Source organism: Petromyzon marinus, unplaced genomic scaffold (genome assembly GCF_048934315.1).
Source record: "Petromyzon marinus isolate PM22_M1 ecotype Great Lakes invasive population unplaced genomic scaffold, UKy_Petmar_22M1.pri1.0 PM_G_Scaffold_76, whole genome shotgun sequence".
Classification (NCBI taxonomy): domain Eukaryota; kingdom Metazoa; phylum Chordata; class Hyperoartia; order Petromyzontiformes; family Petromyzontidae; genus Petromyzon; species Petromyzon marinus.
This window is the reverse complement of record NW_027423031.1, coordinates 53,587-107,500: the sequence shown is the minus strand read 5'-3', so window position 1 is coordinate 107,500 and position 53,914 is coordinate 53,587. Positions and strand designations below refer to the sequence as shown.

Sequence of the window (53,914 nt, the reverse complement as noted above, 5' to 3'; positions counted from 1 at the left end):
TACACCACCCACTCACTCACCCACTCACCCACCCATCCACTCACTCATCCACTCACCGACCCACCCACCCACTCACCCACCCACCCACCCACTCACCCACCCACCCACTCACTCACCCACCCACCCACCCACTCACCCACTCACCCACTCACTCACTCACCCCCTCACCCCCCCACTCACCCCCCCAACCACTCACCCCCCCCCACCCACCCCCCACCCTCACCGTGATGGTTGTGCCCCCCCTCGTGAAGACCTCTGCCTGCTGGTGATGCACCACGTCACTCCGCGCCATTCTCCTCCTCCAGCCACTCGTCATGGAGACCGCCACGGAGAGCTCCCACCACTCTCCCTCCTCCTCCTCATCCTCGTGGTCATCCTCGTCGTGCTCATCAACGCCGTGGTGGGTGTTGACACGGTCCACACCATCATCGTCGTCATCGTCATCATCATCGCCGTGGTGATGGTCATCGTCGTCATCACCGTGGTGGGTATTGACACGGTCCGCATCATCAGCGACGTCATCGTGATCATCGTCATCGTCATCATCATCGTCATCATTGTAGTTGTCATCGTAGTCGTCATCGTAGTCATCATCGTCATCATCGTCTTCGGTGTCCTCATCCTCAACACGGCACTCCTCCTCCTCCTCGTCACCACCAGCCTCCTCCTGCACCGTCAGTCTCTTGTGGAGCGTCACGGTGACCGTAGGAGCGCTGAGCACAGCTGAGAGACACACAGAGACACACAGAGACACACAGAGAGACACTCAGAGACACACAGAGACACTCACACAGAGACACTCAGAGACACACAGAGACACACAGAGAGACACTCACACAGAGACACTCACACAGAGACAGACAGAGAGACACTCACACAGAGACACTCAGAGACACACACTCACAGAGACACTCACACAGAGACACACACACACAGAGACACACAGAGACACACACACACACAGAGACACACACACACAGACACACAGAGACACACACACACAGAAACACGCGCAAAGAGACACTCACACACAGAGACACTCACAGACACACAGAGACACACACACACACACAGAGACACTCACACAGAGACACTCACACAGAGACACACACACACACAGAGACACACAAAGAGACACTCACACATAGAGACACTCACACAGAGACACACACACACAGAGACACACAAAGAGACACTCACACATAGAGACACACACAGAGACACACACAGACACGCACACACAGAGACTCTCCCACAGAGACAATACACAGAGACATTCACACACAGAGACACTCACAGAGACACTCACACAGAGACACTCAGAGACACACACACACAGAGACACACACACAGAGACACACAGAGACACACACACACACAGAGACACACACACACACAGAGACACACACACACAGAGACACACAGAGACACACATACAGAAACACACGCAAAGAGACACTCACACACAGAGACACTCACAGACACACAGAGACACACACACACACAGAGACACTCACACAGAGACACTCACACAGAGACACACACACACAGAGACACACACAAAGAGACACTCACACATAGAGACACTCACACAGAGACACACACACACAGAGAGACACACAAAGAGACACTCACACATAGAGACACACACAGACACACAGAGACACACACAGACACGCACACACAGAGACTCTCCCACAGAGACAATACACAGAGACATTCACACACAGAGACACTCACAGAGACACTCACACAGAGACACTCAGAGACACACACACACAGAGACACACAGAGACACACACACACACAGAGACACACACACACAGACATACACACAGAGACACACACAGAGACACACACAGAGACACACACACAGACACACACGGAGGCACACACACAGAGACACACACACAGAGACACACACACAGAGACACACACACAGAGACACACACAGAGACACACACACACAGAGACACAGTGACACACACACACAGAGACACACACAAAGAGACACTCACACACAGAGACACTCACAGACACACAGAGACACACACACACACACAGAGACACTCACACAGAGACACTCACACAGAGACACACACACACAGAGACACACACAAAGAGACACTCACACATAGAGACACTCACACAGAGACACACACAGAGACACACAAAGAGACACTCACACATAGAGACACACACGGACACACAGAGACACACACAGACACGCACAGAGACTCTCCCACAGAGACAATACACAGAGACATTCACACACAGAGACACTCACAAAGAGACACACACAGAGACACTCACACAGAGACACTCACACACAGAGACACACTCACACAGAGACACTCACACACAGACACAGACACACACAAAGACACAGACACACACAAAGAGACAATCACACACAGAGACACTCACACAGAGACACTGACACACAGAGACACACACAAACACACATACACACAGGCAGACACACACAGAGACATAGACACACACACAGAGACACAGAGACACTCACATACAGACACTCTACACACAGACATACACACACACAGAGACAGAGACACACAGACACACACACAGACACACACACATAGAGACACACAGTGACACACACACACACAGAGACACACACAAAGAGACACTCACACACAGAGACACTCACAGACACACAGAGACACACACACACACACACAGAGACACTCACACAGAGACACTCACACAGAGACACACACACAGAGACACACACAAAGAGACACTCACACATAGAGACACTCACACAGAGACACACACACAGACACACAAAGAGACACTCACACATAGAGACACACACAGACACACAGAGACACACACAGACACGCACAGAGACTCTCCCACAGAGACAATACACAGAGACATTCACACACAGAGACACTCACACAGAGACACACAAAGAGACACTCACACAGAGACACTCACACACAGAGACACACTCACACAGAGACACTCACACACAGACACATACACACAGACACAGACACACACAAAGACACAGACACACACAAAGAGACACTCACACACAGAGACACTCACACAGAGACACTGACACACAGAGACACACACAGACACACATACACACAGGCAGCCACACACAGAGACATAGACACACACACAGAGACACAGAGACACTCACATACAGACACTCTACACACAGACATACACACACACAGAGACACACAGACACACACACAGACACACACACACACAGACACACACACACAGACACACACACACAGACACACACACACACAGACACACATACACACAGAGACACTCAAACAGAGAGACTCATACACACAGACACACACACACAGAGACACACACACAGACACACATACATACACACAGACAGAGACACACAGACACGCACACAGAGACACACACATAGACAAAGCCACTGACTTGTCTCCAAGGGTAAGACCTCAACCACGACCCAGGGCAAGGAGATTGGTGAGGCCCCCGGTGATGACGATGAAACGGTGGCTCTGACGCGCAGGTGATAGCGGTCACCGGGATGCCGCAGAGCTGAGGAGACATCGCACCGAGTCTCTGTTGTTGCAGCGCAGACGGTCCGCCAGTGGGCTCGTCCATAGCTGCACAGACAGAGACACGGGGAGGAGGTGGTGAGGAGTGGGTGGGTGGGTGAGTGGGTGGGTGGGTGAGTGAGTGGGTGAGTGAGTGAGCAAGCGGGTGAGTGGGCGAGTGAGAGAGTGGGTGAGTGAGTCAGTGAGTGAGTGGGTGGGTGAGTGAGTGAGTGAGAGAGTGGGTGGGTGAGTAAGTGGGTGAGTGAGTGGTTGAGTGAGTGGATGGGTGAGTGAGTGGGTGGGTGAGTAAGTGGGTGAGTGAGTGGTTGAGTGAGTGGATGGGTGAGTGAGTGGGTGGGTGAGTGAGTGAGTGGCTGAGTGAGTGGGTGAGTGAGACAGTGGGTGGGTGAGTAAGTGGGTGAGTGAGTGCGTTAGTCAGTGAGTGAGTGGGTGGGTGAGTTGATGGGTGAGTGAGTGAGTGAGGAAGCGGGTGAGTGGGCGAGTGAGAGAGTGGGTGGGTGAGTAAGTGGGTGAATGAGTGCGTTAGTGAGTGGGTGGGTGAGTTGATGGGTGAGTGAGTGGGTGGGTGAGTGGGTGAGTGAGTGAGTGGGTGAGTGAGTGGCTGGGTGAGTGAGTGAGCGACCATCTCACAGTTTGCTCTCCACTCTGTAGGTGACGCTGCTGGTGGCGGGGTTCACGTCAGCTGGTTCCCAGCGGAGTTGTGTCAGCAGGTCTCGAGACTCCACGCGCACATTCAGTGGGGAAGCCGGGGCTGGGGAGATGGGCAAACGGCACTCAGTGTGCGCTAACCACTGCACCACCGCTCCCCACACTCACACACAGTGCGCTAACCACTGCACCACCGCTCCCCACACTCACACACAGTGCGCTAACCACTGCACCACCACTCCCCACACACTCAGTGCGCTAACCACTGCACCACCGCTCCCCACACACTCACACACACAGTGCGCTAACCACTGCACCACCGCTCCCCACACACTCACAGTGCGCTAACCACTGCACCACCGCTCCCCACACTCACACACAGTGCGCTAACCACTGCACCACCGCTCCCCACACAAACACAGTGCGCTAACCACTGCACCACCGCTCCCCACACACACACACAGTGCGCTAACCACTGCACCACCGCTCCCCACACTCACACACAGTGCGCTAACCACTGCACCACCGCTCCCCACACTCACACACAGTGCGCTAACCACTGCACCACCGCTCCCCACACTCACACAGTGCGCTAACAACTGCACCACCGCTCCCCACACCCACAGTGCGCTAACCACTGCACCACCGCTCCCCACACTCACACAGTGCGCTAACCACTGCACCACCGCTCCCCACACACACAGTGCGCTAACCACTGCACCACCGCTCCCCACACACTCACACAAAGTGCGCTAACCACTGCACCACCACTCCCCAAACTCACACACACAGTGCGCTAACCACTGCACCACCGCTCCCCAAACTCACACACAGTGCGCTAACCACTGCACCACCGCTGCCCACACACACTCACACAGTGCGCTAACCACTGCACCACCACTCCCCACTCACACAAAGTGCGCTAACCACTGCACCACCGCTCCCCACACTCACTCACACAGTGCGCTTACCACTGCACCACCGCTCCCCACACTCACACACACAGTGCGCTAACCACTGCACCACCGCTCCCCACACAGACACTCACACAGTGCGCTAACCACTGCACCACCGCTCCCCACACTCACACACAGTGCGCTAACCACTGCACCACCGCTCCCCACACTCACACAGTGCGCTAACCACTGCACCACCGCTCCCCACACACACAGTGCGCTAACCACTGCACCACCGCTCCCCACACTCACAGTGCGCTAACCACTGCACCACCGCTCCCCACACACACAGTGCGCTAACCAATGCACCACCGCTCCCCACACACTCACACAAAGTGCGCTAACCACTGCACCACCACTCCCCAAACTCACGCACACAGTGCGCTAACCACTGCACCACCGCTCCCCAAACTCACACACAGTGCGCTAACCACTGCACCACCGCTCCCCACACTCACACAGTGCGCTAACCACTGCACCACCGCTCCCCACACACACAGTGCGCTAACCACTGCACCACCGCTCCCCACACTCACACAGTGCGCTAACCACTGCACCACCGCTCCCCACACACACAGTGCGCTAACCACTGCACCACCGCTCCCCACACACACAGTGCGCTAACCACTGCACCACCGCTCCCCACACACACAGTGCGCTAACCACTGCACCACCGCTCCCCACACTCACACAGTGCGCTAACCACTGCACCACCGCTCCCCACACACTCACACAGTGCGCTAACCACTGCACCACCACTCCCCACTCACACAAAGTGCGCTAACCACTGCACCACCGCTCCCCACACTCACTCACACAGTGCGCTTACCACTGCACCACCGCTCCCCACACTCACACACACAGTGCGCTAACCACTGCACCACCGCTCCCCACACACACACTCACACAGTGCGCTAACCACTGCACCACCGCTCCCCACACACACACTCACACAGTGCGCTAACCACTGCACCACCGCTCCCCACTCACTCACACAGTGCGTTAACCACTGCACCACCGCTCCCCACACTCGCTCACAGTGCGCTAACCACTGCACCACCGCTCCCCACGTCCACCACAACCTGGCACCCGATGTATCGACCGGCCCGGCTCACCGTGGCTGCTGCACCACGTGAAGAGGTGGAGGAGGAGGAGGAGCAGCAGGAGGAGGAAGAGTAGGCCAAGTCTAGAGACGAGTTGACGCATCGCCATGGAGCGATCTTTAGTCACGTGGAGAGAAATTCGATTCCCGGTTCGATTAACTATACTCGCATCGATTCTTAATGGGATAACATTAGGAATCGATTATTGTAGAGTAACGGATGTATAGAGTCGATTTCATTTGGGATAACATGGGAATCGATATACGGTTGATTAAGCTAATTAAATCGATTTCCGTTCGGATAACATGAGAATTAAGCGGTCGAAAATGAATCTTAATGAATCGATTCCTACTTTGATTACATGAGAATTGAACATGATCGACTATCGTGTGTGGGTGTGATGCCCACCTGTGTGTGTACCTGTGTGTATGTACCTGTGTGTGTGTGTACCTGTGTGTGTGTACCTGTGTGTGTGTGTACCTGTGTGTGTGTACCTGTGTGTGTGCCTGTGTGTGTGTACCTGTGTGTGTACCCGTGTGTGTGTACCTGTGTGTGTGTGTACCTGTTTGTGTGTGTACCTGTGTGTGTACCTGTGTGTGTGTACCTGTGTGTGTGTGTACCTGTGTGTGTGTACCTGTGTGTGTGCCTGTGTGTGTGTACCTGTGTGTGTACCTGTGTGTGTACCTGTGTATGTGTGTACCTGTGTGTGTACCTGTGTGTGTGTACCTGTGTGTGTGTACCTGTGTGTGTGTACCTATGTGTGTGTACCTGTGTGTGTGTACCTGTGTGTGTGTGTATCTGTGTGTGTCTACCTGTGTGTGTGTGTGTACCTGTGTGTGTGTGCCTGTGTGTGTGTACCTGTGTGTGTACCTGTGTGTGTCTACCTGTGTGTGTGCCTGTGTGTGTGTACCTGTGTGTGTGCCTGTGTGTGTGTACCTGTGTGTGTACCTGTGTGTGTACCTGTGTATGTGTGTACCTGTGTGTGTACCTGTGTGTGTGTGTGTACCTGTGTGTGTGTACCTGTGTGTGTGTACCTATGTGTGTGTACCTGTGTGTGTGTACCTGTGTGTGTGTGTATCTGTGTGTGTCTACCTGTGTGTGTGTGTGTACCTGTGTGTGTGTGCCTGTGTGTGTGTACCTGTGTGTGTACCTGTGTGTGTCTACCTGTGTGTGTGCCTGTGTGTGTGTACCTGTGTGTGTACCTGTGTGTGTGTACCTGTGTGTGTACCTGTGTGTGTGTACCTGTGTGTGTATCTGTGGTCCGGCAAAACAACCCCCTACCTCCTCGCGGTGCCGGACGGGCAACTCTGTCGTGGACAGCGCTGTGGGGGGAGATCCAATTTTGATTGGCTCCTCCCCTCATGGCATATGTGTCCACCACAGGGGCTAAACGGGGGCTCTGGACGGGTGCGAGGGGCTGGTAACCCCTCCACCTTCAATTAATTACCACGAAACCACGAATTAAACTGAAATATGTAACAACTAAGCTTGTGCCGGAGGCCCCGGGGGGCCAGGCGTCTATGACGTCTCCTGGCCAAACCCCAATTGGCGGAGCCAGGAGATTGAATACCTACCCTCGGGGCTACTCCAGAAACAACGAAAAGCCACTACGGGTGGCCACGTGGAATGTTCGAACGCTCACTGCAGAGGAGAGGCTGCCACTCCTCTGTCGGGAGCTGGACCGGTACCGCCTGGATCTATGCGGCATTCAGGAGGTCAGGTGGACCGGCTCTGGCTCCTGCCACCATGAGGGGTGGACAGTCCTCTACTCGGGGCAGCAGACTGCCAAACAACAGGGTGTGGGTCTTCTTTTGAACAAAAGAATGAAGGGGGCGTGGGAGCGTGGCGGTGAGGTGTGGGAAGCTGTAAGCCCCAGGCTACTTTGGGCTCGCCTTCCCATCAACCGGAGGCGAGGAATGGTGGTCGTGGTTACTTATGCCCCCACCGAAGATGAACATCCGTGGAGGGATGCAGGCAAAGCCGATGAGTCAGATGCCTTCTATGACCTCCTGTCACAGGTGCTGGCTAAAGTGGCCCCTCGGGAGAGAGTCATCATGTTGGGTGACTTCAATGCCCGAGTTGGTCATGATACTGGCACCTGGTCTGGAGTGATTGGAGGGCATGGGCCAGATCAGCTCAATAACAACGGTAGGAGGCTGCTAGATTTTTGTGCAGCCCATGGGCTTGTAATTACCAACACGCTGTTCCGGCATCGGCGCATCCACACAACATCATGGATGCATGCCGGGTCCAAGCAAGAACATCTGCTGGACTACATAGTGACGGACCAGCGAATGCGAGCCCATGTCCTTGACACCAGGACCTACCGTGGAGCTGATCTGCCCTCTGACCATCGACTAGTCATCTGTAAGATGCGCCTGCCATTCTTCCACTCCGGTGGTGGGTGTACACCCAGGACCCCATTCCAACCTAAAGTGGCCTGGTCTCAGTTATCTGATGAAAGTTGCAAGCGAGAATTTCATCATCGCTTGCGGCTGGGATTGGCATCGTCCCCGACTCCTCCTGATGTCGAGGGTAAATGGGCGAGGTTTAGGACTGTGACTCATGCAGCTGCAATGGCTGCTTTGGGTACGCGGTCCAGACCTCCCCAGACACCCTGGATGAGAGAGGAGTTGTTCAGGATGGTTGAAAAAAAGCGACAGGCCCACTGTCATCGGCTACAGAATCCCACGTCAGAGAATGAGGAGGCTTACCGCAGCCTTCGCTCGGAGGTTCGGAGAGCCGTGAGGCGCTGCAAGGATGGGTGGTGGTCGCGGGTTGCTGAGGAGATGGAGTCTGCCTCAGTGGCCCGTGATCACAAATCTCTATTTAACTCCATCAAAAAAGTAACCTGCATCGCCACACCGATTACCATCATTAGGGGAAAAAACGGTGATCCAATTTCCGACCCCCAGGAACAGGTTCGCAGATTTGCTGAGCATTTCTGTGAGGTCCTGGGGGAGGGAAAATCCCTCAGCCAGGAAAACATCGTGGCACAAAGTGAGGATGACCCTGCTGAGGCTGCGGTGCCTCAAATATTGGATGAAGTCACCCCCTGTGAGTGGCTGGCTGAGGTGCCATCTGCTGAGGAAGTATTGAAGGCGATCCGGAGTCTGAGACCAGGAAAGGCAGCGGGCAGAGATGATCTCCCAAGCGAAATGCTGAGGGAGGGTGGCGTTTGTGCACAGACTGCCCTATATGACATCATAACAACAGTCTGGACCACTGGATGGGTTCCGCAGGATTGGAAGGATGCCCTGGTGGTCCCCCTTTTTAAGAAGGGGGACCGCACAGACTGTAACAACTACAGGGGCATCTCACTCCTCAGTGTGCCGGGAAAGGTCCTGGCAAGGATTATTCAGCATCGCCTTGCCAGGCACGCTGAGGAGAGGCTTGTGGAGCCCCAATGCGGTTTCAGGAAAGGGCGGTCCTGCACAGATGCCATATTTTCTGTCCGTCTGCTACAGCAGAGGTGTAGGGAATTCCAACAAGACCTACATCTCTGCTTTATTGACCTGGTCAAGGCCTATGATACCATCAGTAGGCCTGGGCTCTGGGTCGTTCTTCGTGCTTTTGGAGTACCTGACCCTCTGCTCACGATCATTAAGGACCTTCATGATGGTGAGCGGGCCCGGGTAAAACTACGTGGCCGGGAGTCAGAGCCATTCCCTGTACACCTTGGGGTGCGACAGGGATGTCCTCTGGCTCCCACATTATTTAACATCTATTTTGACCACGTAGTTCGTGAAGCCTTCAATAGCTGTACCGGGGGAATCTCCATATGGTACAGATATAATGGGAGGCTAATCGATGCCCGGGTGCGGTCAAGGGATGGCTCCCTATTGCTCAACCACGTTATGTATGCTGATGACTTGGTAATAGCTGCTCAGTCAGAGGAGGAGTTGGAGACGCTGCTGCTGAGACTGGAGCGTGCCACTAAGAGGTGGGGCCTTACCATCAGCCCCACCAAAACTAAGCACCTGCCTGGGTATTTTGTACCATCGGACACTCCACCCCCACAACTCCCAATCGGTGATGGGGCAGTTGTGGAGAGAGTGGAGAGTTTCCCATACCTGGGCAGTGTGCTTATGACTGGCTCCAGTTTAACAGCAGAGGTCTCACTCCGAATCAGTCGAGTGGCAATATCTTTTCATCGGTTGCGTAACGCTGTGTGGAAGCTACCTGGTCTGTCGCTCCGCACTAAGCTTCAGGTCTTCTCGGCCACGGTCATTCCCTCCCTTCTCTACGCTTGCGAAACGTCGACCCCCCTAATGGAACATCTTCGCCGGTTAGAAACATTTAGGCTGGCCTGCCTACGATCCATCCTGGGTTTAACCAGACTGGATTGTGTGAGGAGCTCACAAATCCTTGAAAGATCTGGGCAGGGTCCCATCGGTGAGCTCCTCCGGTAGGCAAGGCTGCGATGGCTGGGTCATGTAGCCCGCATGCCCAGCCACCGCATGCCGAAACAGCTTTTGTTTGGCCGGATTGAGGGGGCTAAGCGGGCGCGGCACGGGCTAGAGAAGAGATGGAGTGATGTGGTACAGGAGGACGTGGAGCTGAGTGGACTTGCCGATGACTGGTACCAGCGGTGTCAAGATCGGCCTCTGTGGAGGAGGCTCGTGAAGGATGCTACTGGGCAGTTGGAGGCAGTCGCCCTCCAACAACAACGGAGGGCGGAGGAGCGACGCTCACAACAGCGAGCGGAGCGCCGGGTGGCTAAAGCACAGCAGGTTGGCACAGTAGGGGGCACAGGTGGTGCATCAGCCAGTCATCTCAGTCAGTCGACCCGTGGCACCTGGGTCTGCCCCGTGACCTCCTGCCAGCGGGCGTTCGACACTTCACGTGGCCTCAAGGTGCACATAGCCTGGCACAAGCGTCGTGGTGACGTCACCGCCACTTAGTGGCGAATGGCGGTTGTTGTTGTGTTGTTGTATCTGTGTGTGTGCACCTGCATGTGTGTACCTGTGTGTGTACCTGTGTGTGTGTACCTGTGTGTGTGCACCTGTGTGTGTGTGTACCTGTGTGTGTGTACCTGTGTGTGTGTACCTGTGTGTGTACCTGTGTGTGTGTGTGTAGCTGTGTGTGTACCTGTGTGTGTGTACCTGTGTGTGTGTACCTGTGTGTGTACCTGTATGTGTACCTGTGTGTGTACCTGTGTGTGTGTACCTGTGTGTGTACCTGTGTGTGTGTGTACCTGTGTGTGTACCTTGGTGTGTACCTGTGTATGTACCTGTGTGTGTGTACCTGTGTGTGTACCTGTGTGTGTGTACCTGTGTGTGTGTACCTGTGTATGTACCTGTGTGTGTGTACCTGTGTGTGTGTACCTGTGTGTGTACCTGTGTGTGTGTACCTGTGTTTGTGTGTACCTGTGTGTGTACCTGCGTGTGTACCTGTTTGTGTGTGTACCTGTGTGTGTACCTGTATGTGTGTGTGTACCTGTGTGTGTACCTGCGTGTGTAACTGTGTGTGTGTGTGTACCTGTGTGTGTACCTGTGTGTGTACCTGTGTGTGTGTACCTGTGTGTGTACCTGTGTGTACCTGTGTGTGTGTGTACCTGTGTGTACCTGTGTGTGCGTACCTGTGTGTACCTGTGTGTGTGTGTGTACCTGTGTGTTTACCTGTGTGTGTGTGCACCTGTGTGTATGTACCTGTGTGTGTGTGTGTGTACCCCCTACCTCCTCGCGGTGCCGGACGGGCAACTCTGTCGTGGACAGTGCTGTGGGGGGAGGGCCAATTCCGATTGGTTCCTCCCCTCATGGCGTCTGTGACCACCACAGGGGCTAAACGGGGGCTCTGGACGGGTGCGAGGGGCTGGAGTCCGAGCCTTGCCTGCCGGAGGAGCTCACCGATGGGACTTTGTCCAGATTTTTCTGGGATTTGTGAGCTCACACAATCCAGCCTGTTTAAACCCAAATTGGATCGTAGGCAGGCCAGCCTAAATGTTTCTAACCGGCGAATATGTTCCATTAGGGGGGTCCACTTTTCGCAAGCGTAGAGAAGGGAGGGAATGACTGTGGCCGAGAAGACCTGAAGATTCGTGCGGAGTGACAGACCAGGTAGCTTCCACACAGCGTTACGCAACCGATGAATAGATGATGCCGCTCGACTGATTCAGAGTGAGACCTTTGCTGTCCAACCGGAGCCGGTCATGAGCACACTGCCCAGGTATGGGAAACTCTTCACTCTCTCCACAACTCAATCACCAATTGGGAGTTGTGGGGGTAGAGTGTCCAATGTTACAAAATACCCAGGCAGGTCCTTAGTGTTGGTGGGGCTGATGGTAAGGCCCCACCTCTTAGTGGCAAGCTCCAGGTTTAGCAGCAGCGCCTCCAACTCCTCCTCTGAGTGAGCAGCGATTACCAGATCATCGGCATACGCAACGTGGTTGAGCGATAGGGAGCCATCCCTTGACCGCACCTGGGCATCGATCAGCCTCCCATTGTATCCGTGTAGTGGGTTTCGGAGACACTTTGCATAGGTAACTCCTTTATTACAACGCAACACTCCAACAGTCCTCCTGATACACTGCTACAGCCTAGGCACACGGCCTGCCCCTAGCGTGCCGTGACACTGCCTACGCTCTGGGCTCCTCCGCTGTGACCACCCTAGGGGAGGCTACCCTGACCCCACCCAGCCAAGGTGCGGGTCCACACTCTGGCTTCCTCGGACCTCGCCCTTACAAGGGCGTGGGGCCGGGAGTCCCAGAGTCACACCACCACTGGCCCAGAGTCCCACCACCGGCCCAGAGTCCCACCACAGGCCCAGAGTCCCACCACTGGCCCAGAGTCCCACCACAGGCCCAGAGTCCCACCACTGACCCAGAGTCCCACCACTGGCCCAGAGTCCCACCACTGGCCCAGAGTCCCACCACTGGCCCAGAGTCTCACCATAGGCCCAGAGTCCCACCACCACTGGCCCAGAGTCCCACCACAGGCCCAGAGTCCCACCACTGACCCAGAGTCCCACCACTGGCCCAGAGTCCCACCACTGGCCCAGAGTCCCACCACAGGCCCAGAGTCCCACCACTGGCCCAGAGTCCCACCACTGACCCAGAGTCCCACCACTGGCCCAGAGTCCCACCACTGACCCAGAGTCCCACCACTGACCCAGAGTCCCACCACTGGCCCAGAGTCCCACCACTGGCCCAGAGTCCCACCACCGGCCCGCACGGCGTCCCGGCCCTTACAAGTGTTGAGGCGTAAATGACGACTCGGAGGCAGATCTTCATGTAGGGGCTTGCGCCAGTTGTTTTACTGCACGCTCACTGCCTACACTCCACACCCCAGGGGAAGGGTACTGGGGAGGTCCCTAGCACACCCACAGGCTACCCTAGCCTGGTGCCAATCTCCCCCTACCCTGGGTCCCATCGCTCCCCCAGGGGTAGGGTACTGGGGAGGTCCCTAGCACACCCACAGACTACCCTAGCCCGGTGCCAATCTCCCCCTACCCTGGGTCCCATCGCTCCCCCAGGGGTAGGGTACTGGGATAGGTCCCTAGCACACCCACAGGCTACCCTAGCCCGGTGCCAATCTCCCCCTACCCTGGGTCCCATCGCTCCCCCAAAGTAAGGGTACTGGGGAGGTCCCTAGCACACCCACAGGCTCCGCTAGCCCGGTGCTAATCTCCCCCAACCCTGGGTCACAACTCCCAACTTCACACGTTCCTGGCTCCCCGCGACGACCTCGAACACGTCAAGGGGTCCCGACCTAAATACCCCAAGGGGACATGATGTCACCGTCCCGGCCCCCTGTCCGTGACGTCACCGCACGTGACGTCATCGTACCGGAGGGTTGAGCGCGACGTGACGTCACCAACTACCGCCCTACACAAGGACGGCGGGGCGAGGGGGTCCAGGGTCCTACTCGGCTACTGCCGCCGCCGCCCTTCGTTTTTCGGCTGCGGCTGGCTCCAGATCAGCCAGGGAGGTCCCCTCTGGTGCCTCCTGCCCATCGAGGGGTGGGGCTGTCTGGGGTCCTAGAGCCGAGGGGTGGGGCTGTCTGGGGTCCTCAGCCCCCAGCAGCCCCTCCCCTCTAGGGCTGCCGCTGCAGCCCCTCCCCTGACGGTACGAGGCACCGCCGTTCCATCTATGGCGCTACATCTGTACCAGATGGAAATTCCTCTGGTCTGGTACGGCCATCGAAGGCTTCATGAACTACGCGGTCGAAATAGATGTTAAATAATGTGGGAGCCAGAGGACATCGCTATCGCACCCCAAGGTGTACAGGGAATGGCTCTGACTCCCGGCCACGTAGTTTTACCCGGGCCTGCTCACCATCATGAAGGTCCTTAATGATAGTGAGCAGAGGGTCAGGGACTGCAAAAGCATGAAGAACAACCCAGAGCCCAGGCCTACTGATGGTATCATAGGCCTTGACCAGGTCAATAAAGCAGAGATGTAGGTCTTGCTGGAATTCCCTACACCTGTGCTGTAGCAGACGGACAGAAAATATGGCATCTGTGCAGGACCGCCCTTTCCTGAAACCACATTGGGGCTCTGCAAGCCTCTCCTCAGCGTGCCTGGCAAGGCAATGTTGAATAGACACAGACAGACAGACACACACAGACACACAGACAGCCACACACAGACAACAACAACCGCCATTCGCCACTAAGTGGCAGTGACGTCACCACGACGCTTGTGCCAGACACACACAGACACACACAGACACACAGACACAACAACAACCGCCATTCACCACTAAGTAGTGGTGACGTCACCACGACACTTGTGCCAGGACATGTGCACCTTGAGGCCACGTGGAGTGTCGAACGCCCGCTGGCAGGTCACGGGGCAGACCCAGGTGCCACGGGTCGACTGACTGAGATGACTGGCTGATGCACCACCTGTGCCCCCTACTGTGCCAACCTGCTGGGCTTTAGCCACCCGGCGCTCCGCTCGTTGTTGTGAGCGTCGCTCCTCCGCCCTCCGTTGTTGTTGGAGGGCGACTGCCTCCAACTGCCCAGTAGTGTCCTTCACGAGCCTCCTCCACAGAGGCCGGTCTTGACACCGCTGGTACCAGTCATCGGCAAGTCCACTCAGCTCCACGTCCTTCTGTACCACATCACTCCATCTCTTCTCCAGTCCATGCCGCACCTGTTCAGCCCCCTCGATCCGGCCGAACAAAAGCTGTTGCGGCATGCGGTGGCTGGGCATGCGGGCTACATGACTCAGCCAGCCCAGCATACAGACACACACACAGACAGACACACACACATACACAGATAAGTGATTAAGACCAAAACCTCCTCCTTACTAACCTCATCCAACAACACTGCTCAGCATCCCACTCTGTCTGTGTCTCTCTGTCTGTCTCTCTGTCAGTCTCTCTGTCTGTTTCTCTGTCTGTATCTGTCTCTCTGTCTGTATCTGTCTCACTGTGTCTCTCTGTTTCCCCGTGTCTCTGCTTCCCCATGTCTACCCGTATCTCCCCGTTATCTCCCCGCGTCTCACCGAATCTCCTCGTGTGTCCCCAATCCCGTAGCCACCACCGCCACCACCACCACCGCCGCCACCACCACCACCGCCGCCACCACCACCACCGCCGCCACCACTGCCACCACCGCCACCACCACCACCAATGCCACCACCACCACCACCGCCGCCACCACCACCACCACCACCCCATCCACCTCCCGCTCCTCCCCACCCTCGTCCGCGGTGTCTACGGGAGACGAGGCGACGCTCCCCGCCAGCGGCAGCACTATCTACCCCATCAGCTTGACGGTGGCCATGACGGTGCTGACGGTGCTGGTGCTGCTCCCCTTGCTGATGTGCAACGTGCGGGTCAGTCGGAACGCCGGCGAGCGTCCCGGTGAGCGGCGGTGGCGTTGCGGTGGCTACGTAGATGTGGACTGCCTCGCTTGGTACACGGGAGGGCGTGGGTTGGATCCAGACCCTGACGACGCCTGCTGCTGCTGTATATTTACAGTTTGCGGTGTCTCTCATAATCATCATCAGCATCACAATGGCTGAGATGTGGACTGCCTCGCTTGGTCCACAGGAGGGCGTGGGCTACTTCCCCGCCCCTGACACCTGTGTATTTGGAGTTTGCGGTGTCTCCCTCATCATCATCGTCGTCATCACGGTGGCTATGAGATGTTAACTACCTCGCCTGGATTATCTACATCATTAGACCTCCTTTGCCAGTACCAAAAAGGGGAAAAACCGTATTATTATTACCTCGCCTGGTACGCAGGAGGTCGTGGGTCCTATCCCGACCCTGACACTTCCTGCGTCTCTACGCGTTCAGAGCCATTTGGCTGCTGCTCTATATTTGCCACCCGACAACGATGATGATGATGACGATGACGACGATGATAATGATGACGATGATGATGACAACGATGATGACGATGACGACGATAATGATAACGATGATGACGATGATGATAACGATGATGACGATGACGACGATGATGACGATAATGATGACGATGATGACGATAAGCCACTGAGTTGAGCTGTCACTTGTGGTAGCCGGTGTAGCTTCTACTAAACAAGTGACGTAGTAGCACAGCGGGGGGCTTACCTGGTAAGATACACAAAATATTTGTGTCTATATATTTATTTTTATTGATTTGTTAACCTTTGCTATACCTGGCATGTGCCGACGGCGCGTGTCGTGTTTGCGTGTCGTGTTTGCGTGACGTGTCTGCGTGTCGTGTGTGCGTGACGTGTTAGCGTGACGTGTTAGCGTGTGGTCTGCGTGACGTGTTAGCGTGACGTGTTAGCGTGTCGTGTCTGCGTGACGTGTTAGCGTGACGTGTCTGCATGTCGTGTTTGCGTGACGTGTTAGCGTGTCGTGTCTGCGTGTCGTGTTTGCATGTCGTGTTTGCTGTTGTAACGTTCTGACCTCTGTACCCCCGACCGTACATTTCTGGATTCCTCCTCCTCCTGCTGCTACATGAACACAATATTCCCATTGTGTCCAAAGTCGAATTTGTTTTTGTGTTAAGTGGCGTCAATATATAAACGCTGTCGTAAAACCCGCCACCACCTGACACAGCCAATTAGTCAGGTTTAGTGTCACGTAAACAAAACGTGCCAATTAGTTACTAGTTTATAGTGTACTGTACAGTGTAGTGTATAGTGTAGTGGTACAGTGCAGTGTACTGTCCAGTGTTGTGTGTAGTGTAGTGTACAGTGTAGTATACTTGTTCAGTACTAACCGGTAGTGTGTTGGAGAGTAAACCCACAACGACGTTCACAATTCAAGTACCTGTTGACACCTCACCGCTAATTACAACAACCACAACCGGCATCATCATCATCATCGGGCCAGATGATGATGATGATACTGCTGCTGGCTGTTGTTTCAAGTTCCGTGCCTTGTGAGTGTTTTCTCCCCACCCTGCGTGATCTTCTCGTTCCCCGGCAAACGAGCGAGGGCGGAACACCCCAGGCCTGGTCCCCAAGCCTGATATTGTCTCTGCCGAGTGCAGGTAGCCACCGCCGCCGCCACCGCCGTCACCACCGCCGCCGCTGCCACTGCTGCCACCGCCGCCGCCACCACCGCCGCGGTGGAGCAGAAATCGGAACTTTAGGACCTCGTCCCCGCCCCCGGTTGACACCGCTGGATGAAAGCCGCTCCCCAAGTCGTCGCCACACCAATCACACCGCGCGGTGGCTAGATGTCGACCACCTCGCCTGGCACGCGGGAGGTCGTGGGTTCCATCCCGACCCCTGACGATGCCTGCCGCCGCTGGATATTTCTGAGTTTGTCCCATAGACTCACCACACAGAGACCCATAGACTCATCACACAAAGACCCACAGACTCATCACACAGAGACCCATAGCCTCACCACACAGAGACCCATAGACTCATCACACAGAGACCCATAGCCTCACCACACAGAGACCCATAGACTCATCACACAGAGACCCACAGACTCACCACACAGAGACCCACAGACTCATCACACAGAGACCCATAGACTCATCACACAGAGACCCATAGACTCACCACACAGAGACCCATAGACTCACCACACAGAGACCCATAGACTCACCACAGAGAGACCCATAGACTCACCACACAGAGACCCATAGACTCATCACACAGAGACCCATAGACTCACCACACAGAGACCCATAGACTCATCACACAGAGACCCACAGACTCACCACACAGAGACCCATAGACTCACCACACAGAGACCCATAGACTCACCACAGAGAGACCCATAGACTCACCACACAGAGACCCATAGACTCATCACACAGAGACCCATAGACTCACCACACAGAGACCCATAGACTCATCACACAGAGACCCACAGACTCACCACACAGAGACCCACAGACTCACCACACAGAGACCCACAGACTCATCACACAGAGACCCATAGACTCATCACACAGAGACCCACAGACTCACCACACAGAGACCCATAGACTCATCACACAGAGACCCATAGACTCACCACACATAGACACCCACAGACTCATCACACAGAGACCCATAGACTCACCACACAGAGACCCACAGACTCACCAGACTCGCACAACTTTATCGATGGCCCGGTGGGTGGTGGTGGTGGTGAGGCTGTGCGTGCGTTGTTGGGGCGCGTCCACGATGTATCTTCCAGAACGATCCCGAGAGAGTCGACAGAGAATCGTCGTCCGTTCGACTCGCCCCCACCCAGGGGGGGTGGGGGTGGGGGCGTTTAGCGCGTCACGGTTCTGTTTGACGTCGCCACGTGCCCCGGCGTTGGTTGTGGGTCACGTGGTCTGTCGTAGCCTCGTCCCCTCTCTCCCTGCCTGCCTGCCCCCAGACTGAAGGGGGCCTGGCAGCTGTTTTGTTGTTTGCTGGAGACATCGCGGTGGTGACGGTGGTGGTGACGATAATAAAGGTGGCGAGTTCACTTACCTGGGCTGGAACTCCTCCTCCTCCTCTTTACAGGTGGATGCGTGATGTTGTGCACGGGACTTGAACTAAAAACGAAACTTTTATTTTTTACCGGGTAAGGCCCTCGTTGAGATGCGGCGTAGCTCTCTTGCAGGAAGGCCCTGACCTGGCCGTTACAAATGATAGCTCTAGCAATTCGGTTTATTATCATCATCGTCGTCATCATCACGTGGACCTTTAGAGCGGTTGACAAATACTCAAACTATTTGAGATTTGTTAAAACTTACATTTTGTGTGAGCCACGTGGAGGTATCCACACTGTAGCGCAGAAATCTAAGGCCACAAAAGCAATCGTTTACTTTGAGGCTAAAGCAATCTATTAGTTAATGATTCCTTAACGCACTGCGTTTTATTTGTTTGCCTCCACGAGTGTGCAAGGACTGTAAGTAATATTTATTTAACGATGAGTGAATGTATTTAATAAACACATTTTTTCCAAAAAATAGATGTTTGCAAAATACATTCATTTATTTAACACGCAAATTTATTATTAGATATCACTATCAATTTTTTTACTGCTTCATAATTTATTCAATAAAAATAGTTTATTGAATAAATAAATATATCTCTTTCCTTTCTTTGTTTTCCTTTCATTAGTTTCTTAAACGAGGATTCTTTATTCATCCTCAGTTTACATTCTCTCAAGGGGAGCTCTGTATAGAAGCGCAGCACCACAGTCAGGTAGAAATTGAAGGCAGCAGGAACAAAATGGCCACCTACGCAAAGGTCGCAGCTGCCAATCTGCCTGGAGTCACGAGGCCCCCCACTAGGGCCTCTGCTCCAAAGCCAACCCCCCCCCGAGCATGCAGCGACCCCTGCCTCTGCGCGAGAACGGCATCCGCTGCTACGCCTCGAGCTCCGTCACGATCGAGACGTACGTCGAGGCCCTGGCCACCATTGTCCCGCCAGCCACCATCACCCACGCCTCGAAGGTCAGCGGGAAAGCCGTCTTCTTCCTGACGACGAAGAAGGTGGCCGATGCAGCCGTCGAGAAGGGGATGACCGTGGGGGGACTCCACGTCCAGCTGGAACCCATCGCTTCGGTGGCGGCGCGAATAGTCGTTTCGAACGTGCCGCCCTACATCCCCGACAAGGCCGTGTTGGAGCACGTGTCCAAACTGGGCACCATCGTGGTGCCAGCACGTGCCCTGGCACTGGGGTGCAGAAACCCTGCTCTCAATCACATTTTATCTTTCAAGAGGCAGGTGCATGTCCTGCTGACTCCCGGACAGCAGGAAGAGGGCTCGTTTGTCATTGTCAATGCAGGCATTGCCCATAGACTTTTTATGCCAAAGATTCCATCAGATGCAATCTTTGCAAAGAAGAGGGGCACTTCCGAAGGGATTGTCCTAAACTGACGACGGCGAGGGTCGGAGAAAAGAGCGGGGAGGAGGGAGGCAGAGCAAGGGGGGCAAAGCAGCAAGAGCCCCCATTGCAACAAGCCCCCAACAGCTCACACCGGACCCGCCAGCCACGCAGCCTCCTACACCTGAAGTCGTGGCCCCAACTTCGCCGCCTCAAGCGACAAATTGCAAGAGGAAGAATACAGAAGGACCCGGATCTCAAGGGTCAGATTCAGAGGAGGAACCCCTCCCAGACCTCGAACAGGAAGAAGCGGTGAAACCCCCCACACCAGGGGAGGAAGCAGAACAGCTGCCAGACGCCGGAGACGCGGTTTTTGCCGTCCCGGACGCCACGCCGAGTGACACGCGGGCGGCGAGGAAGAAACCCGCCAAGAGGAAGAAGCAGCGTGCGTCTGGGGAAGGGTTTCTACAGCAGGAGACCGTCGACGATGTAGGCGACATCACCACGGAAATCGACCCGCCTACCTTTGTCATAGAGACTCACTCCCCACCAGCTATACAGGAAGCACTTGACCAAGAGGAAGAAGTTGGCGGAGAGACACTCACCAAAGGCAAGGACGAAATGGAAGGGATTGAATAGGAGGGTCCCCGTCCCACTGCTGATCCAAAGCCAGCAGAAGAGACACCGGGCCATCCACCCGAAGAGCCTGAGCAGGAGCCATCCCAGGCCATCCCTGACACTGGGGGAGAGGACGCCACTGGGCCATGCGCCAGCTCAGCCACTGCAGCTCTTCCAGCGGAGCCGGACGCCGAGGAAATCGATTCAGATCGGGACGACTGCTTCAGCATGGGAAGCGAGAGCAGCCAGGGGTCTACACTCCTTGACCCTCAGACTCCCGTGATCTCCTCGGAAATTCTCTGGAAATCCCTCGACGAGACCAACATGAGGAAGGACAGAGCGGACATTGCCTTGGCTCGATGGAAGGACAGCAAGGCAATAAAGGCCTCTGTGACTCAAGCAGAGAGACTCCTTGCCAAGCAGAGACTCGAGTCCCGGGGCAAGGAGAGGGTGGGCGATGTCACCACCCACCTGCTGAACGTGTACGCGCCGGTGACCAACAAGGAGAAGATCCCGTTTCTGCACCTCCTGAGGAGGCACCTGGCCGGGATCCCGGACGACGAGTGCGTGATTGTGGGTGACGACCACAACTGCACACTCGGCGCCCTGGATCGTTCGGGGAGGCAGCCGGGGGGAGTAGGGTCAAAGAAGGAAATGCAGGGACTCCTGGAGGACGCCGCCTTGGTGGATGTGTGGCGCATACATCACCCGGGCCAACGCCAGTTCACGTACACGAGGACGAGGCGCGATGGCTCAGTGACGCAGTCCAGGCTCGACAGATTTTACATCTCTAAGAGCTTTGTGACGTGCGCCATAACGTCTGGCATCAGGGCGGCACCATTCACGGACCACAACCTCATCGTGCTCCGTGTCAGGCTGGAGAGGGCCCGTGAGGGCGCATCCCACTGGCATTTTAACAACTCACTGCTGGAGGATGGCACCTTCTTAGAAATGTTCGAGGACTTCTGGGAAGAGTGGCGAAAAACCAAAACGCAGTTCGACTCTCTCTCTCTGGCCCAGTGGTGGGATATGGGCAAAGTGCACACCAGGCTGTTGTGCCAACAATACACCTGGGGGAGCACCAGACTGAAGAACGCGGACATCACCGACATGGAAGCCCGAGTCCTCAATTTGGAGGGTCGCCTCGCCAAGGACAGTGACCCTGCTCTTCTCCAAGAATACGAGAATAGGGAGCGTCTCAAAAGGCTACAGGAGGAGCAGACGAGGGGAGCATTTGTGCGATCCCGGGTGAAGCTCATCACGGACCTCGACACGGGATCCCCGCTTTTCTACTCCCTCAGCAGGCAGAATTGGAGACGCAAATCCATGGAGTGCCTCTTTGATGGTGACGGTGTCCTGGTGCACGAACTCCAGCAGAAGTCGACCATCATCAGAGACTTCTACGGCAGCCTGTTCTCCCCTGAAGAAACATCGGAACTGGCCCAGGCGGAGGCATGGAGTGGTCTACCCACCCTGGGGGAAGACGGGAAAGAGCTGCTAGAGCAAACGCTCACCAGGACTGACCTTGACGCAGCTGTAAGAGGACTGGCCCCAAATAAATCCCCAGGGTTAGATGGCCTAACAGGGGAGTTTTACGCCGCTTTTTGGCCATCCCTGCGGGAGGACTACAGAGAGGTGCTGGAGGAAGCCTCAGTCACTGGGGTGATGCCTCAGTCTTGGAGGAGGGGGGTGCTCACTTTGCTTCCCAAGAACGGAGACCTGAGGCACCTACAAAACTGGCGTCCGGTCTCCCTCCTGAACACAGACTACAAAATATTGACGAAGGCTCTCTCCCTGTGACTGAAAGGGGTGATTGCACAAGTCGTACACGGGGACCAGTCCTACACCATCCCCGGACGAACCATCCACGATGGCATCTTCCTGGTCAGGGACCTCATCGCGGTGTCTCAGAGATTGGGCATCCCAATCACGTTTCTGGCTCTTGACCAGGAAAAGGCTTTTGACAGAGTGGACCACAAGTACCTGCTGGGAACCCTCAAGACCTTGGGTTTTGGGGATGCCTTTGTCCGAACAATCTGCCTACTCTACACCAAAGCAGGGTGGATGATCAAGATCAACGGCGCCCTCACTGCCCCGGTCAAATTCGAGCGAGGAGTGAGACAGGGATGCCCATTGTCGGGCCAACTTTATGCCCTGGCATTAGAGCCTTTCCTGAATCTCATAAGGCGGAGACTCAGCGGCCTGGTGCTGGGGGAACCAAGTGTCAAGTTGGTCCTGACGGCATACGCCGACGACGTCCTCCTCATCCTGCGCTCCCTGGCTGATGTCGCCCTGCTGCATGAGTGCCAGGAGGTCTTTTCGAAAGCCTCCTCATCAAAAATGAACTGGCAAAAGTGCAGCGACCTGCTGGTTGGAGCGTGGGACATGACCGAGTGTCCCGAGAAGGCAAAAGCCATCAATTGGAGCACAACATCGCTGCACCACCTGGGAGTGTTCCTCGGACCAGAGGAGGAACCACCGCAGAGGAACTGGGTCGAGCTGGAGGAGAAGGTGAAGGAGCGGCTGGCCACCTGGAGTCGCCTGTGCAAGTTCCTCACCTTCAGGACAAAGACGTTGGTGGTGAACCAGCTGGTGACATCCATGCTGTGGCACCGACTCTTCTCCCTGTACCCCCCCATGAGCCTCGTCAACGCACTTCAGAAGCGAGTCCTCGACTTCTTCTGGTCGGGTGGAGGACACCGGGTCACGGCTGGGGGGTCTGCAGTGCTCCAAGCAACTATTCTACATGGACCTGCAGGGCCTCCCACTGGGACAGCTGCCACCCTTCTACAGAAGCGTCCTGCAGACATGGAGCTCCCTCGCTGTCAGGAGGCTGAACCAACCGCGATCGGCCGAGGATCTGGTCTTCGAACTGATCCTCAGGAACCCACAGACAAAGCTGCCATCCACCACCACCACCCCTGGCATGGAGAGGCGCCTCGCCAATGCGCGGCTCACCAGGATGGGAGATCTGGTGGAGCCTGAAACACGGGGCCGGTGGCTCGGACCAGCAGACAGGGCTGCAGTCGCTCCGGGTGGCTGCCCGGATCCTGACCGAAGCCAAGGGGGCCTTCTCAGCTGCAGCGGGGAGAACGACCCCCATCGGCGTTGGGGATGACGAGGCCCTCGATCCCCCTCCACCGGAGCTCTCAGTCGTGCCACTGCATCGCCAATGCCGACAAACGAAGACAGATCACAACCTGTGCCGGCTAGAAGACCTTCGCAAATGTAAAGAGGAAGGTGCTCTACTCGTACATGGTCCGGTTCCACCAACAGGACACCCTGAAGAGCCACAAGGACCATGCCTGGAGGAAAGCCCTGCCCTGCGTCTCTCCGGAGAGGCCTCGCTGGAGGCAACTCTACTGCAGACCGACGTACAACCGCATCGGCGACCTCAGCTGGAGCATCGCCCACGGCACCGTCACCACCAACGTCCCCCTGTCCCTGGCGCGCTTCACCGACACGTCCCCAGAGTGCCGGTTCTGCGGTAAAGTGGAGACGGTGGCGCATCAATACGTGGAGTGCAAGAGCCTGGACTCGTTGTTCAAGGTCCTGAGAAACATCCTCCTAAGGTTCAGCCTCCACTTCTCCCCGACGGTCCTCATCTTTGGATACCCGAAGGGCGACGGAACACAACATCTTCAGGGGCTGGTCAACGTGCTCTTCGGCTACGCCAAGCTCGCCATATACAGGGCAAGGAAGGTGGCCCTGGAGGGGCAACGTCCAGCCAGTAGCCTGGGCATCTTCCGCGCTCTGGTCGGAGCCAGGGTGTGGCTGGAGTTCCGCCACGTGCGGCTGACCCACGCCATGCCGGCCTTCAAGGAGCAGTGGGCGCTGGAGGAGGCCGTGTGCTCGGTGGCAGATGACGGAGAGCTCTGCATGCAGATTTAAGTTACCCGTCGGAGGCCGTTTGACTGTGGGAAGGGCTGAGTGCAGATGCAGCACCTGTCGTAGTTATAAAGAAAAAAGAGAGAGCGAGAGAGAGCCAAATGGAGTAGGAAGAGAGCGGGCAGAGAGAGAGGGAGGGCAGAGAGGGGGTAGAGAGAGAGGAGAGGCAGAGAGGGGGGTAGAGAGAGAGGGGGGGCAGAGAGAGGGGTAGAGAGAGAGGGAAGGGGAAAGAAAAAAGAAAAAAAAATTTGGGTCTTTCATTTAAAAGGGGGGGGGGAGGGGGGTTACATAAAGCAAAGCATTAAAAAAAACCGAAATGATGAACGGAGCAAAGTGCCGACTACACCGAGCATCTTCTTGTTTCTTCTGATCGTAAAAAAAGAGAGAGTGGAGAGAGAGAGAGTGGAGAGAGAGTGGAGAGAGAGAGAGAGTGGAGAGAGGGAGTGGAGAGAGAGAGAAAGAGTGGAGAGAGACTTTTCAGTACTTTATTTCCACTGAAACATTAACAACAGAAACATTAGTGGAAAAAAACACCTAAACTGAAAATCAATAAAACATCAAACTCTTAACAGCTGTATGTGTACTCTTTGGTTCTATTTGGTAAAGTCACCACGTAGGTAAAAAATAAAACGACAAAAATCACGACGTTTCGGCCACAACACAAGTAGCCTTCTTCAGGCGAAGGAACAGAACTGAAATAGAAATGGCACCGGGATAGAGGCCGTGGAAACGAGGCGGTGCACGGACATCTCCGTGTGCAGCAAAGTTGTTCAAGGGTTTTTTCAATTTGATCAACAATCAAATGTTCTGACATCAGAATGCGACGTGAACAAAATATATTTTTCTCCCGTGCATTTTCAAAAACGAAATGGCGTTGACATGTCAAACACCTGAATGAGTTTTTTTTCTTCAAGGATTCTGTTGTCGGTTTACATTAAAGTGCAATGACAGGGTGACACCTGCTGACATCACAGGGTGACACCTGCTGACATGACAAGGTGACACCTGCTGACATCACAAGGTGACACCTGCTGACATGACAGGGTGACACCTGCTGACATGACAGGGTGACACCTGCTGACATGACAAGGTGACACCTGCTGACATCACAGGGTGACACCTGCTGACATGACAGGGTGACACCTGCTGACATGACAGGGTGACACCCGCTGGCCTGGCAAGGGCTTCACGGGTACGGCCACAGAGGTAACAACCAATCAGGGAAGGAGGCGTATCTGGGGCAAAGGCAACAGGTGGGGCTAGCCGAGTTACTCCAGTATCCTGCTCGAAGGTTCCACGAGAGGGCGTGGCCGGAGGCGGGGCCTAGCCACGCCTCTGGCCACGCCCTCTCGTGTAACCTGCTGGAAGGTTCCACGAGAGGGCGTGGCAGGAGGCGGGGCCTAGCCACGCCTGGGGGGATATAAGGGGGAGCGGACCCGGAGCTCGGGCCTCGTGCGTGGGGTCCCGGGTCCTGGCGTGTCGCCGTTCGCCGGCATCTCTCTCCATCGCCGTCACGCCGCCAGCCGGAATCGTGGCCAAGAAGAGCCGGCACAGTGACGAGACGTAACGTGGAGTCATTTGGTGAGACGTGCGCAGCGAGCGAGGTAGCGGCGCGTGGTCCGGTGAGAAGGAGCGAATGAGGACGCGTACGGGGCGACGAGTCAAATGAAGTCAGGGGTGGTCCCCCCCCCCCCCCCCCCACGAGGGAAAAAGGAAAGGGGGTGGATGGCTGAGTGGAGAGCGTGCGGGAACGTGGAGAGTGAGCGGCCGGGTAATTTGCAGTTTGAACGCCGCAACGGACGTGAGGTTCAGAGCGAACGCTAAGTGAGGGCTCGTGGGTAGAACATCGTCAGCGGTCTGACGAACGCCGCTGCAATGGACGCATGTCGCTACGGGTACATGTCGCTTTTGGTGCAGGTACAGCACGTGGCGACCACCTGCTGGGTCATGGGGAAGGAGCCGGGTTATGCCGAGAGGTCCTGAGAGAGGCGGCTGGGAGGCGGTGTCGCGGCGGGGGCTGGGCGCATTCTCAGAGGATTCGCATCGCTGAGGATGTTGTAGGCGAGCTGACACGCCACCTCCCGTGCTCCCTCCTCGCTGGAGCTCAGAAATGCGGGGAAGATGCCGGCGCCTTCTCCCACCCCGGGAATCGACACCTTATAGAGGAGGCCCGCGGGCATCCCGGGCTCCGAGTGAGCGTGCAGCTCGAAGGTCGGGTAGCTGACGCCGGCGGTCCGGTACAGCATCCACAGCCGCGCCTGCCACGACAGCACGGCCGCCTCTGGCAGCGCCTCGAGAGCCACGGGCATGGGCCGCAGGTGGAGAGGTACCCACCACAGCCACGTGCGTGCCCCCCAGCACCCAAACAGGCTGTGCGCGGCCTTGCCGGTGGCCGTGCACTCCGGCTGCAGCAGGTCTGGCACCACCGCCTCCGTCTCCTCCTCGTCTTCCATTGTCGCCGCTGCCGCCGCGGCCGCGGCCACCCGTTCCGGGATGGCCCAGTCCACCTTGACGGTCTGGCCCCACGGCCGGAAGGCGATTCGAAGGAGCTTCTTCCGGGCCATGGCGGCCGCGCGATGGCTCCCGTACTCGACGAACGCGTAGCCTCGGTTGAGGGTTTTGTCCCAGCAACAGACGCTCATCTTGACGTCCACCACGCCCTCCGTGGCACCGCTCATCGCCATCATCACCTCCGCTCGCTTCTTGTCTTTTGGCAGCCCCCCAATGAAGAGGCGGCAATTGTCCACGCTGATGCAGACTGCAATGCGGCGTCCGGGACGGATCTCTACCTTGTCGAGTTTCTTGACGGCATCCGTGGCTTGGGCGAGCGTCGCGTAGGTAGCGAACGCGTAGCCGCGGTTCTCTCCGCTATAATCCATCATGAGGTGGAGCTGGTAGAGCTTCCCCACCGTCTCCAGCACGGGCACCAGCTCATCCTCGTAGAGGTCGCGCGGGATCCTCCCCAGAAACACCTCGCAGCCACGGGCGGGAGGGGGCCCCCGCCAGTCGGGCGGCGGTCCGAACCTCCTCTGTCCGTTCTCCCGGACGATGTTGTACCCCGTGCGCAACATGAGGTCCAGCAAGACCTTCATATAGGCCATGCCGAGCACCGGTGGTTTGGCTACTACGGTGGTGCTGGGGCAGCGGCTTGGGGCCCGGTGGAGCCCTTGACGCTCTGCGCGGTCGCCTCGTGCTGACAAAGCCACGGGGGGAATCAACCCCTGAAGAGCCAAATCCCCGGCAGGAACTCGCTCGGGCCCGAACCTACAGGGGATAGGAAGAGAGGGAGAGAGTGGAGACAGAGATGGATGGAGAGAGAGAGAGAGACGCGTTTAAGCAGAGCTACCTATATAAACTCATAATAAAGGTTTTTGGGTTAGATCGCGTTATTTATAAATGTGTCGTAACCCTCCACCACCCGACACGGCCAATCAGCAAAAAAAAGTGTCACGTTGACAAAAGACAAATAATTCACATTAAAACCATCTTTTTGGTTTAGATATGTGGATGACACTTTGGTTGTCTGGCCACATGGTAAAGATACGCTTAATGATTTTCTAAGTCATCTCAATGCACAAAACCCGGCCATCCAGTTCACCATGGCAATGGAGGTGAATAACACACTCCCATTCCTAGATATCTTGCTTGGACATGGCCTAAACGGTAAAATAACACAAAGCGTTGACAGAAAGCAAACACACATTGATGCCTATCTGAATGCAGATTCACATCATCATCCAGCTCAGAAATCCTCTCTTATCAAGACGCTCATACATCGGGCTAAAACAGTGTCAGATGGTGAGAGTCTAGTGAGAGAGATCAAACATGTTAAAGACGCACTACGACAGAATGGCTACAATAATGCTCAAATCAACAGAGCACTGAATGCCAAATCACGATCGCAAAGCAATACTGCTGAAAGCGATCAGATTGTTAAAACAATAAAAATTCCATATATCTCAGGAGTAACTGACAAATTAGCCCGTGTTTTGCAAAAGCAAAACATTACAGTAAGATTTGGTACAGTACACAAAATTCAAAAACTAGTATCTTGCACTAAAGACGCATTACCTAAATTATCAACAGAAGGTGTATATCGGATTGTTTATGTAGCAGATGCTATATTGGACAGACGGGACGTAACATCAGCGTAAGACTAAAAGAACATCAGAGAAATATTAAATTATCTCAAACACAACTGTCGGCAGTGGCAGAACATGCTTGTCAACAAGGACACTCAATTCATTTTGATAACGTTGAAGTGTTGTGTAAAACTAATTCTTACTGGCAAAGACTAATTAGAGAATCCATTGAAATTGAGAGGAATAAAAATAACTTTAATCGCTCTAACAGCTACAGGCTTAGTGCGGCCTGGAAGCGTATTATTAAATAATACATATTACAATTCCTTATAGGGGAAACACATACTAATTAACGGATTACTAACATAGCATATAATCACTAACACATTACAACTAATTACTAATCTACAACTCATTACTAATCATAACCATTGACTGATTACTATTCGATTATATAATTACAATACCCCCCCCCTCCGCCTCAAATCACTGCACCTGATATGAGTTAAATGATGACGTCACCCTGCTGCTGCTCTATTTAAGACCGGGAGCAAGTGGAGAGGGCTTTACCATTCTGGCGAATTGCCCGATGATGCTGGATGTAATTACCAGCGAAACGTCACACTACTCAAACTGTAAATGTTGTGGATTCACTCTTTAACACACCGGTGGGCTAAAGTAGTGAACTATTTGTCTTTTGTCAACGTGACACTTTTTTTGCTGATTGGCCGTGTCGGGTGGTGGAGGGTTACGACACATTTATAAATAACGCAATCTAACCCAAAAACCTTTATTATGAATAATATTGGTCGCGAAAGCCTACGTGTTAAACTTTATAAACTCGAAAAATCACAATGAACTTAAAGAGAAACCCAAAAAACTGTGTCCTGACTTTTGGACCGCCTTGTATAATAATCATTACCTCTCACCCCCTGTACACCCCCCACCTCGCAGTGCCCCTCCTCACTCATCCACTCACTCACCGAGTCGCTCACACATTCACCCAACCATTTACTCACCCACTCACTCAGACACTCACCCAATCACTCACCTGCTGGCTCACCCACTCACTCAGCCACTCACCCACCCACACACTCACCCAACCACTCATACACTCACTCGTCCAGTCGCTCACATACTCATCTACACACTCACCCACCCACACACTCACCCGGTCGCTCCCTCACTCACACACTCACCCATTCGCTCACACACTCACAAACCCACTCACTCACCCAGTCGCACACACACTCACACACCCACTCACTCACCCAGTTGCTCACCCAGTTGCTCACTCACTCACACAGTAACCCACCCACTCATCCACCCACACACTCACCTAGTCGCTCACCCAGTCGCTCACACACTCACCTCACACACTCACTCACTCACCCACTCACCCACACACTCACTCACCCAGTCGCTCACACACTCACCACCCACTCACCCACCCACTCACCCAGTCGCCCACACACTCACCTCACACACTCACTCACCCAGTTGCTCACCCAGTTGCTCACTCACTCACACAGTCACCCACCCACTCATCTACCCACACACTCACCTAGTCGCTCACCCAGTCGCTCACACACTCACCTCACACACTCACTCACTCACCCACTCACCCACACACTCACTCACCCAGTCGCTCACACACTCACCACCCACTCACCCAACCACTCACCCAGTTGCCCACACGCTCACCCACTCACTCACCCACTCACTCACCTGCTCGCTCACCCAGCCACTCACCCAGCTACTCACTCACAACAATCGCCACTAATTGGCGGTGACGTCACCACCACGCTTGTGCCAGGGTCACGTGGTTAGTGGTAATCAATTGAAGGTGGAGGGGTTAATTAATTGAAGGTGGAGAGGGGCTTAATTAATTAATTACTGCTAACCACGTGAGCCTGGCACATGCGTCGTGGTGACGTCACTGCCAATTAGTGGCGATTGTTGTGAGTGGCTGGGTGTGTGGGCGACTGGGTGAGTGGGTGGATGTGTGTGGGCGGGTGAGTGAGTGGGTGGTGAGTGTCTGGGTGAGTGGGTGGGCGACTGGGTGAGTGGGTGGATGTGTGAGTGTCTGGGTGAGTGGGTGGGTGAGTGGGTAACCCCTCCACCTTCAATTAAGTAATTGAAGGTGGAGGGGTTACCAGCCCCTCCACCTTCAATTAATTAACCGCTATGGTGGTCGCAAATGCCCTGAGAGAAGAGGCCGATTGGAATTGGCCCTCCACCCCACAGCACTGTCCACGACAACGTTGCCCGTCCGGCACCACGTGGAGGTAGGGAGTTGTTTTTGTCAGCAACAACAACCGCCATTCGCCACTAAGTGGCGGTGACGTCACCACGACGCTTGTGCCAGGCTAGGTGCACCTTGAGGCCACGTGAAGTGTCACACGCGCACACACACATGCACACACGCACACACGCGCACACACACACAGATCGCTCTCCTTCCTACTTGTCAACTTCCAAGTTAAATTTGTATTTAAAGCTTTCGTGACTGCAGTCATTCATATTCTTAGTTCTTTCGGTAAAGTCACGTTGAAGGGAAACAATAAAATAATAAAATATATATAAAACAATAAAAATTCTCACGTTTCGACCATAACACAAACGGTCATCATCAGGTGTGTGTGTGTACAGGTGTGTGTGTGTACAGGTGTGTGTGTGTACTGGTGTGTGTGTGTGTACAGGTGTGTGTGTACTGGTGTGTGTGTGAACTGGTGTGTGTGTGTGTACAGGTGTGTGTGTGTGTACAGGTGTGTGTGTGTACTGGTGTTTGTGTGTACTGGTGTGTGTACTGGTGTGTGTGTGTACTGGTGTGTGTGTGTGTACTGGTGTGTGTGTGTACTGGTGTGTGTGTACTGGTGTGTGTGTGTGTACTGGTGTGTGTGTGTGCGCAGGCGTGTGTGTACTGGTGTGTGTGTGAACTGGTGTGTGTGTGTGTGTGTACTGGTGTGTGTGTGTACTGGTGTGTGTGTACTGGTGTGTGTGTGTACTGGTGTGTGTACTGGTGTGTGTGTACTGGTGTGTGTGTACTGGTGTGTGTGTACTGGTGTGTGTGTGTGTACTGGTGTGTGTGTGTGCAGGCGTGTGTGTGTACTGGTGTGTGTGTGTGTACTGGTGTGTGTGCAGGCGTGTGTGTGGGGAGCGATAGTGTAGTGGTTAGCGCTACGCTGCTCCTGCTCACGGTCAACACCAGTGACGATTATCTGAACCGGTCCCGGGCCTCCCCTAGGTCGACTCAGCCTCAAATGAGTACCTGGTGCGGTGTGTAAACATCGCCACTAGGGAGACAAAGGCGGTCGGGCGTGGTGCTGGCCACACACCCCCTCGTGTACCGTTCCGGCCTTCAAACCGACACACCTGATGACGACCGTTTGTGTTATGGTCGAAACGTCGTGATAATTTTTATTGTTTTACATACATTTTATTATTTTATTGTTTCCCTTCAACGTGACTTTACTGAAAGAGCTAAGAATATGAACTTCCAAGTCGCTTACCCCCACCACCCCCCCGGTTCCTGCCATGACCCACGATCCCTACCGCTCTCTCCGCGTCACGAAGGGCAGCGTACAAACGTCGTTAACCCCCCCCCGTGTGTCCGTGGTGCGTTCCGCATCGTCCCTGTCGCGTCTAAAAATCATCGAAGGCCGCGTCTAAAAAAACTTATAAATACGGCGATTTCTTTGTACAAACTCCGTGGCGATGCATTGCAAGTTGTTGTTGACGTCCCGTGTTAACGTCCGGGCCGCGGCCCTTCATGTCGCGTCTTCACCTCGCCTCTAAAAGTAAAATGTTTTTTCCGCCCGCCTGCGCGTCAGTCCGCGCACGCAACAAACCGTCGTCGCGTTCACGCGTCAACGAAGCCACGCGGCGTCGCACCACGCGGCGTCGCACCACGCGGCGTCGCACCACGCAGCGTCGCACCACGCGGCGTCGCACCACGCGGCGTCGCACCACGCGGCGTCGCACCACGCGGCGTCGCACCACGCGGCGTCGCACCACGCGGCGCGGTCAGGCCGGAGATGAGGCGGTCGCAGGAGGCGCCCGCTCCGCCCTCTTTAGTCTTCGTCGTCGTCGTCGTCGTCGTTGTTGTTGTTGCCGAGCTCACGCCACCGCTGGGGGCCCCCCCCCCTCTCTCTCTCCGCTGCCGCACGCCTCGTCCCGGACACGGCCCTCTCCGCGCCGCGCCCACGGCGGTCGACCGCGCGATAATCGGGCGAAGGCGGCGAGGACGAGACGAGGAGACGAGACAAAGAGACTTGTCCACTCCTGGAACCGGCAGCCCGGAGCTCTCAGCGCGGTTCGACTCGGCCCCCGGCCTGCGCCTCGCCTTCCCGAGCCTACCGGAGGGTTCCAGGGGCTTCCGCGCGAGGTCTTGTCGTGACCCTCACCCCGGTTCCTCCGCCCTGCCAGCACGCGGCGCGATGTCACTGCACGAGTGCGGCGCCAGCCGGTGAGGATTTATCGCGTTGTTTTATTTTGTCGATTTATTATTTTATTCTCATTCTACGTGGTGGTGACTTTACCGAAAGAACCAAAGAAGACCTAGCCGGTGGTGTGTGTCGGAGAGCCAAGCCGCGGCGTTTTACAATCCGAGTATGACCTTTCGCGTGCGATTACGAGCTTCGCGAGGCGACGGCCGGGTTTCCTTCGCGCGAACTTCCTGCGGTGCGCTCGTTCCTGCGGCTTGGGTCGAGGCGAGTCCCACGTGAGGTCCGTCTAAAAAGCGCCGCCCGGAGTGCTGAAACGACGACGGCCGTGCGTTATTGTCTCCTGAAGGGTCGTCCTCCTCAAATCCTCGCCAATAGTAGTGGTCTATGTGTCTCTATGAGTAGTGGTCTATGGGTCTCTATGAGTAGTGGTCTATGGGTCTCTATGAGTAGTGGTCTATGGGTCTCTATGAGTGCTTAAACGACGATGGTCGTGCGTTATTGTCAAACGCCCGCATCTCCTGAAGGGTCGTCCTCCTCAAATCCTCGCCAATAACGACGACGACGACGACCGCCATTCGCCACTAATTGGCGGTGACGTCACCGCAACGCTTGTGCCAGGCTAGGTGCACCTTGAGGCCACGTGAAGTGTCGAACGCCCGCTGGCAGGAGGTCACCAGACAGACCCAGCAGGTGCCACGGGTCGACTGAGATGACTGGCTGATGCACCACCTGTGCCCCCTACTGTGCCAACCTGCTGTGCTTTAGCCACCCGGCGCTCCGCTCGTTGTTGTGAGCGTCGCTCCTCCGCCCTCCGTTGTTGTTGGAGGGCGACTACCTCCAACTGCCCAGTAGCATCCTTCACGAGCCTCCTCCACAGAGGCCGATCTTGACACCACTGGTACCAGTCATCGGCAAGTCCACTCAGCTCCACGTCCTCCTGTACCACATCACTCCATCTCTTCTCTAGCACGTGCCACGCCCGTTTAGCCCCCTCGATCCGGCCGAACAAAAGCTGTTTAGGCATGCGGTGTCTGGGCATGCGGTGTCTGGGCATGCGGTGTCTGGGTATGCGGTGTCTGGGCATGCGGTGTCTGGGCATGCGGTGTCTGGGCATGCGTTGTCTGGGCATGTGGACTGCGTGGCCCAGCCATCACTAAAACCACCTCCATCGTCTCGTCATCAAAGGTAATTCAACAACGTTCTTTTTAATGGATTATTCATCGCAGTAATTGCTATAAAACATTTACCATTCCCCCCCACACACCACTATGCTCACTCGTACCAGGAACATCAAGTGATTTGTCTTGAAAACGAGGTCTTCACTAACGGTGTAAGGCCTCACACAGTAAACTAAACACATGAAGCAATGTGTTTCATTTCACCAGGTGTAAGGCCACACTGAGCTGCTGTTTAGATCGTTTTTTTAGAAACGACCCTGGCCGTCACAAATGACAGCTCAACTTAGTGGCTTATCGTTGTTATCATCACGTGGGAACGTAAAGCAGCGGCCAGATACTGTAAACGCGCAAACGTTGACTTCAAACGTGGAGGGGAAAATCTGAGGACGCGGAGAAATATCAACAGAACCAGGGGGAGAACACGCATACCCCAAATATACAGCAGCGGGCGTCAGGGTCGGGATCGAACCCACGACTTCCTGTATACCAGGTGAGGGAGTTAACATCTCCTAGCCACCGTGGTGATGATGAGAGAAACACAAATTCCAAAAATACAGCGGGTGTCAGTATCAATCCGACAAAATTATGTATACCAGGTGAGGGGTTAACATCACCTAGCCACACTGATGATGAGAGAGACGCAAACTACAAATATACAGCAGATGTCAGGGTCAGGATCGATTCCACGACCTCCTGTATACCAGGCGAGGTAGTTAACATTTAGCCACAGTGATGATGATGATGATGGGCAAAAATGTTGTGATTGTTTTAATGCGGTGGATCGCTGCCCGTATCATTCGCCATTGTGTCCGCTCTGCGTGATGATGATGTTGACGACGGTGGTGATGTGCTACGCACGCATTTTAACCTTACCTTCTCTGCCTATTTAAGGCGACTTCACTCTGTGCTGGTTCGCTTTGCTTGGATGTCTATGTGTGTGTGTGCGGTCTGTATTTTAAAATTTCATACTTAACTTGCAATTTAGCAATCTTTGAAATAGCGTAATCAACCAGACTATGCGTTAATTGTGTTTTGACCGACCGTCTGTGTTGCTTTACATGGTTTCCAAATTTTGCTAAACCCTGTTTGGTGTGATTCTCTCTCTGTGTCCCCTGTTGTATCTGTATTAGTTCCCCCTACTTGGGTGTCTGTGTATGCATCTGAGGTTATGTGTCTCCCCTCTCTCGTAAATGTAGCTCTTCTGTACCTGATGATGGCTGCTTGTGTTGCAACCGAAACGTCGTACGCTATTATGTCATTTTATTATTTCTCATTTATACGTGACTTTACCGAAAACACCAAAGAGTAATAATTCCTGCAGTCACGAAAGCTTCGAATCGAGTCGAAGAGATGCTCGTTTACATTTTTTTCCGTTTAGGCTTTGCCATCGAGACGGACGCAGCGGCGAACGAGCGCGGTGAGGTGCCGGAGTAGCAAAAGTAGCTGCTACGTGTGCAGCTACGGGCCGCGCACTTTCAAGGGCCCCCTTGCTAATTTATTCGTCTCTGTTGCGAGTGGCTTTGTACGGTGAACTTCTTACGCGCCGTACGTGGCCAAACGTGCGGGTGTAGCCATTTGTCCAGCCGCTGGTATCGGTTGGGTATCTGGTAAACCTAGATTTGAAGCTTTTGTGACTGCAAGGATCCACACTCTTTGGTTCTATTCGGTAAAGTCACGTAGGTTAAAAAAATAAAACAAAAATCACGACGTTTCGGCCACAACACAAGCAGCCTTCATCAGGTGAAGGGACCGTACTGTCACGAGGACAGCGCTGGAGTGAAACGCAGCCAAGCTCAGACCGCGACCGCTCATCATTGCCGCGTGGACACCCACCGCGGCCCCAATTGCTCCCCGATATCGCGACGTTGAATCTAAATGCGAAGAGGAAAACCTGGAGGAGCCGCAAGTGTCACGAGGGTTAGGGGTTGTTGAACCCACGACCTCCCGTAGACCAGGCGAGGTTTGTCAACGCGATCGCGTCGGTGTTTGGAGCGGCGGTGCAGCGGTCGGCGCTACGCCGCCGCTACCAACCCGGAGGGAAAAATCCACGCGACCACATGAAGAGAGAGTGTGTACGTGTGTACGTGTGTATGTGCGTGTGTGTGTGTACGTGAGTGTGTTTGTATACGTGTGAGTGTGTGTCTGTGTACGTGTGCGTGTGTGTACGTGTGAGTGTGTACGCGTGTGTGTCTGTGTACGTGTGTGCGTGTGTCTGTGAGTGTGTGTACATGTGTGTGTATGTGTGTACATGTTTGTGTGTTGTGGGGAGCGGCGGTGCAGCGGTCGGTGCTACGCCGCGCTACGAACCCGGCGACGCGGGTTCGATTCCCGCTCGCGGGCAAAAGCACCGGTGACGATTATCCGGACCGGTCCCGGGCCTCCCCTAGGTCGACTCGGCCTCAAACGAGCACCCGGCGCGGCGGCCGGGCGCGGTGCTCGACACCCACCCGCTCGTGTGCCACAGTGCCGGCCTTCGTAGGTGCTGCTGCTCGCTAACGGCACTCGCCCCTACGGCCCGTTGAGGCTACACGGTGGGGGATCTTTGTCTGTGCGTGTGGAAGATCTGGTCGGGCGTTTGCAGGCCCCGACGTCGTGCAAAGTTCGCATGGAGCAGGAGACGTGCACCAGGGTGTTCGTGCCGTGATGCCACTTGGCGGCGTGATGGGCCCTCTCGCCGTGATGCCACCAGGTGGCGTGATGTGCCCTCTCGCCATGATGCCACCAGGTGGCGTGATGGGCCCTCTCGCTGTGCTGAAAACGCCTAAAATGCAACTGCGTTATTTGCGAATGTGTTGAGTTTGTGTTACCTCTTGAAGCCGGTAAGTGTGTGAGACTCTATATATCTAAAGTAACGTAACGATGACTGTACTCTACTGTACACCGTTTTGGCAAGAGATTTCCTTCGGCACGGGATTTATGTTTGTTTTCTCTCACGGAGTCCCCGAACGCGCCGTGTGATTACATTACGTGGCGGAGTTAACGCGTTCCTGTCAAGTCAGATCACGAATTGCAGTCACGTTGCCTAATTATTCGTAGAGCAGCCCGCCGCAATTTGTAGCGCCTTGTGATCAAGCCGCGTTTTTGTTATTGTTGTAATTAATTGTCAGGGGCAAAATGTCTATCGTTGCCAAATGGCACGCGACTGTGATAACCAAAGACACGCAAATCATTAGTGAACAGCACGGTGGCCTTGCAATAGCAATAACATGTATGAAAGGCGACGTTTCGGGCAGTGACCCTTCATCGTAGCACGTGGACGAAACGTTGCCTATTACATGTTTAGACGCATCTATATTTTAACCGCGTGTGTGTTCTCGTCCCAGGGCAGGGCCACTTGACAAATGTTGTTGAGTGTTTAGTTTTCTGACAAAGCTGCCCGAGTTGTGAAGAGCTTTGCTGACACGTGACGGGCGACACGTGTGTGTTCCACAATCACGTCCGTTTTGCGAATTACAAATTCTGTGGGTGACGTGGAGCGATTTAATTAGACCCCCCAAACAAAAAGTGAGTACATTGGATCCGCGGGTGAAAGTCTGACACACTCCGTTACAATGGCACGAGGCAATAAGACAAAGATCCCCCGTGTAGCTTTAACAGACTGCTGGGGCAAGTGCTGATAGCGAGCAGCACCTACGAAGGCCGGAACGGTACACGAGGGGGTGGGTGGCCAGCACCACGCCCGGCCGCCTTTGTCTCCCTAGTGGCGATGTTTACACACCGCACCAGGTACTCATTTGAGGCTGAGTCGACCTAGGGGAGGCCCATGACCGGTTCAGAGAATCGTCAGCGGTGGTGTTGGCAGTGAGCGGGAAACGAACCCGTGTAGACGTGTTCGTAGCGCGGCGCTAACCGCTGCGCCACCGCTCCGCTCTCACACACATACAAGCAAATACAAAGGCAAAGGTCCCTGTATAGCCTGCACAGGCTGTTGGGGCAAGTGCTGTCAACGAGCGTTGCCTCGTTAACATCGTCACGCAGCCAGTTCGCATGTCGCTGTGTAGACTGTCATCAGCGGTGCTCGCTAGCATCGACACACACACAGCATCGACATTTAATGTCGACCTGCAGTCGATACTATCTATTTACTTAGCCTCTCTAGAGGCTATGTATATAGATAGTATATAGTATATAGATAGTATCTACTGAGGCTATGTAGAGCCTATAGACTATATTCTTGATTCTTTCGGTAAAGTCACCACGTAGAAGGGAAGCAATAAAATAATACAAATATAAAACAATACAATTTTATTTTTATATATAAAAAATATTTTTTATTTTTTTATTATTTTATTGCTTCCCTTCTACGTGGTGACTTTACCGAAATAATTGATGACTAGCTGTTACTGCCCAGCTTAGCCCGGGACTTGGATCCACCACGCCCGGCCTCCTTTGTCTCCCCAGTGGCGATGCTCACACACCACACCAGTTACTCGTTTGAGGCCGAGTCGACCTAGGGGAGGCCCAGGAGCGATTGAAATAATCGTCACCGGTGGTGGCCGGGAGCGGGAATCGAACTCGGGTCGCCGGGTTCGTAGCGCGGCGTAGCGCTAACCACTACATACACACACACACTCACACACACACAGACACACACACAGACACACATACACACATGCGCACACAGACACACACACAGACACACATACACACATGCGCACACAGACACACACACACAGACAACAACAACCGCCATTCGCCACTAAGTGGCGGTGATGTCACCACGACGCTTGTGCCAGGCTGTGTGCACCCTGAGGCCACGTGAAGTGTCGAACGCCCGCTGGCAGGAGGTCACGGGGCAGACCCAGGTGCCATGGGTCGACTGACTGAGATGACTGGCTGATGCACCACCTGTGCCCCCTACTGTGCCAACCTGCTGTGCTTTAGCCACCCGGCGCTCCGCTCGTTGTTCTGAGCGTCGCTCCTCCGCCCTCCGTTGTTGTTGGAGGGCGACTGCCTCCAACTGCCCAGTAGCATCCTTCACGAGCCTCCTCCACAGAGGCCGATCTTGACACCGCTGGTACCAGTCATCGGCAAGTCCACTCAGCTCCACGTCCTCCTGTACCACATCACTCCATCTCTTCTCTAGCCCGTGCCGCGCCCGCTTAGCCCCCTCAATCCGGCCGAACAAAAGCTGTTTCGGCATGCGTTGGCTGGGCATGCGGGCTACATGACCCAGCCATCGCAGCCTTGCCCGCCGGAGGAGCTCACCGATGGGACCTTGCCCAGATCTTTCAAGGATTTGTGGGCTCCTCACATAATCCAGTCTGGTTAAACCCAGGATGGATCGTAGGCAGGCCAGCCTAAATGTTTCTAACCGGCGAAGATGTTCCATTAGGGGGGTCCACGTTTCGCAAGCATAGAGAAGGGAGGGAATGACCGTGGCCGAGAAGACCTGAAGCTTAGTGCGGAGTGACAGACCAGGTAGCTTCCACACCGCGTTACGCAACCGATGAAAAGATATTGCCGCTCGACTGATTCGGAGTGAGACCTCTGCTGTTAAACTGGAGCCAGTCATAAGCACACTACCCTGGTATGGGAAACTCTCCACTCTCTCCACAACTGCCCCATCACCGATTGGGAGTTGTGGGGGTGGAGTGTCCGATGGTACAAAATACCCAGGCAGGTGCTTAGTTTTGGTGGGGCTGATGGTAAGGCCCCACCTCTTAGTGGCACGCTCCAGTCTCAGCAGCAGCGTCTCCAACTCCTCCAACTCCTCCACAGACACATAACAAAGAAACAAAGATCCCCCATATAGCCTTAACAGACTGTAGGGGCAAGTGCTGTTAGCGAGTACCTATGAAGGCCGGAACGGTACACGAGGGGGTGGGTGGCCAGCACCACGCCCGACCGCCTTTGTCTCCCTAGTGGCAATGTTTACACACCGCACCAGGTACTCATTTGAGGCTGAGTCAACCTAGGGGAGGCCCGGGAACGGTTCAGATAATCGTCACTGGCGTTGGCCGTGAGCGGGAATCGAACCCGGGTCGCCAGGTTCATAGCGCAGCGCGCTAACCGCTACACTACCGCTCCCCACACACACAGACACACACACACAGACAGCGCGCTAATTTGACGTCACAGCTCACTTGCCTTGCAAAAATTAAATGCATTTTTGAGCTCCCCCCCCCGCCTAAAAAAAAAAGTGTATTTTTATAATTGTTGCACGGTGTACAGTCTGGAAAGTACCCACATGGCAAATGTAAAGTTTGTTGCATGTCTGGAAGTACGCTAAACATTTTGAACAGACACACACAATCACAACTTTGCCTTTTATATGTGTGGAGATAATACGTTGCAGTAGCAAGTAACCATCTCCCGTGGGCTCAACAGATCCAAAACAAAGCGTTCATAACCATCAACAATCAATTCGATGCGGCTCATTTTCAGACCATTACAGAGCTCCATTCCTTCAACAGTTCTGGAGCTTTGATGTAAAGCTGCAGTGACTGCAGTGATTCATATTCTTGGTTCTTTCGGTAAAGTCACCATGTTGAAGGGAAACAATAAAATAATACAATATATATAAAACAATAAAATTATCACGACGTTTCGACTGCAACACAATCAACGGCAAGAACATTTGTAGTAGTGAGTCAGGACCAGGATGCAGTTCCATATCTCCTATGAAGAACAACATGAAGACTCAATGTTTACATTGGGCGACGATACTTGTAGGATGGATAAAATCTGTTCGGTGGTGGCGCACTTAATAAATATGACTTTTAGGAAAGTGTTTTTTTTTTCAAATTTTATTGCTGTGGTTTTCACACCTGATGATGACTGCTTGTGTTGCGGTCGAAACGTCGTGAGAATTTTTATTGTTTTATATATATTTTATTATTTTATTGTTTCCCTTCAATGTGACTTTACCGAAAGAACCAAGAATAAATAGTTCTGGAGCTGATAAATTACCTGCCTTTTGCTTTAATCGCTGTGGGTGACTTCATTTTCAGGCCCCTAACCCGTATATTTAATTTGTCCATTGCAGAAGCCTCAGTTACCCTGTTGAATGAACAACTGAATTTGTTCGCCACCTTCGCAAAAGAGCGCCTACAAATTATCCTCAACATTAAAATCGGCCAATATTTCTTTAAATGTGTCCCTTCGATGTGAATATTTCCATTTCCTCACCCTTCCTTCACCTCCTTGCTTCTCTTCTTTCCCCCTTCTAGCCCAGTTGCAGCGCAGAAGAAACTCCTCCACCACGGGACTCTCACTTGACACCTTTCACGCGGCCCTCACGTCCCTCCTCTTCTCGACTGCTTCCTCTCTTCCGCTGCCTCCACCCCTACACCGGTGCCTCCACCCGAACCTCAAACCCACTTGCAATCCTCCTCCTCCTCCCTCCTCCTCCAACTCCAATTCCTGACCCGGCTTCCACGTGACTTTCTATGTGCACCAGACCACATTCCCTCCCCAGCCCTACGCTGTGCACCTCCATAAGCTCAACTATCTTCTTTGGTTCTCTCGGTAAAGTCACCACGTAGAATGAGAATAAAATAATAAATTTATAAAATACAATAACACAATAATATTCTCACGACGTTTCGGCCACAACACAAGCGGCCTTCATCAGGTGAAGGGACGAGACTGTCTGGAGGACAATGACCACACTGGGAAGCTTGTGTTGTGGCCGAAACGTCGTGAGAATATTATCGCGTTATTTTATTTTAACAATTTATTATTTTATTCTCATTCTACGTGGTGGTGGTGGTGGTGACTTTACCGAAAGAACCAAAGAAGATGAATCCTTGCAGTCACGAAAGCTTTAAATCGAAAAGCTCAACTATCCTGCCGCCAGACCTCTGCCACGATCACCCTTCGCCTCCTCTCACCCACGCACGTGTCACCGCTTCACGCACGTGCCCCGCACCTCGCTCGTCCACGCTGCGGCACCGATCGGACACCCTCACTCGCCATTACACTTCCACTTTGTTCCACCTTTGCTACCCCGGACATCGGCTCCGTTCCCATTCAGTCACCGTCCTTACTAACTGCCGTCAGCTCACGTTGTAAAGTGGCCTGGAAAGGGCGCTGTATGAATCCAAAATAGACTACGATATTATCACCATTGTTAAAACTACCTGAACATTTACTAAATACGCAAATTGGTTAACTTTCAGAAAATAAGCTGTTACATCCCAAACAATCAGGCTTCCATGAAAAATATACAGACTCCCTAAATGTTGTTTTTAATAATCCAATGACCACGCTGGGAAGACTGAAAAAATAAAAAACTGTCTCTCTTTAGACACAAACATTGTTTCCCAGCTACACTCCATTTAGAGTTGGTAAGGGTTACCGTAATGTCTTAATTTGATTACTGCGATATTATTTATCATTGTGCCTCCCAATACATCGTTCATTAAGCTCAACCCTATATATCATTCTGCTCTGAGATTTGCTCTGGACGCCTCTTATAAAACGCAACATTGAGACCTGTCCAAAGAAGCAGGGGCTAACGACCCTTCACGGTCGCAAGAATAATTAATCAGGCCTTGTTTATTCACAATCTCCTTTGTAACAATTCAGGAGAATATTTGTTGCAGCTGCCGACACCAACGGACGGCAGACCTAACCCGAGGAGCTCACCGTCGCTTCTGTTGAATGTTCCTATGTGAAAAAAATAACCAAGCCTGGGTTCTTTCAGTGGCTTATTTTTTTGGTATGATATCACCACGCGGCTCGATTTACAGTCACAGCTGGGGGCTTGCTGCCGCTTCCGCCCCGGCACGCAGCGCGCACCACGCAGCGCACGCCGCCACGCAGTGCAGCACACCACGAATGGCCCCAACGTAAGCGACGCCACGCCCATCAGACCTGACGAAGGGGCGCTCAGTCACGGCGACCGTCCCCTCTTCTGACGAGGAGCAGGCTGGCGGGGAGGGGGGTCACGAGAGCAGAGGAGAGTGCAGCAGCAGCAGCAGCGGCGGCAAACATTATAGGTCACCCATGACGCGACCTTTGACCTTTGATCTCCATAAAAAACTGGACCAGATATATTTCCACTGCCTTGGTAACCCTGCCGACAGAGTGCAGTGCTGACCCCGTGGGATTGGTTTCTCTTTCATAATCAGCAGCCACGACCCATCTACTGATACAGGAACCCCCCCCCTGGAGACTCAACAAGCCATCACCGTCTTTTGCGCAACGATCCATCCGCCTCCGTTGAAGCTGTTCGGTAAATACAAAAAACATCGTGGACTTTTCCCACAAAGTTTTACTTCCAATGTTTGTACGGTGTACAGTCTGGAAAGTACCCACATGGCAAATTTCCAGTTTGTTGCATGTCGCGAAGTACGCTAAACATTTTGAACAGACAACACACACAATCACAACTTTGCCTTTTATATATATTTGGAGATGCAGTGAAAAACTTTCCCAAAATCCATCACGCGGTTTCAGTTTTTTTATTTTCAGTTTGATTTATTTTGGTTATAGTCCCGTGAGCCATTCGGCTCTTGAATCGGGTGCAACCACAGCAAGCAACAAAACAAAAACACGACCAAGAAAAACATCTTACAGTGACTATGTGTGACTGTGCAAACAGCACTGTCATGGCACGCAATGAGAGGGCAAATGTCATAAATATTCCTGTAAGCCCTCGCATTTTCAACATTAATGTTGCCATAGAAACATTGTGGGGTTTTTTTGCTTCATTGTAAAAAAAAAATGATTATCTGTTATTTTTATTACATTTTTTATCTACGTGACTTTACCGAAAGAACCAAGAATATTAATTCCTGCAGTCACCAAAGTTTTAAGTCAAAACATTCACACACGTTGACAAAGCCTCACCTTGTGTTGTTGTGGGCAGGTCGCTTCTGATAACAAGAGCGGTATAGCAGCTCAAGCGGGCTTGGCCTGCTAACAAAAGAAAATAAAAACTGCGTGAATATTTACAATAAAACAAAGTTACAAAGTGGCGAGCCGGGTGAAGACAAATTAAACTTAAGCGAGATAATTAAAGTGAATGCAATCAGGCGAGGGCAGGAGGCAAGGCCCTGGGTGGCTAGGCCCCGCGTTGTAAAGTTCCAACTTGGACGTCGATTCCCATGCTCGCTGCTACTCAACTGACATCCCTACGAGAGAGAGAGGCTCTACCTTGGTAAACAACAACCACGATCACCATGAGAATTTCTCACCTCGGATTTCAGTGCAAGCGCGGATAGGCAGCCTCCTGTTACCTAGCGACATCACGCGGGTAAGCAAGTAACATGACGTCACTCCCGGGGTAAGAGACACGCCCCTTCCACAATGAGCGGCTCTGTACTGAATAAATTATGTTAATGGTTCGGCCCATATGTCGAGCGTTGGGGGCGTGGCTGCTGAACCCGTCGCAATAAACTCTCGACGGCTTTAACGGATACATTATGTTAATGAGCCGCCAGTCACTGGGCGTAGCTTTGCCCAAATAAGGATTGCCACTGGATTGATATCGGCAGTGACCCAAGCGGAGGTGACGTCACGCTCAAGAGCGCTGTGGACGGGGGAGGGCTGAATACCTTGGTGACATGACACCACTAGCTGCCACTTCATGCCGAAGAGGTCACGGGGATGGAGTTTAAGTTGATTTAGATTCATTTTCCATTGCCCCTCCCTTGAGTGCATGAACTCAGCAACAACGTGGACATTATTGTGTATACGTACACACTGTGTACACTTTGAGGCCACGTGAAGCGTCAAAGGCTCGCTGGAAGGAGGAAGTCGCGTGACAGACTCAGCAGTTGCGATGGGTTAACTGACGGATGGCTATCGATTAGAAATCACATATCCCCGAGTCTCACCTGTGAGTGGCACCGCCTCACGCTGTTGTGGATCCCCACGTGGCTCGGAGCCTCAAAAGCTCCGTGACTCCTGGGTGGTGATACAAAGACAAAGATCCCCCGTGTAGCCTTAACAGACTGTTGGGGCAAGTGCTGTTAGCAAGTATCAGCTCCACCTATGAAGGCCGGCGCGGCACGCGAAGGGAATGGGTAGCCAGCACCGTGCCCGACCGCCTTTGTCTCCCCAGTAATGATGTTTGCACACCGCACCGGGTACTCACTTGAGGCTGAGTCGACCTAGGGGAGGCCCAGAACCGGTTCAAATAATCGTCACTGGGTGTTGGCTGTGAGCGGGAATCAAACTCGGGTCGTTATGTTCGTAGAGCAGCGCACTAACCGCTAGACTACCGCCACACACGTTACACACACACACTACACACACACACGCACAGTACACACACACAGTACACACACACACGCACAGTGCACACACACACAGTACACACGCACAGTACACACACACAGTACACACACACGGTACCCACACACGCACGACACATACGCACAGTACACACACACACGCGCAGTACACACGCACGCACACAACAACAACCGCCATTCGCCACTAAGTGGCGGTGACGTCACCACGACGCTTGTGCCAGGCTATGTGCACCCTGAGGCCACGTGAAGTGTCGAACGCCCGCTGGCAGGAGGTCACGGGGCAGACCCAGGTGCCACGGGTCGACTGACTGAGATGACTGGCTGATGCACCACCTGTGCCCCCTACTGTGCCAACCTGCTGTGCTTTAGCCACCCGGCGCTCCGCTCGTTGTTCTGAGCGTCGCTCCTCCGCCCTCCGTTGTTGTTGGAGGGCGACTACCTCCAACTGCCCAATAGCGTCCTTCACGAGCCTCCTCCACAGAGGCAGAACTTGACACCGCTTGTACCAGTCATCGGCAAGTCCACTCAGCTTCACGTCCTCCTGTACCACATCACTCCATCTCTTCTCTAGCCCGTGCCGCGCCCGCTTAGCCCCCTCAATCCGGCCGAACAAAAGCTGTTTCGGCATGCGGTGGCTGGGCATGCGGGCTACATGACCCAGCCATCGCAGCCTTGCCCGCCGGAGGAGCTCACCGATGGGACCCTGCCCAGATCTTTCAAGGATTTGTGAGCTCCTCACACAATCCAGTCTGGTTAAACCCAGGATGGATCATAGGCAGGCCAGCCTGAATGTTTCTAACCGGCGAAGATGCTTCATTAAGGGGGTCCACGTTTCGCAAGCGTAGAGAAGGGAGGGAATGACCGTGGCCGAGAAGACCTGAAGCTTAGTGCGGAGCGACAGACCAGGTAGCTTCCACACAGCGTTACGCAACCGATGAAAAGATATTGCCGCTCGACTGATTCGGAGTGAGACCTCTGCTGTTAAACTGGAGCCAGTCATAAGCACACTGCCCAGGTATGGGAAACTCTCCACTCTCTCCACAACTGCCCCATCACCGATCGGGAGTTGTGGGGGTGGAGTGTCCGATGGTACAAAATACCCAGGCAGGTGCTTAGTTTTGGTGGGGTTGATGGTAAGGCCCCACCTCTTAGTGGCACGCTCCAGTCTCAGCCCGCTCACCATCATGAAGGTCCTTAATGATCGTGAGCAGAGGGTCAGGTACTCCAAAAGCACGAAGAACGACCCAGAGCCCAGGCCTACTGATGGTATCATAGGCCTTGACCAGGTCAATAAAGCAGAGATGTAGGTCTTGTTGGAATTCCCTACACCTCTGCTGTAGCAGACGGACAGAAAATATGGCATCTGTGCAGGACCGCCCTTTCCTGAAACCGCATTGGGGCTCCGCAAGCCTCTCCTCAGCGTGCCTGGCAAGGCGATGCTGAATAATCCTTGCCAGGACCTTTCCCGGCACACTGAGCAGTGAGATGCCCCTGTAGTTGTTACAGTCTGTGCGGTCCCCCTTCTCAAAAAGGGGGACCACCAGGGCATCCTTCCAATCCTGCGGAACCCGTCCAGTGGTCCAGACTGTTGTTATGATGTCATATAGGGCAGTCTGTGCACAAACGCCACCCTCCCTCAGCATTTCGCTTGGGAGATCATCTCTGCCCGCTGCCTTTCCTGGTCTCAGACTCCGGATCGCCTTCAGTACTTCCTCAACAGATGGCACCTCAGCCAGCCACTCACAGGGGGTGACTTCTTCCAATATGAGGCACCGCAGCCTCAGCAGGGTCATCCTCACTTTGTGCCACGATGTTTTCCTGGCTGAGGGATTTTCCCTCCCCCAGGACCTCACAGAAATGCTCAGCAAATCTGCAAACCTGTTCCTGGGGGTCGGAGATTGGATCACCGTTTTTTCCCCTAATGATGGTAATAGGTGTGGCGCTGCAGGTTACTTTTTTGATGGAGTTAAATAGAGATTTGTGATCACGGTCCACTGAGGCAGACTCCATCTCCTCAGCAACCCGCGACCACCACCCATCCTTGCAGCGCCTCACGGCTCTCCGAACCTCCGAGCGAAGGCTGCGGTAAGCCTCCTCATTCTCTGACGTGGGATTCTGTAGCCGATGGCAGTGGGCCTGTCGCTTTTTCTCAACCATCCTGAACACCTCCTCTGTCAGCCAGGGTCTCTGGGGAGGTCTGGACCGCGTACCCAAAGCAGCCATTACAGCTGCATGAGTCACAGTCCTAAACCTCGCCCATTTACCCTCGACATCAGGAGTCGGGGACGATGCCAATCCCAGCCGCAAGCGATGATGAAATTCTCGCTTGCAACTTTCATCAGATAACTGAGACCAGGCCACTTCAGGTCGGAATGGGGTCCTGGGTGTACACCCACCACCGGAGTGGAAGAATGGCAGGCGCATCTTACAGATGACTAGTCGATGGTCAGAGGGCAGATCAGCTCCACGGTAGGTCCTGGTGTCAAGGACATGGGCTCGCATCCACTGGTCCGTCACTATGTAGTCCAGCAGATGTTCTTGCTTGGACCCGGCATGCATCCATGATGTTGTGTGGATGCGCTGATGCCGGAACAGCGTGTTGGTAATTACAAGCCCATGGGCTGCACAAAAATCTAGCAGCCTCCTACCGTTGTTATTGAGCTGATCTGGCCCATGCCCTCCAATCACTCCAGACCAGGTGCCAGTATCATGACCAACTCGGGCATTGAAGTCACAGACACAACACACACAGAGACACACACACACAGAGACACACACACAGCGACACACAACACACACAGACACACACACACTGAGACGCGCACACAGAGACAGACACAACACAAATGTCTCCCCGTGTAGTCTCCCTGACGGGCTGCGCGAGGCTTACAGACACACACACAGAGACACACACACACAGAGACACACACACAGACACAATACACACAGACACACACACAGACAGACACAACACAAATGTCTCCCCGTGTAGTCTCCCTGACGGGCTGCGTGAGGCTTACACACACAGAGACACACACACACAGAGACACACACACAACACACAGACACACACACAGACACACACACACAGAGACACACACACAGAACACACACACACAGAGACACAACAACAACAACAACAACCGCCATTCGCCACTAAGTGGCGGTGACGTCACCACGACGCTTGTGCCAGGCTATGTGCACCCTGAGGCCACGTGAAGTGTCGAACGCCCGCTGGCAGGAGGTCACGGGGCAGACCCAGGTGCCACGGGTCGACTGACTGAGATGACTGGCTGATGCACCACCTGTGCCCCCTACTGTGCCAACCTGCTGTGCTTTAGCCACCCGGCGCTCCGCTCGCTGTTGTGAGCGTCGCTCCTCCGCCCTCCGTTGTTGTTGGAGGGCGACTGCCTCCAACTGCCCAGTAGCATCCTTCACGAGCCTCCTCCACAGAGGCCGATCTTGACACCGCTGGTACCAGTCATCGGCAAGTCCACTCAGCTCCACGTCCTCCTGTACCACATCACTCCATCTCTTCTCTAGCCCGTGCCGCGCCCGCTTAGCCCCCTCAATCCGGCCAAACAAAAGCTGTTTCGGCATGCGGTGGCTGGGCATGCGGGCTACATGACCCAGCCATCGCAGCCTTGCCTGCCGGAGGAGCTCACCGATGGGACCCTGCCCAGATCTTTCAAGGATTTGTGAGCTCCTCACACAATCCAGTCTGGTTAAACCCAGGATGGATCGTAGGCAGGCCAGCCTAAATGTTTCTAACCGGCGAAGATGTTCCATTAGGGGGGTCCACGTTTCGCAAGCGTAGAGAAGGGAGGGAATGACCGTGGCCGAGAAGACCTGAAGCTTAGTGCGGAGCGACAGACCAGGTAGCTTCCACACAGCGTTACGCAACCGATGAAAAGATATTGCCGCTCGACTGATTCGGAGTGAGACCTCTGCTGTTAAACTGGTGCCAGTCATAAGCACACTGCCCAGGTATGGGAAACTCTCCACTCTCTCCACAACTGCCCCATCACCGATTGGGAGTTGTGGGGGTGGAGTGTCCGATGGTACAAAATACCCAGGCAGGTGCTTGGTTTTGGTGGGGCTGATGGTAAGGCCCCACCTCTTAGTGGCACGCTCCAGTCTCAGCAGCAGCGTCTCCAACTCCTCCTCTGACTGAGCAGCTATTACCAAGTCATCAGCATACATAACGTGGTTGAGCAATAGGGAGCCATCCCTTGACCGCACCCGGGCATCGATTAGCCTCCCATTATATCTGTACCATATGGAGATTCCCCCGGTACAGCTATTGAAGGCTTCACGAACTACGTGGTCAAAATAGATGTTAAATAATGTGGGAGCCAGAGGACATCCCTGTCGCACCCCAAGGTGTACAGGGAATGGCTCTGACTCCCGGCCACGTAGTTTTACCCGGGCCCGCTCACCATTATGAAGGTCCTTAATGATCGTGAGCAGAGGGTCAGGTACTCCAAAAGCATGAAGAACGACCCAGAGCCCCGGCCTACTGATGGTATCATAGGCCTTGACCAGGTCAATAAAGCAGAGATGTAGGTCTTGTTGGAATTCCCTACACCTCTGCTGTAGCAGACGGACAGAAAATATGGCATCTGTGCAGGACCGCCCTTTCCTGAAACCGCATTGGGGCTCCGCAAGCCTCTCCTCAGCGTGCCTGGCAAGGCGATGCTGAATAATCCTTGCCAGGACCTTTCCCGGCACACTGAGGAGTGAGATGCCCCTGTAGTTGTTACAGTCTGTGCGGTCCCCCTTCTTAAAAAGGGGGACCACCAGGGCATCCTTCCAATCCTGCGGAACCCGTCCAGTGGTCCAGACTGTTGTTATGATGTCATATAGGGCAGTCTGTGCACAAACGCCACCCTCCCTCAGCATTTCGCTTGGAAGATCATCTCTGCCCGCTGCCTTTCCTGGTCTCAGACTCCGGATCGCCTTCAATACTTCCTCAGCAGATGGCACCTCAGCCAGCCACTCACAGGGGGTGACTTCATCCAATATTTGAGGCACCGCAGCCTCAGCAGGGTCATCCTCACTTTGTGCCACGATGTTTTCCTGGCTGAGGGATTTTCCCTCCCCCAGGACCTCACAGAAATGCTCAGCAAATCTGCGAACCTGTTCCTGGGGGTCGGAAATTGGATCGCCGTTTTTTCCCCTAATGATGGTAATAGGTGTGGCGCTGCAGGTTACTTTTTTGATGGAGTTAAATAGAGATTTGTGATCACGGGCCACTGAGGCAGACTCCATCTCCTCAGCAACCCGCGACCACCACCCATCCTTGCAGCGCCTCACGGCTCTCCGAACCTCCGAGCGAAGGCTGCGGTAAGCCTCCTCATTCTCTGACGTGGGACTCTGTAGCCGATGACAGTGGGCCTGTCGCTTTTTCTCAACCATCGTGAACAACTCCTCTGTCATCCAGGGTGTCTGGGGAGGTCTGGACCGCGTACCCAAAGCAGCCATTGCAGCAGCATGAGTCACAGTCCTAAACCTCGCCCATTTACCCTCGACATCAGGAGGAGTCGGGGTCGATGCCAATCCCAGCCGCAAGCGATGATGAAATTCTCGCTTGCAACTTTCATCAGATAACTGAGACCAGGCCACTTTAGGTTGGAATGGGGTCCTGGGTGTACACCCACCACCGGAGTGGAAGAATGGCAGGCGCATCTTACAGATGACTAGTCGATGGTCAGAGGGCAGATCAGCTCCACGGTAGGTCCTGGTGTCAAGGACATGGGCTCGCATTCGCTGGTCCGTCACTATGTAGTCCAGCAGATGTTCTTGCTTGGACCCGGCATGCATCCATGATGTTGTGTGGATGCGCCGATGCCGGAACAGCGTGTTGGTAATTACAAGCCCATGGGCTGCACAAAAATCTAGCAGCCTCCTACCGTTGTTATTGAGCTGATCTGGCCCATGCCCTCCAATCACTCCAGGCCAGGTGCCAGTATCATGACCAACTCGGGCATTGAAGTCACCCAACATGATGACTCTATCCCGAGGGGCCACTTTAGCCAGCACCTGTGACAGGAGGTCATAGAAGGCATCTGACTCATCGGCTTTGCCTGCATCCCTCCACGGATGTTCATCTTCGGTGGGGGCATAAGTAACCACGACCACCATTCCTCGCCTCCGGTTGATGGGAAGGCGAGCCCAAAGTAGCCTGGGGCTTACAGCTTCCCACACCTCACCGCCACGCTCCCACGCCCCCTTCATTCTTTTGTTCAAAAGAAGACCCACACCCTGTTGTTTGGCAGTCTGCTGCCCCGAGTAGAGGACTGTCCACCCCTCATGGTGGCAGGAGCCAGAGCCGGTCCACCGGACCTCCTGAATGCCGCATAGATCCAGGCGGTACCGGTCCAGCTCCCGACAGAGGAGTGGCAGCCTCTCCTCTGCAGTGAGCGTTCGAACATTCCACGTGGCCAACCGTAGTGGCTTTTCGTTGTTTCTGGAGTAGCCCCGAGGGTAGGTATTCAATCTCCTGGCTCCGCCAATTGGGGTTTGGCCAGGAGACGTCATAGACGCCTGGCCCCCCGGGGCCTCCGGCACAAGCTTAGTTGTTACATATTTAAGTTTAATTCGTAGTTTCGTGGTAATTAATTGAAGGTGGAGGGGTTACCAGCCCCTCGCACCCGTCCAGAGCCCCCGTTTAGCCCCTGTGGTGGATACATATGCCATGAGGGGAGGAGCCAATCAAAATTGGATCTCCCCCCACAGCGCTGTCCACGACAGAGTTGCCCGTCCGGCACCGCGAGGAGGTAGGGGGTTGTTTTGCCGGACAAAGAGACACACACACAGAGACACACACACACAGAGACACACACAGAGACTCACACAGATACACACACAGACACAGAGACACACACACACACAGAGACACACACACAGAGACACACACACACACAGACTCACACAGATACACACAGACACACACACAGACACAGAGACACACACACACCCACACACAGAGACACACACACAGAGACACACACACAGAGACACACAGACACACAGAGACACACACACAGAGACACACACACAGACACACACACAGAGACACAACACAGAGACACACACAGACACACACACAGATACACACACAGATACACACACAGATACACACACAGAGACACACACAGACAGAGACACACACACAGACACAACACAAATGTCTCCCCGTGTAGTCTCCCTGACGGGCTGCGTGAGGCTGACAGAGCCCGCGCGTCTTTGTGGGCCTCAGGCTGTGAGGGCGAGAGGTCGGCTCCACTCTCTCACTCACCGCCCTCCTTGTTGTGTCGCCCGCTCTCGTTCACGTTTTTGTTTTATTATAGTCGTAGTTGTTGATGTTACAGTATTAGTTATTATAGCAGTTCATGTTTTTATTACTATTGTAACTGTTTATATAATTGCTGTTGTAAGTTGTTGATGTTATTATTAGTGTTATAGTTATGATTGTAGATGTTGTTGTTATTATAGTAGTTATAGTTACGATTGTAGATGTTATTGTTATTATAGTAGTAGTTATACTTATGATTATAGATGTTGTGGTGGTGGTGGTTGTTAGTCTCCTCAGAACACACAGCCGCCTTCTCCCGCCAAAACGCGACACTTTGGTGGTGGAGGGAGAGGGTCGTGTGGGCGAAACCAACGCGAGCAGCGGGCGAGGAAGGGGTGAATGCCACCGGCGAACTTAAATTGTTTTAATTTAGGGGGGTACACAGCAAACGCCACCTTTCACTAACGCTAGCGAGCCCCTCTTGCTTCTTGTCCGCTATGGATGAAATAATTAAACATCAAACAAATTCGCTACATTTATTCAGCGCGTCTTGAGTTTTGATGCTTTTCATCCCCCTCCCCCTCTTCCGGGCTATGCTTGGTATAGTCTGAAAGGCAGCAGCGCCTTATCTAGTCTATGCTATTTACCATGGGCCTTAATCCGGGCTATGAAATAAAG

The 53,914-nt window shown here is 54.0% G+C and overlaps 1 protein-coding gene and 1 pseudogene across 2 annotated transcripts in view; both read right to left on the bottom strand.

The window, feature by feature from the left end:
- The window catches only part of LOC116937864 (uncharacterized), a 17,310-nt gene extending 10,848 nt beyond the window's left edge, over positions 1-6,462 (bottom strand). Inside the window, exons 1-4 of one of the 2 annotated variants that reach the window (XM_076062857.1) lie at positions 6,313-6,462; positions 4,224-4,344; positions 3,451-3,641; positions 224-723 (exon numbers count right to left, since the gene is read on the bottom strand). In XM_076062857.1, the coding sequence (XP_075918972.1) occupies positions 224-723; positions 3,451-3,641; positions 4,224-4,344; positions 6,313-6,409 (909 nt within the window). In that variant the 5' untranslated portion in view covers positions 6,410-6,462. The remainder of the gene's footprint in view (positions 1-223; positions 724-3,450; positions 3,642-4,223; positions 4,345-6,312) is intronic. The other variant, XM_076062858.1, reaches the window with a different exon arrangement.
- A 19,033-nt stretch (positions 6,463-25,495) lies between these two features.
- LOC142920780 (putative RNA-binding protein 46 pseudogene) lies at positions 25,496-53,638 on the bottom strand (annotated as a pseudogene).
- Positions 53,639-53,914: the final 276 nt, after the last annotated feature.